Source organism: Rhamphochromis sp. 'chilingali' (genome assembly GCF_963969265.1).
Source record: "Rhamphochromis sp. 'chilingali' genome assembly, chromosome: 7".
Taxonomy (NCBI): Eukaryota; Metazoa; Chordata; class Actinopteri; order Cichliformes; family Cichlidae; genus Rhamphochromis; species Rhamphochromis sp. 'chilingali'.
Genome location: NC_137934.1, coordinates 26,225,107 through 26,281,722, shown reverse-complemented (window position 1 = coordinate 26,281,722; position 56,616 = coordinate 26,225,107). Strand labels below are relative to the sequence as shown.

At 39.7% G+C, this 56,616-nt stretch overlaps 1 protein-coding gene and 1 pseudogene across 3 annotated transcripts; one reads left to right on the top strand and one right to left on the bottom strand.

The window, feature by feature from the left end:
- Positions 1-209: 209 nt before the first annotated feature.
- Positions 210-18,930, top strand: LOC308400340 (desmoglein-2.1-like; annotated as a pseudogene). The gene is made up of 14 exons (XR_013974809.1): positions 210-251; positions 504-629; positions 1,259-1,414; positions 2,479-2,617; positions 3,067-3,236; positions 3,598-3,732; positions 9,169-9,354; positions 10,768-11,348; positions 15,040-15,182; positions 15,720-15,941; positions 16,850-17,089; positions 17,401-17,534; positions 17,747-18,055; positions 18,171-18,930. The product of XR_013974809.1 is annotated as a desmoglein-2.1-like (transcript).
- A 5,617-nt stretch (positions 18,931-24,547) lies between these two features.
- On the bottom strand, positions 24,548-50,948 carry b4galt6 (UDP-Gal:betaGlcNAc beta 1,4- galactosyltransferase, polypeptide 6). Of its 2 annotated transcripts, none has more exons than XM_080886640.1 (9): positions 50,182-50,948; positions 44,993-45,109; positions 39,683-39,796; positions 39,385-39,566; positions 38,234-38,350; positions 31,959-32,146; positions 31,715-31,837; positions 29,706-29,807; positions 24,548-26,376 (listed from the first exon to the last, which is right to left on the bottom strand). In XM_080886640.1, exons 1-9 carry the CDS (start codon positions 50,294-50,296, stop codon positions 26,229-26,231), a joined length of 1,206 nt encoding a protein of 401 aa, XP_080742766.1. In that variant the 5' UTR covers positions 50,297-50,948; the 3' UTR covers positions 24,548-26,228. The 2 variants fall into 2 exon arrangements, with proteins under 2 accessions (XP_080742766.1, XP_080742767.1); XM_080886641.1 differs by having other exon boundaries at positions 39,385-39,509.
- Positions 50,949-56,616: the final 5,668 nt, after the last annotated feature.

The following is a 56,616-nucleotide window of genomic DNA, read 5'->3' as shown; positions in this document are numbered from 1 at the left end:
GGACGCTAAATAGAAAGGGCCTGCACATCACAGAGTGTGTTGGCAGCACATTGTGAGGTAACATCATGTTTCCAAGCCCTATAGAGGGACGGACTTAAACGTGATGTGGGTGTGTCTTTACATTATTACATTATTAGATTACATACAGCCCATCGGTTTGTTCTTTTTTGAAAACCTGACTCAACACATCCCAACGCATCTCTGCACTCATGGCGGAGTTGAGACTACTGCTTCTATTTTTACTGGCCTTAGTGAGTATTCAGTCTTAAACTATTATCACATTAACATGCTAGGGCATCCTTCTTCTTATTTAAAGCGACAAAACAGCACCATGAAGTGGTGCGGTCAGATATTATTTATTTTACTGCCTAACACAGATTATTATTTATATGCTACAATCAAAGTTGGCGGTTCGCAGATAACACAGTGTAAGGAAAATAAGAAAGCCTCGCCCAGCGTTTTGTTGTGGACTGAGGGATTTAACTGTACTATTGTCATTACAGATGATGAGTTCTGAGGCCAAAGAGAAGAAGGTAAAGAAACTGAGGAGGAATCGGAGAGAGTGGATTCCTCCTGCTACAAAGCTGATGGAGAACATCGACTACACCCATTTGGAACACATTGCAAAGGTCTTCAGCTCATTGAAATCTTTATAGCATATACACATGTTATATGCACGTTATATTTTTAAGCAGTGGCTGAGTGGCTTCTATCACATCATTTGGTTATCTTCCGCTACTTTAGGATAGCATGTCATGAACATTCCTTTAAAAAAGTCCAGTTGTACTCACAGTTGAACACTTGAAAACAACCACAAGTCATAGGTTTGCTGTCAGTGCAGATTTCCTATTAAAAACTAATTGTTAAAGGATTTGCAAATCCAATATGATCGCAGTGATACATTTCAGGTGCAGACATTTGTAAAGTTCTGCATATACTCTTTCTTTTCAATAGTAAAATTAAAAGTTTAGACATCATCTATGTCTGTGCAGTATCTGTTGTACCTGCAGTGCTTTGGCATAGTTTTTGTATTATTACAAAAACAATTCCAGTAGAGAGTGAAAAACAGTTCTTGAACACATACTTGCTCTTGCTAAAAAGTATAACAAGGAATATTTAAGAAGCACCCCAACCTGACATCACTGTCTGAGACTTAAGTTCAACTTCAATAGTAGAACAATTTTTTACATGTTTACCATCTATTTTACCAAGTCTTACTATGTAATTTACAGTAAATGCTCCCCCTGTTTTATTTCAGATACGCTCTGATAAAGACAAATTTGAGATAGTTCAATATTTCCTTTCTGGAGAAGGGGCAGATAAAAATCCATTAAACCTCTTTGTGGTGGACCGAGAGACTGGTTTTGTACGTATCACTGATCTGCTGGATCGGGAAAGCTGCCCATCCTACAATGTAAGTTTGTTTTGATGTTTGTTTGTTCATTTTTTCTTTTCTGTTTTTTACTCTGCATAGTTTTCTTTCACCATTTTCTCTATTATGTAACACCAAACAATATCATGGAATTCCATTCCTGGTCTCAGCTCCACTTCTGTGAGATACAGACCTCAGGGAACGTATCCACAGCAATCGCAGAAAAATAGAGTTAGCATTTTTGTATGGTTGAAGGAATGTACATTAGCTGCTAACATTAGCTACTAGCAGCTAAAATATATATTATGAATGTCAAACAGAAGTACAGTCATTGCATTTATTTCTGGCCTTTGTATTTCACCGAAACTATTAGAGTCAATCATTGCCATCCATTAGCTGGTGGCCAGGACTGCTGGTCATACTGCTGTTGGATGACAGGCAGCTCCAGCTGATTTGTCATTCTTACAATTGTAAGTCAGTCCCTTCTTCATGGCTTATCTTAAGCTTACACAATTTCTGATTGCTAATAGCTGGTGATAGCTCACTGATGCCAATTTGCAAACTTGCTTTGCAGCTTGTTTTATGAAGTAGGCCACAAAACCAACAGTTTCCAGTCCAGTCTTTTATCACAACAAGTCCACATAAATCCAATCTAAAATCAATCCTCCTTCTGATAAAATGTAATTATTTTTAAAAGCAAAACTACTCAGGCCAGGTTAAAAGTATTTTCCTTTAAAATGTCCTTTTCTCTCACCGGAGTGTTTAATTTCAACCACCTTCAACCTGCCACAACTGTGTCCAATAGCCTCCTTCCTTCCTGTTTTTCTCCCTAAACTCATTCTTACTCTCCCCTTTATAGAGAAGGGCCCTATCGCACCAGATTAATACCAGATTGCAAATTTTACTGAAGAAAAGAAATGACTTTTCTTCAGTAAAAGTTGAATTTTAAAGTTGAACTTGAAGGATCAATTTTAATCTTAGGCCATAGAACTCCAGGTACGATCTGAAATTCCGAAGTCATTAATATAGTTTCTATATATAATTGTATTACATATTAAAAGTTACATTTTAAAACTATCTCAGTCTGTCATTCACAATTTACACAGCTATCAGGGATCGCTAGATACAGGAATGGGACCACGGCAGAGGATACCATCCCACTGATTATAACAGTCCAGGACCAAAATGACAATGCTCCTTCTTTTGAGCTGCATACTGGAAACATTAATGAGGCAAGCGAAAAAGGTAATGATGGATTTTAAACACAGTTTTCTATATGTGATGGGATACAAATTGCATTTTAGCTTTTATGGAGTTCTTGTGAGAAAATCCCTGAAATCTGTCCTCTTCTGAAGATATTTCTTCAGCCTAGGAGTAGTGAGATGATATTGCACGAGCAATAGAGAGAGGGGGAGTCATGACAGACAGGGGAAAAGAAGAACAGAAGAACTCTGGGGTAGAAGCTTAACATTTCACAGACGACCTTCGACTTGCTTAGTCACAGCCGTCCGCATCATATTTACATCTTAAAAACTGTTAAAATATGTCTGCGTTCTATAAGATCCAGTTGACATTCATTTTGCGAATCAGCCTCTAACCTTCTTTTTTGTCGCATATAAACACAGTCTGCATATATTATGTATGTGAAAGTTGTTTGTCAAATGATCATGTTGAGCTGTTGTGCTCCACTGCAGGAACCTTTGTCATGCAGCTTAAGGGTAAAGACAACGATCAAGCTGGAACAATTAATGCAGAGATCTCCTACAGCATCGTCAGTCAGAAGCCAGAAGGCACAGGTCACATGTTCCATTTAGATGAAAAGACTGGAAAACTGTACGTCAAAGAGCCCACGCTGGACAGAGAGGTGAGGCTAGCAGTCACTGCACGTACAGCAAGACACATATATGCTTCTGCATTTTTGCACGAATTTCTTTCTTAGCTTTCTTAATATATTTCTTAAATATATACATTTTGGTTCAGGCAATCTTTGTCAGGTACAATAAAACAATGTTCCTGGACTGAAAATGTAATTAAAATAAAATATTCTTAAGAGAGACAGTGTGCAGATGTCATAATTGGACCATACCTGCTAAACGCGCAAAGGTGATTTTCTCATCGTGGAAGGAAAACAGGACCGACTGGTCCGACTCATCTTAGCTTAGTATGATTACAATTCTTCTGAAGTATTTGGATATAAGTCATGCGTTTTCACCTCCTTTTCACAGACTTGTGACTTCTACAGCCTGGTTATAAAACTAACTGATATGGGAGGAGCAGCAAGTGGACTAACAGGAACTGGAACTGTAGAGATCAAGATCCTGGACATCAATGATAACATGCCTACTCTGGAAAAATCTGAGGTGATGAATATGGCCTTTACTTGTTCTTAAGGCATCCAAATTTATTCTTATATCATTAATCACTTTCAAAACAACTGTACATAGCTGTGTCTGTCTCATTATTTATGGATGGCTTGAGTTATGCACTTTACGTTAGTGGTATCAAGTGTGCTTTGGTGGCCCAAGCTGCAGGGAGTTTAGGAATATCCAGTAGCAGTAAAAGGCTGTTACTTCTGCACGCTACCTGTTCCCAGAGTTTTGAGAAGCAGTCGTAGATTCATTTCCATCTTCGTAGTATGAAAGTATTCATCTGCGTGTCAGACAAATTGTGGCAAAATGGTGTTTAAAAAATTCTTAAACTGTGTTGGCCCATTTTGGAAAGCTCTGGAGTTTGCTCCTTTGGACTGTCTATGTAATTTAGACATAGCTTATGGATTTGAAAAGTAATACAGGAAGAAAGTTACCCTGCATTCTTTCTAATTGCCATGGGGTAAGTCCCTTGGTAGCAAAAACCAGTTTCAGTTGTTGATTTATTACTTCAGAAAATATTTCTGTCACAGTCTGTCTGAGGCAGACTGCATGTATTGTGAAAAGGACTCAAATGCAGACCAAAACAGAACGTGAAAAGTGACGTGGATAAACAAAAACAAGCCGTTTATTAAGGCCTGGGTGAAACTAAACAAAAACCTAAACTGGGTGAACTAAAACATGGAAAACTGGCATGGATACCTGAAAACACAACGTGGACTAGCAGACAACCTAACAAGGAATGACTGAAAACAAACGGACTAAGTACACACAGGAGGGTAATGAGGGAAGTGGGAACACATGGGGAAAAAAGCTGAAAGAAATGAACATAACCAAGGGGAGAGTAAAACTAAACACAATGAACACAGGAACACAGGACCGCTTCAAAATAAAACAGGAAACATAATGAAATACAGACATGAGAACATGAACTCAGTGGCGTGTCTAGAAACTTTTTGTTGGGGGGGGGCAGGTAGGGGCACAGATTTGGAGAAGGGTGGCAGATGTAATTGGCAGATAATGTTTAAAAAAAAAATTCTACCAACCATTAACCATAATTCAATAATCCTATAAACCTAATAACCGAATGAGCTTTTAACTCTTATTAGAATGAGATTTTAACCACTACGGTACAAAGTTTTTAGATACTGTGTTGATAAAGTACAAGAGATACAATCAGTGCTTTGTCAGTGTTTACTCAGCATTCAAGGACAGCAATATTTGCATAGTATTTTTACTGACATGTAGTGCACATACGTATGTTTTGGGCAAAAACATTTTTGAATATTAAAATACGAACATTTGTAACAAACAATTGACAAATTAGCCAGTTCCAATGTAAAACTTTCTCTGCCTGTTAAAAAAAGAAGATAATCTTCTCACAAACTGGTGTTTGATTTTGAAACAGGAAAAAAGTGGGGAAACAACTGAAAAGACTAACATTTGAATGAAACCTGAAAGCAAGTAAATACTTTCTATGCTGCCTTATGGTAAACTTTGGTAATATTGATCAAGAACAACACTGGCTGATGATGAAATACAGTCAGCTGGCATGGTGACACTGCCAGTATTAACCTGCAGGGCTGGACTGGGACAGAAAATCGGGCATTTTGACTACAGACCGGCCCACCAGGTATTAAAACCATAAAGCCTTTGAATGAAAACAAATGCTGTTGTGACAGTGATGTACAGTCTTGTTGGTATACGTATGATTTCTATACATTTTACGTCAGATAAAAACTTTGGTTGTAAGATTTAGATAATTATTTAATAAAAGCGAGATATTTTAAATGAGAATAAGAAAGAAAAGTATTTCTTTGTGCCCCCTTTCCCTGTTAATGCCCTACCTGGCCCCCTGGCAAAACTTTGCTAGACCCGCCCCTGCACAGTTACCAGCTGTCAGCTACGTAAAAAAGGATCCTGGTGTTATTTGTCTCTCAGAAACAGTTCATAACTTCCCTTCAACTCATTCATGTCACCTAAAAGGTAAACCTGTTTCTCCATCACCTGTTCAGCTCTGATGATTCAGTAAGGACATCTCCTGGTTTCATCTTCATGTTTCCCTCTCACCACATATCCAAACTGACATCATGACCAGCAGCTTTACAGCTGTGGCTCCAGCAAACATCAGCTGATACTGGAAATTAATATTAAATAAATTCTAACAACAGCTGATCAAGCTTAAACGTGCTGCTGTTGTTTAGCGCGACATCTGCTGGTTTCCTCTTTCTGGCACAAAGTGGGCGATAAATAAAAAAGAGAGAAAAGCTGATCAGCTGATCATTGATCAGTTTCATGATTGAAGTAGCAACAGAAGAGGGAGGGGGAGAGAATGAGAGGAGAAGCAGCTGTGCAGCGTAACGACAGAATAAATCCAGCTTTGTGTCTTTTTCCATTCTAGCTAAAGTTCGGGACAAACTGCGTCTCTTCTCAGCTCAATACCAAATGCATAATATTTTCTCTGAATGAGGGACCATTCCATTTTTAAGGAGCCGTTGGCAACTCTACTAACTAACCTTATGAATAAAATAAAGTTCACTATCAGTAACATCATAGCAACTGAACAGCTGTACAGAAACTCCATCATGCTAGCTCGGGCAGTATGAGTTATTGCAACTGACGGTAAAAAGTCAGCACAACGAAAATAAACTCCACCTAAACTTAGTTTATATCTGACCCAGATAGACTGCAGGTCATAACTTCTTACCTGAAGTTCAGTTCACCTGACACTCGGACTGGCGGCTGCCTCGGGGTCTCCTCCTGCCTCCCCTTCCCTCATCCACCTGCTGGCCTCTGTGGAAGCCCCGCCATAGCCACCACCAAACAACTGAGTTATTTTTACACATCGACCTGCATCTGGCCAATCCACCACCTCTCATTGTTCATGCCCTTACAAAATAAAAATAAAAAATAAGTCACTGGGGATATGCCCGGTATGCCCGATGGCCAGTCCAGCTATGTTAACCTGCAACCAAATCTGCAGCTCCATACAGCAATGTTACGACTTAGATGATATCTTATAACTCATGACTCTTATGTTAGCTCCCCTCAGTAGCATACTGTCAGAAATATTCGACGGCTGCAATAATTCTTTAAGTGTTATTTTTTCCTTGGTATTCTAATTTCACCGAAGTTTACTAAACTCAACAAACTTAATATTACTTACCGGGACATTTATTCTGTCCTCATTTTCTTTCACCGAAAAATTGTTTCCTGCAGTGCCGTCTTTCTTGCTTGGCTCTCCTACCTTTGCTAACGTGATGCACATAGCGCAGAAGCGATGCTGCATTCACTTACACTCGGATATCTGAGCTTCACCGTGAAAACATAATCGGACATTTGATATTTGATTGAATTGTATTGTTTTGCCTTTGGGGTGGCACCTGGGGTGGCCAGTCTGGTTGGGGGGGTGGCCTGTGCCCCCCCAGGCCACCCCGCTGGACACGCCATTGCATGAACTTGACAACAAAAGACATGAAACACATAAAGGACAAGGAAGACTTAACACGGGTTGAAAACACAAGGGAATCTAATAAACACATGAACTTAGATAACCCAATGAACTTAACCATCAAAATAAACTCAAACTCAAAACGCTGGGTCCAAAGACCCAGGATCGTGACAATTTCTCTCCTGAGCTCAAGTTCAATATAGTTTTAATGTTTGTGTTGGGTCTGTGTTTCCACAAGCCCCGCTAATTCTAGAGACTTATTCATCATGAAGAAAACAAGACAGTCAATCGATCGATTATTTGCGCAAGGGAGGCCTCGACTGTGTCCACCATGAAAATGACCTCCGGATCTGACCTCCTCCTGCTGCCTTTTATTGAGAGACAGTTCACACAAAACACGTCAGAACAAAGCCACGCCCCCTTGGTTAGACAGGCATTGTATGTATATGTGTGAACTTCTGTATTTAAGTAAGAGAGTGTGTGTGTGTGTGTGTGTGTGTGTGTGTGTGTGTGTGTGTGTGTGTGTGTGTGTGTGTGTCAGACCTCCTGCTGACCAAAGGGTCGTAAACGCAGGAAGCTTACATCAAAAGCACAAGGATGTGTCTGTGATAAAAGACTACAGCCCCCCACCTAGAACCTCGAGAATCTGGGGGGAAGGACAGTGGAATTTCTTTCATCAGAGTTAAAACGATGTACAAATGGTAAACATAAAAATGACAAACATTTAACAATTCACTCTAACAGTTTGCTTTGTTGAGCATGGGCCAATTTTCAATAAAATGGAAGGAGTGCATGTTTTCAAGCATACTTACATTGTAATGTCATGTGAGTTGTTCATGTTGTTCCAGGTTACTGTTATAAACAGTTTTTAAGTCAGCTCTACCTTATTACTTATTATCCCTATTACTTACTCAGTATTATAGTGTACTAAATATGTAACGATGTCTGCTGTTCAGTTTTTATAAAGCATGCATCGTGTTTTAACTTTTAACCAAAACTAGCATCCAAGCCAGGAGAAAAACTTCCAAGCAAGACAGTATTAGTGCCTCCTGCTATGGATGAGCACACCATAAGCTCAGAGATTCCAACAAGCCTCTTACAGCCCCATAAACCCTGCTCCCGAGTACAAACTACACTGTGTTCATTAAGGCTGTTGTCTTTAATTCTTTGCTCTAAAAATGCCCTAAAAAGGTCAGTGATCACTGTTTTATTACCACTATTAATCTGCAGCATGTTTTAAAGCAGACAAAGAGCGATTCAGATAACCCATTTACGTTGTAATAAATCAAGGGTCCAGTGTACACTGTGTGGGACAGGATTACCTGGGTCCTACCCTGGTGCCTGGCCTGTCAGGCCTGTAGAGTTGGAGAAATACTTTGAGAATCTCATCAATCTCATCTCAGGCCTTCTATAATAGAAGCAGAGTCTGAGGATGAGGGGACGGCTCGATTTCATCTTTGTTTTTTGTAGATGATGTAGTTCTGTTAGCTTCATCGGGTGGAGACCTGCAGCTTCCACTGCAGTGGTTCACAGCATGGCATTCTGAAGGATGGACTGATGGATCGCTTAACACTGGGGTTATGATAATTATTGGTGAAAAAACAGAACTGCCGTTTTTCATCTGGTAAATACAAAACATCCTGTTTCAGAATGACACTGAAAAAACGGTGCATGAATTTTTGGCAGGATTTCATTTAATCTAAAATTAACAAGAATGCTAACTGTGAGAGACCACCTTACAGAAAGCTATAGAAAATTTAAGAATGAACTATGTACAGTTTATCATTTCATATAATTTCAATGTTTTTCTAGTCTTTTGAGCACTGTAAGCACAATGATAAAGAAAAAACAGTACAAGATGACAATAGGATAAGTTTGAATTACTAAAATCATGTATTATTTTCAGGCACTTAACATCGTATTATTACAAAAACATTTTCATAATGGGGTGTATCTTTATCACGCTGTTCTAATTTCAGTATTCTGGCTCAGTGGATGAAAATGTTGACAATGTCGTGGTGATGAAAATCAAGGCTTTGGACAAAGACCAACAATACACAGACAACTGGCTGACTCGCTTCACAATTTCCAAAGGAAATGAAGATAATCTCTTTTCCATTGAGACAGACAAGGAAACCAACGAGGGCATCTTAAAGTTGATAAAGGTATTTAATACAGCGGGTAAACAACTACTGAACGTGTCACCAAGTTTCAATATTTTCGATATTTCAGTAGCACCTTTGTTAGTTTTAAAGGAGCTATAAAAGCATTTTCACCAGATGTCAGTCGCAACCAGTGTTGGTCAAGTTACTTGAAAACAGTAATTAGTTACTAATTACTGATTACTTCTCCAAGAAAGTAATCCTGTTACTTTACTGATTAAATATTTTCAAAAGTAATTAGTTACTTTATTACTTACTTACAATTTAAAAAAAACATGATACACAACCAGAATATGTAATATTAGAGACACTATAACAAACACAATCACGGTTTAGTAGCGCAGTATCGCAGCATGCTCAAGGGAAAGTAACAGTACTCTTATTACTTTTTTTGCAATAGTAATCCCTTCAATCGTTACTTGAAAAAAGTAATCAGATTACAGTAATGTGTTACTGCCCAACCCTAAACCTGACCCATGCAATTCATACCTGCAAAGAAAACAAACCACAGATGCAGGGACACCGCGAAAAAAGTCTTGAGCACATGAAGAAAGGGAGGTGCAAAAAGGAATGGAAAGTCATGACACCAGCTGAAATCTGTCGGTACTTAGAAGCAATCCTGCCCGCCTGCCTGAATGTTTAAGTGAGCACTGCTAGGGCCATAACCAGGGAGTGGAAAGACCATAGACCGGCCATGACCAGGTGCTCCCCCACAAGATTTCAGACAGAGTAAAAAGAATTATCAGCAGAGTTGTCCACTTGTTGAGAGCTACAGAAAAACCTGGAATCAGCAGGTTGAATTGTTTTAAAGAAAACAAGTAATGCACTCGAACTATGGCCTGTAGGCATGCTCACTGAAGAAAAAACATCTTGAAGTGCATTTAAAGTTTGCTGACCAACATTTAGGCAAGCTCGTGAGATCCTGAGAGAATATCTTCTGGTCTGCCGATGCCATGTTTGGAGGTCAAAAAGCACTGCATATCACCACATATATATGTTATCACTGTAATATTATGGGTCTTTATATATTGAGCGGTTTGTATACACTAGAGCTCTTTCTTAGATGTAATATAATTTAGTTCAGTCTGTCACTGTTCTTATTGTTACCACATTTCTCATTTTTACACATAACTCAATACTTAAAACTTAAAACCATGAACATCTATAGTTTGATTTCTCTACACGTGTGGATTGGTGGATTGGTTGTTCTCAACATCTGGTGAGAATTTCATGACAGTAGCACCTTTAGAAATTGGTGACGTGTTCAATGTTTTACACTATGTATTTGTATAAACTCACTTCAAACATTTTAATTTGCAGCTAGTTCTGGGTTTGTCTCTTGAATGTATTTCATTTTTTGTGTGTGTCTGTTTTCTCTCAAGTAACTCATTTTATCTTTTATCATTTATTTTGCAGCCTGTGGATTTTGAAGAAGTCCAGAAGCTTGAGCTTGGCCTTTTGATTGAGAATATTGCTCCGTTTGTGATTGGTAGTGCTGTACACATGGATGTGGATGTTCATGTTGGAGAGGGTAACCCTCTAGTTACTGGAGCTGGTGCCGGGGCAGGAGCTGGTGCTGGTGCCGGGGCAGGAGCTGGTGCTGGTGCTGGTGCTGGAGCTGGTGCTGGTGCTGGTGCTGGTGCCGGTGTGGGTGCAGAGACAGAGCTGGGAGTAGATGTGGAATTGGATGTAGGCGAGGGGGATATAGGGTTGGATGCAGGACTTAAACCTGAGATGGAGGCTGGCCCTGGAGTTGGACCTGAAGTGGGCACTGATGTGAAGTTTAAACCAGGACCAGGAACAAAGCTGAAGCCAGATGCACCAAAAAGCTACCCCATTAAAATATCAGTTAATAATGTACCAGAGGGTCCAGCATTTATACCTGACACCAAGATTGTTCATGTATCCGAGGACCCAAAGGAAGCACCTAAAGATGGCAAGATCGCTGTGTTTGCTGCCACCGATCCAGATACAGGAAAAACAGCTGAAGATGTCAGGTTTGTCAAGTTACAGTAAAATCTGTGAGACTTAGTTCCTCCTCCTACGCCGAGTGGCGCATCGGGCAGCTAGTGATCTCCATCGATGTCGGTCAGCAGCGACTGCTTCAGCTTCGTCCCAGGCAATGTCGACAGTTCTCAGATCGTCCATAAATGTTCGACGCCATGTGGTCTTTGGTCGGCCTTGCTTTCGCTTGCCAGTGCGTGGACGCCATGTCATGGCAATCTTAGCTGGGCGATGAGGGGGTAGGCGTAAAATATGTCCCGCAAAGCGAAAGCGCCTTTCTGCAACAACATCGGCTAATGGGCGGGTGCCTGCTCTTTGTAGGACCTCCTCATTTGTTATTCGGTCCCGGTAGGAAATTCTCAGGATTCGCCGCAAGCCACGTTGTTGAAGCACGTTCAGGTGTTGAATAATTGCACTTGTTGAGCGCCAGGTTTCACTAGCGTAAAGTGCAGTAGGGAAGACTATAGAGTTCAGTAGTCTGATCTTGACCCTTACATTCAGGGAGGTCGAGTTCCAAATAGGTTGGAGACGTCGCAGGACACCAACTGCCTTCCCTACTCTGGCGTCGACATCCCGATCAGAGACCCCGTCATTCGAGATGATGCTGCCAAGATATGTAAAATTCTCCACCTCTTCAGCACGTTGTTGGTTGATCATGACAGGAATGCGGGCACGTGCATAGCCAACTCGGAGTACCTTGGTTTTTTTGGCGCTGATTCTTAATCCAACTTTCGTTGCCTCCCTCTGCAGGGCCGCGGTCAACTTTTGGAGGTCTTCCTGAGTCGAGCCCAGCAGGGCGATGTCATCTGCGAAGTGCAAGTCAGTGAGATTACGCGCTTCGTGCCAGGGCACACCGATGTCAGCTTGGTCAACTGATCGTCGCATGATGAAGTCAATTACCAACAGGAAGAGGAAAGGGGATAGCACTTATCCTTGTCGGACGCCAGTATTGATCTTGAAGAAATCTGTGCAGCCGTCATCCATCCGGATGCAGCAACGGGAGTTGGAGTAGAGACAACGAAAGGCATCTACAAACTGCTGAGGGACTCCATAGTGGCGTAGGATAGCCCATAGAGTCGGCCGGTGGACGCTGTCAAAAGCCTTCTCGAAGTCAATGAAATTAATAGAAATCTTCTTTTGGTATTCCAATGTTTGTTCAATGATCATGCGGAGGGTGAAGATTTGCTCGACGCATGACCGGCCACTCCGAAACCCAGCCTGCTCTTCTCGCAATCGTTCGTTCACAGCGTGTCGTAGCCGATTCAAAAGAGCGAGGCAAAACACTTTCCCGGGTACCGACAGCAACGTGATGCCCCGCCAGTTGTTACAGTCACCCAAATCACCTTTTTTTGGAAGTTTGATAATGGTGCCTTTTGTCCAATCATCGGGTACATGTGATGTTGCCCAGCAGGCGTTTAGGAGTCTTGTAAGGGCGGCTTCAAGATGGGGTCCACCATTCTTCAGCATTTCGGCGAGGATTTCGTCCAGGCCTGCGGCCTTTCCACTCTTGAGTAGTCGGATCGCTGTCTTGACTTCAGTGATGCTGATTTGTCCGATATCGACAGGAAGAAGATCCATGGAAGGTGCCAGGTCTTCGGCCTCGAACCGTTGGGGTGGCTCAGGTTGGTTCAGAGTATCGCGGAAGTGTTCGACCCATCGTTGTTCTTGTTCAGCTGCAGTAAGGAGGACACGTCCATTTTTGTCTCGGATTGGAACACCGCGGCCACCACGAGCCCCAGTTAGATCTCGTACAATGCGATATAAGGTTCGGGTGTCGTTCCGATCGGCTGCTTCTTGGGCTTCGATGCCTTTAGCTTCGATCCATTCACGCCTGTCACGCCGGCAGCTGCGTTTGACCTGTCGGGCAAGGTCTTGGTAGGTGGCCATGGCCCTCTCACGCTGGTCTGCAGAAGCATGTGGGTCAAAGGCCACCTGGTCCCGAACTGACTTTGCCAAGCGACGTTGATCTATAAGTTCCCATGAACGGTCGGAGATCCAGCGCTCCTTAAAGCCGCCCCGTCGGCGACCAATCTTCGATTCTGCTGCACCGACCACAGCCTCTTTTATCTCATCCCAGAGTGTATCTGGATTTTTGTTGTTATTTCCTTCCGCAGCAAGGAGCTGGAAGCGGTTTCTCAATTCGAGTTGAAATTCTGCTGCCGTATTTGCATCTTTTAGGCGTTGAATGTTAAAAGGACTTGGCCGCTGCAGTCGTGGTTGGAGGCGCTTCAGGTGAAGTTTACATTTGGCAATTAGCAGGTAGTGATCCGAGTCAATGTCGGCTCCACGCCACACTCTAACATCGCTAATGGTGGATGCCCAGCGGGATGATATGCAGATGTAGTCGATCTCGCTTGTATATCTGCCACCGGGGGCCTTCCACGTCGCCTTGTGTATCGGCTTGTGGCTGAAGAAGGTGTTCTTGATGGTCAGCCGGTTTGCCGCACAGAACGAGATCAGCCGCCTACCGTTTTCATTTGTCATTGCTGCGATTCCAAACGGGCCGATAGTCGATTCCAGGCCATCCCGGTTACTGCTTATTTGCGCGTTGAAATCTCCGCCCACGATCAGCAAATCATGACGCGGGGAGTTGTCAATGGCATCCTGGAGCATCGCATAGAACCCATCCTTGTCAGTATCGTCAGCCTCTTCTGTTGGAGCATATACTTGAAGAATTGTGACTTTCACATGCCTAGCTTGGAAACGAGCTAGGCATGTGAAAGTCTGTGAGACTTATGTTCAGTAATTGAACAGTCATCAGCTTTTGACCTAGTCATAATGATCCAGTTTTCAGTAATTTCCATTAATGGCAAAGCTACCAATGATATGATTTATATAAAAATGTCACTCAACAAACACCTATTTCATTTGATCAAAGTATAGCAGAGTGTTGCAGTAATGGCAATAATAATATAATGGCTAATGCTTTACATTAAGGTTTTCTAAGAACAGGCAGTAATGTGGTTAAAATTCATTACAAGATATTTATTAACACATGTGTAAATATTATGTGTCAAAAAGACTATAACTGGTTAACTAAAGTATCAATGATGACATTTTTTAAACTTTACTAAATTATTTTTAAATTTGGTAACATTTTATGATTTTAGCTATAATATACAAGAAAAGTATCCTAGTGAAGTCAAGAAATAAATTAAAGTTTTAGAAAAATGAATAAAATATAGTTTCTGTTGTTACTTGGTGCTATTTGAACAAAAATGAATTGGAAGAAATTGAATAGCTGTATTAATCTTAATGAGGGCTCTTTCCTTACTTTTACTCTGGTAACAGCAAAAGTTGTCAATTGGTGTAATAATACATTAACTAATCGTAGCAGGTAGCAGGGGTAGCTGTAAAAACAATAAAACAACGTTAACAGCTGTGTTCTTCTTAGCATTTAAAATATCTTTGATGGGTCTGTTTAATCCTATCAAGACACAAATTATGTTAATAATATAAAGTCTTTAATGTAAAGCATTACCAGGTATGATTATTATTTATTATAATTAATAAAATAGTTAAAAACTACTTTGTGTTAGAGGTTTTTTGTTTGTTTTTGAAGGTTTCATCTTTATCATAATGTTGAGCAGGTGTTTTATGTAAATGGAAACTTTTACTTCACTGATGCTCGTTTTTACTTTACTGATGTTTTTTCTTCTTTCTTATATATGTTTTGCATTCCAGTTATGCCAAAGCTTATGATCCAGATAACCTGTTTACAATTGATGCTGAAACAGCTGAAATTAAACTCAAAAGGACACCAGACAGGGAGTCACCTTACTTGAAGAATGGTACCTATATCGCCAAGATTCTAGCTATACCCAAAGGTAATTCTCTTGTCAACACTAAGACTTCATTGCTGCTTCCTCCACTTCTTATATTTAGGTTTGAAGGTTATCTTTTTCCCTACTGAAGGATTTCATTTCAGTTAACTACCAATAAAATATTGGTAGCAACAACTTTTAAGATCGTGGCTCAAGAGTTGTGTGTTCGTCTTGTAATCAGAAGGTTGCCGGCTCGGTCATTCTCGGTCGTTGTGTCCTTGGGCAAGACACTTCACCTACCGCCTACTGGTGATGGCCAGAGGGGCCAATGGCGCGATATGGCAGCCTCGCCTCTGTCAGTCTGCCCCAGGGCAGCTGTGGCTACAACTGTAGCTGCCTCCACCAGTGTGTGAATGTGAGAGTGAATGAATAGTGGTATTGTAAAGCGCTTTGAGGGGTCCTGAAAAGCGCTAAATAAATGCAATCCATTATTATTATTATTATTAAATGGGAAGGTGCTATGTATACCAGTCCAGCAAATGGCAATCACGGCATTTGCTTCAAATTCTTACTGACATATTTACCGTATCTGCTTTTCAGACATGCCATCAAAGACAGCAACAGGAACAATAGCCATTCAAGTCACTGACGGCAATGACCACTGTCCAACCCTGACTACAAACCATGCCAGTCTGTGCTCTGATCAGAAATCTGTTTACGTTACGGGCATTGATGAAGATGTTAGTCCCAATGCTGCTCCATTCACGTTCAGAATAATACCTGATGGGACACAAGGCAGCTGGGTTGTAGAAGTCATCAATGGTAAGAAAATCTGGTTTGGGTCAAAAGAAAAAATGGAAACGTTTATTTTCGCCTCTGTCAGTGCGCAACAGGGCGGCTGTGGCTACAACGTAGCTTGCCATCATCAGTGTGTGAATGTGTGTGTGAATGGGTGGATGACTGAACATGTAAAGCGCTTTGAGGTCCTTTGAGGACCAAGTAAAGCGCGATACAAACACAGGCCATTTACCATTTTAATTTAATTAATTTATTTATTTTTGCCTTAGTAATTGTAGCACTAATTTTATTATTATAGTGATTTACCGTAAAGACTTAAGCCTTATCTATACAGTGGGGGAAATGAGTGTTTGATCCCCTGCTGAGAATATGCAAGTTTGCTCACTTACAAAGAAATGAACAGTTTTTCATTTTAATAGAGAGAGAGATCATAAACCAAACATTTAGATTAAGAACAATTCCATAAAAGTTGATGGGCGCAGTAAACACACCCCTAAACCTTGTGGAAAGCCTTCCCTGAAGAGTTGACACTGCAAAGGGTGGGCTAACATGATGTTAAACTCTGTGGATTAAGAATGCAATGCCACTCAAGTTCATATGTGTGTAAAGTGTTTGGGAAATATAGTGTACATTTTCAGTTACAATACAATAATTATTTCCTCTAATCCTATTACAGTGGCACCAATTCACCCTATTCTAATATCATGCAGTAAAATAAACTAGCTGCTAGTTTACAGAAAAGAAATTTGGGCAAATTTTTATATGTTGTTTTTACTAAATGTAATGTAATGTAATTGGTTTTTCCTTTCCAAAGTATTTGCTTTGTTTGAGGAGGCAGAATAAATCCTGAAGTAAAGTTAATTCGAAGCTTGAGTTGCAGTGTAGTGGAGGGAAATTGTCTTTGAAAACTTTTTGTGCTTTGTTATCTCCAGAGACAAGCGCTGCTATTCATTCTCATGTGCCACTCTGGCCTGGACAACATAATCTCCAGGTAGAGGTGTTGGATGCCCAGGGTCTGTCTTGTCAAACCAAGGAAGTTTTTACGGTGAATGTTTGTACTTGTTCGGAAACAGAGGACTGCAGCCTGAGAACAGCAAGACTAGAAACTACATCATCTAAGCTTGCTACACCAGCCATTGGCTTGTTGTTACTGGCATTTTGCTTACTGCTATGTGAGTTGATTTTAGAACATCCACTAATGATATGTATAACAGGCCTAGTTGGGAAAAACATGTGTTTAAGATTTTCAATACATATTCAGGACTATTTTGTGTCTGTACAGCTATTTATTCTATAGTATTATTAAGTTCTATTTAAATATAATACTAGTTTGTTGCAACCTATTGTATTTTTACCTATACTGAAAAAGTACTGTGCATAACAGAAAAAAGGTTTAAATACATGAAAAGCCCAAACTTTTATGCTTTAGTTTGAATCTTTACATTTGAATTTAAATGTTTTTATCTATGTTTTATTTGTGCAGTTATCCCATTTCTTCTGGTGGTCTGTCAGTATGCAGGGGCAGACAAAATCTTTCCTGACCAATTTAATGCGCTACCATTTCTCCCCAAAGAAAACCTCATATCCTATCATACTGAAGGCAGAGGCGAGGATAAGGTGGGCATTCACGTTTGTCTGGGAAAATTTTTTTGTTTTATTTAATGTGGATATGTAGAAAACAAACAGATTTTTAAGGAGGAATGCGATAGCTTGTCAGTCATCCCTGATTCAATTTTGTTTTAAAAACATGATTCTGAAAACTGAAATCAATGTCGTTTCGTACAGAAGTTGTGTTCAAAGATAATTTTTTCTTCTTCTTTTACTTTTAGGAAATGTCACTCCAAAGTTTACCTGTTATGCTCCAAAAGGTTAAGATGGGACAGTCATCAAATTTCAACAGGTAAAATTCAAACATAATGGAAATTGATGAGATACAAATCCGCAGCGAGCAGAAATATCAGGCAGCTGTCCAGACTGTAATGGAGGTTGACAATGCTTACACATTTTCAAGGGAATCAGTGAACCTTGGCAGAGGGCGTGCGTCATTCAACAGAAAAGTGATGGGTATACAACACACAGAAGCCCTGTATGAGGACATAGCCCTTCCTGATGCTTTTCTCAATGATTACTACTCTCAGGTACTATGGTATAATAGCTATACATGCAATTATTTGTCACAGTATCTTCTCTTTGGACTCCTGTGTAATGAAGCTTTTGATGCCACTGACTGTTTTGTTTATTTGCCTCAAACAGAAAGCGGCATGTGCTGTTCCTGTGGAGGATTCCCATTTGGAATATGATTTTGAGGGCCAGGGCTCCTCTGCTGGCTCTGTGGGTTGCTGCAGCCTTCTGGAGGATGACAATGACTTAGATTTCCTCACTGAACTTGGGCCAAAGTTCAAGACTCTGGCTGAGATCTGTATGTTTCCTACAGTGTCCCCCAAACCCATATTGGCACAAAATGTTGCAGGTGCTATCAAAAGCACAGCTGATTTTGTCGAGCCAGTTTTTAAGAGCAGACAGGAGCACATTGTTGAAACAAAGCATGCAGACATAAAAACAGAAAGAGTAACGTCCAATACAAATATACTACAATCATCTGTCGGTACTGTAAGTACTGCCCGATCTATGACACTTCCTACCTCTAAGAGTACTAGTGTCAGACGTTCCTCTCATATTAGTCATTATGATAAACTACCCAGTCCAGTTCAGACTGTCTTACTACAACAGGAACCAATTTACTACACCAGCTCTGTATCACAACCCATACAATATGTAGTTCAACCACATCTACAGAACACACTTTTGTTAGTAGATGGCTCCAACGGAACCAATCGATTTTTTATCCAGGACATTGAGAGGTCAAGAAATCCTGCTAGCCACAGTGTTCCAACCAGCCCCATTGCCTTCCTACCCATAAGCCCACCTATGCCCCTGGGCTCTACGAGATAGGAAACTAATGCAGCTAAATGGTCATTGTATGCCGATTAAGGATAAAAGTAGTCAAAAGTAGGAATTAGGAAGGCCAGTTGGAACCAATCTCATCTCAGGGCATTTTGACAAGAGGTGTTATTCTGGTTAAAGAACCCTTCAGAGTGTGTTAGATTTGGCAGTCCAGTATGCATCATAGCCTACAAGGACATCTTCTTGCCAAACAAAAAAAACAAACAAAAAAAGAGTTGGTGGTGGTTGTTGTTGTTGCAGTATGTAGACACATGGAGTACACATGGGCAGATGTGGTTAGGACCATTCTATGTTTTAAGAGGTTTGTGATGGTGGTAGTAACAAGGCAGACTTGTCCAGACGTAGTTGATCAAATCAGCATAACACTGCTCCAAGAAAATCTGCCATTGGTGTAAACAATGGCTGTCAGTAGCTGTCAACTGTATTCCAAAAACACATGAAGGAGTGGTAGACTGTGTGAAAGTCAGTTTCAAGCTTAATAATTTGGTCATATGATCAACAACAGTATTTAAGCAAAAGAAATAAATAATACTAGTCGCATCAAATATAGTAATATAAAAACCTTGCATGACAATTGCATTCATGTGAAAGTTGACACTGGAAGTTGGCTCATAACATCAACTTAAATCTTTTTTTAAAGGCCAGTCATGTTCATTGCAATTGTGCTCATGGGAACGAGTGGCCCCCGAGCAGGAATACCATATTCATATGAGTTGTTCGCACTAAAGTAAAAAGCACCATCACTTCACGTGGATACCCTCTCAGCGACACCCTGATAACAACTGTGTTTAGACTGTTCCTTCCCATTCCATGCAAGGCCACCTGGGTTGGCTGGAAGACTGTTTACTTAGCCTGGCAGGGCGAAGGACACTGTCTCAGCTGAACTCTGGACACACACACACACATACATATATACACTGATATGCACACACTCATCCCCCCTCCCTTCCCAAACGCCTTCGATGCTTATTCCCTTCCGATGTTGACGGTGGATCATGGAGACCAGCGCAAAGGGTGCAGGCCCGGATGTACTGTCTAATTCAGCTGTCTCTCACCCTTTACCCACCCCTGTTGCTTGTCATGTGTTTCTTTGGTGTATTAAGAGTTTTTTTCATTTGCTATGTGCAGAGGTGTTTATTTCTGTTCTCAAACTGATCTCCCTGTTGGAGCTCAGTCTGGGGGGAGTTATTTTTTTCTCCTTATCTTTCCTCATGTGGTGCATTTTTCCATTGTTATACCTCTCTGACCTGTCTTCCCCACGTGATGTTTTGTGTAATGTATGTATGGTCGGAGGGTAAGATGGCGCCGCCATTGTGTGCAATAGGTCGGCAGCCTTGTGAAATTTCTATAAAACTAATAAAGGTATATCAAATCAAATCAAATATCAAAACGAGTTCATCATGAACCTGAGGCTTAGTGAAAATGACAGTGAACCCAGTGGAGTGTTGCTGAGCTAAAATCAATAAGCTTGATTGATTTTCCACTCTGTAATGCATGCGCAGGATGAACTGATCCCAAAAATATAAATGCGGGGGAAAAGGTGTGGTGATTGTTGCATTTAGCATGCAAAGGATAGATGGATGTTTCTTGAACCCAAGAGTTTGTTTTCTCATTATGTGATAGTGCTCTCATTTAACAGGGAGTCAATGAATATAGGACAAATATGATCTCTCTTTCTAGTCTCTGTCAGTACTCTCCAGCTTATGAGCTATCTACTTTAAGGTGCGCATTTGAGAGTCAAACCAGGGAGTCAAGTACGTCTGATTTGAGGTTCCCTTTTTTCATAAGAGCTACAGTATCCAGAGTTATAGGCAATGAAGATGTAAAATTATTAACAAAATAATCAACCTCTGTAGATTAGCTGCTCTGCACTCTGTTGGCACAAGGCACTGAAGAAGAGCAGATGAATGATATCTTTAAACTTGGTAAACTGACTGCTTCTTATATAGCGCGTTTCTACTCTGAGTACACACCTTGACTCATTCACCCAGTCACGGCAGCACTTTTTTCCTATGCTCTTTCTCTGTAAGTCCTTTCTTTCTTTTTTCATACTCAGATGGATGCATGAGAGAGCAGACTTGTGAGACGTATTGCTGCAAGTGTACTTATACTTTCTTTTATTAGAATATAAGGGATTAAATGTTTAGTTAAATATCTTTACATTGACCAAAAGAGGAATTTCACTGCTCTGGTTCACTTAAGAAAGTAAAATTAGTTTGATATCCCTGTCTTAGGGGGTTGTCTGATTATAAGTTGTCTTACAGTGTAAAGCACATTTAAGTGACTCTTGTTGGGATTTGATGCTATATAAATAAAACTGAATTGAACTGATAGCTGGGACAGACCCTGCCTCATTGTTTGATTTCAAATCTACTTTCATGTTGTACAAAGTCAAACACTGACTCGTTGTTAAAACACACACACACACACACACACACACACACACACACACACACACGGATCTGCATATCTAAGTCCAATTAAAGTTCATTCTTCACTAAGGCAGTCTGGAGATAAATGTCACAACAAATACATGTAATGTTATGAGGACAAGAAAGCAGATGAGACAGCTCACTTTCCAGAATATGCTGATGTGTTTATTTACTTTTTGATTGACAGAAAAAAAAAAGCTTTCACAAAGTAACAACATAAAACACTTAAATTGTTTTATACTGTCTGGAACTAAAGACCGCAGAAATCTGACAATATGAAGGGCTCTAGCACTTGCTAGTAAGAGGCACAACTCCAGGGAGTAGGTGCTACATTAACATTTTAACAGGTTTGGCTCATTTGTTCTTTTATAGAGATGTGGGCATGAAAAACGTGACAATTAGACAGTTAGGATCAAAGAGCTACAAAGAACACAGGCTACTTTGTTTAGATGAAACTGGGATGAAATCTAAAATACTCAGACCAACTTGAGCATGGCAGGGAGTACGGAAGAGGATTAGGGCCACTGGAAAAAAAAAAGTGGGCACGTCTTTTTCTTTTTTCTTTTCCTGAATTCTGAGAAAAAAGTCAGAATTCTGACTTTAATCTCAGAATTCTGAAAAAAAATAATTTTGATGAAAAAGTCAGAATTCTGAGAAAAAAGCCAGAATTCTGAGATTAAAGTCAGAATTCTGACTTTTTTCTCAGATTTTTTTTCCAGTTGCCCTAATCTTCTTCCGTACAGGGAGTGATTTTGTTTTCTTTCTAATACTTCAGTTATTACTCTTAGTTTCATGACATAATTGGGCCATTATTTAGAAAATGTCTCTACTTTATCAACTCTGAAATAACAACCACTGTAGCTATAAACAACAGCAACTTAACATATTTTGGGTTTTTTCACCATATGAACGAACTTGACGGTTTATCACTAAAATGGTGAACTTACTGGCAATCACCCAAAGAGGTATGAACGTCCCAAACTGTCAAGGTCATAAAGTCATCACATCAGGTTCTTAGTAACCGCTTTCTACACAGTGGAAAGTTACCACCTGTGCCAGCCATAAAAGCAACAAAACCTCGTTTCTGCTTGTCTTCATGCACATGGAAACTAGTTATGGCCTACAATATCTTGTGCACAGATGAATTTTAAGACCGAGCCATACAGAATGAAGAAAATAAAATATGTTTTAAGGTGTAGCCATTGTTTTGATTAGCCTCAAAGCTTGAGGATCTTTGCACAAAATATGTAGTTGCCTTCAAACTATATTGTCTTGGAAGGATGTGAAACACAGATTGTTTATTTATTTATCATTTTTAAAGGCACCTCAGCTACAAAGGACATGGATAAAATGTCCACTGCCCTGACAGCTCAGTCTTAGTGCATCGTTGGCAAGATTTTCTTAAAAATGACCCACAGTTAGTCATGGTAGATCATTAAAGGATGACAGGACATCAAGGCAAGAGAGGACAAAGTATGCAAAACATTCCATCAAAACCTTTTGGATCTGAAACATGAAAAACATACTGCATATTCTTTTAGACTTCATATAATTAATATGAAGGGTGAAAATCACTGATAATTCAGTAAAATAGAACATTTTTTAATATCTATGCTAAAAATGTAAAGTCCTAAAGTAACATAAAAACTCAAGGCACAAATACTACAAATAGAATAACCATTGCCCAATGGTGAACACATTACCTGAACAACCTTACATACTTTTAGACTACTGATAATCATGTGATGAAAAAGTCAGTTTCACCTGATACTGAGACCCAGTGAGCTGACAATCAAGAAAACTCTCACCTACTTCTGTATATGGATCAGTTTTGGCCAGTCAAGTCACCTCCTAAAGGAGCTATATGTTAGCTGCCCTGTCAGACCATCTCTTAGTTCATAATGGAAAATACTCTTATTACACAGACTGACTTAAAGCAAAAAACAAAACAAAACATACTAGAGACTTGCAATGGATTCAGCCAGCAACCACACCTACCTATAGGTCTTTAGTCTATCTGGCTGTTTGAACTGCATACAGTTTCCATTTCCTTCCAGTTAGCATGCTTGTGTTAGGCTTTAGCACCACAAAAAATATCCCAGCAAAGGGGTATAAACTTCAGTTGTACACTGATAATGGACATGGGTAATGTACCAGATGATCTAATCCAATCCCATGTGAAACAAGGTTTTTATTCTGAATACTGCTTCCCAAAATTTTAATATTTTTCTACAAGTTGGAAATTAAGGCATTAGTACTGTCACTGGAGGATCACATTAATACAAAATATAACCAAAAACAAAACATGACAGCAGAGTCACAAGAAAGACAAGTGCATGCCTTTAGATCCTGCAGATCCTACTCTGTGATAAAGCAGAGTGTTTCTGAAACCTGAGCCTGGATGGGATTGTAGGTTCTCACTAGTCTTTCCAGCTCAAAAACATGGAACATACAGAAAATATAAAACAAAATTCTCTCCATCAGTGGGATATTTTAATTTCAGCGATCAAGATAACTTTCTATGAACTTAAAAAAAATATAAATATGCAAACAATAATGCATCATCTGTTGCCAGTTGTTTTGATGTATTTTAATTTTTTCTTGTTTAAGAGTTACTTCTTAGCAAAAGTACCTTAAACATCTGTTACGCAGTTTATCTGCAGATTTCAAACTTTTAACATAATATAAGCCATCTCCTTCCACTTCCAATTTTACAAGAGGCAAACCTCACCAGCTGTTGAAAACCACATAGAAAAAATAGAACGCAACGATGTATATGTTTAAAAGTTTTAAACGAATTGATTTTCGTTTAAATGAATCTGATGCTGATGCGTTCTTGATTTTTCCCTAAATAATTGTGTGCTTTTATTGCAATATTGCCTGAGGATCTACAGATTGAAACATTCAACAATTTCCAGCCAACCAAAACACTAAAATTAGTTATACTATATGGATATGCCGTTGTACAATTTTGCATTAAATCCAAGGTTTAATTTGCAAATCACTGATTTGGTCTTTTTTCTTACGTGGTACCCATTTACACAAAATCAGGCTGGACAGTTTGTGTTCATATCTTATTCTGACTAACTGGTCTCTAGGTAGGCATGAATCGCAGTTACAGAGGTAAACATATTTGGTCACCAATGCTCTAAATTAGTGGGCAATCCAAAGCAGGAACACCATTTAGGCTGACAACCAAAAAACAAATTGACACATGTATAGGAGAGTAAGAGGTTCATTCTGAAGCTGTTTAACAGGATTCAATAATCAGCAAAAAGTCCAGGACAAACGTGGGCAGAGAACTATTTAACAACATAAAATCTCCAAACATACAAATCATGGTCAAATTTAAATCCTAGCGACACAGAATCATAACGGTCAACATGTCACCAAAAATTCTGTGTACACATTTCTATCATTACGCTCTCTAGTGCTTAGGTTTAGAAAAAAACCTGTTTTCACAGCATGAATACCTATGAGAAGCTCACACCAATGTTCTCTCGTTCTGGCTCTTCTCACTGCTTGGCAACTTTGGAAGAAATAAAAAAAAAAAAAGCCCCAAAACATTTAAAGCCACAGTCCAGACACATCATCCACACATCAAATTGCCATGCTTCATTACATGGTACAGTACAATAAAGAGGTCTATCATCTCATCCAGCACTTGGAAAAAACAAACAAACAAAAAAAAGCATAGAAAATCATAAAAAACAGAAACATCTGAGACAAAAAATATAGACTTATGTGAAACCATGAACCTGTACTGAGCATGTTGTGTGGACACGATGGCCAGCCATGCTCTTTTTACAAAGTCATGGAGCGCCTTAGTCATGCTTTATCTAACCTTTATTTGTACAGTGCACATTTAAAAAATAGAAATTAAATCATTTAAATACGCAGATCTCTACCTGATGAAATTAATTTATGTTTGAAAAAAAAATGTAAAAAAAAAAAATTAAGGCATGCAAAAGATGCTAACAAATAATGAGATGTGGATGCTTTTTGACCCAAACATCTTACATCGTTAGAACTTCCAGCTGGAAAGGAATGATTCACTCTTATTAAATACTCAAATCAAGGGTAGCTGCCAAAATAAAATTCATGTCCACTGGAATATCACTGTATTTGCTCAAGCATTCAAAGACTATTTACATATCTGTGTTCTGTGATCATTAAGAGGCTGATATTTACATACATGTTCATGCAGATTCAGCAGCAGTGCAGGAGAAAAAACAAGACAAAAGAGAAATACTAAACATCCTGAAACAGAAAATAAATACAATTTATCAAAATAAGAAAAAAAAATGTACATCATACATATATATGTATATAAATGTTAACAGTGTGTCCCTCTTTTAAAAAGATTACTGTTATAATAAAATGATATGTATCAAACAAATGAAATAAAAGTTGAGAAAAAAACAAACATGTTTATTGGCTTGTAAGGTGATGGTTTTATACATCAGACGTGAAGCAGTGCAGAGCCGAGAGCAGGGAGCTGTGGTTTTGCCACATTAAGGCTTTGCAGTAAACATTAGAGTTGAGATCACTGCTGCTCAAGATTAATGTCGACTTGTAGTTAAGCTGGTACAAACAAAATGACATGCAGCAACAAACCCATCAATTCACACTCAGCACACCCACACATTTTTCAACTGACACACAGAATGAATTGTTCATCTTTAGAAACTAGCCACTGCCTTTGAAACGCAAAAAAACTTTTTTATTTGGATTGGATTTTTTCCACAGCAAGATTTCTTGGCAGCATTATATGGCGCTTCTCTTTATCCCTCAGAGCCTGTGCCACCTCTTCTCCACAGCTTTACCTCTGAACTGCTGAAGATAACACCAGGAGGTCAGACTGGAAGAGAACAGGGTGAGCTCAGGGAGTGCAGGAAGATGTGGCTGGGTCAGTTCAGTACTCTGTGATAGGGGCAAGCTCAGGATAAAGGTCCACAGAGATGTTCTTGTAGAGACTACTAAGCGAGATGTGTGGACTGTAACGCAAGTTGTTGAGACCATCCAAGTGTTGCCGCTCTTTGGAATATCTTAGGAGTTTATACCTACAAACAAAAAAGTGACACAGTATCAGTACACTCTACCTGCTCTACTCCTATTTGGGCATTTACGAGATTGAAGCATCAGGTTATTAGACCCAAAGTGTCTAAACTGGTCCAACATTGAGGTAACGGTTATCTAAATATAGTCAGGTCCGGAAGTGCTTGGTCAGTACTTTTGTAATTCTGCCTCTCTACACCACCCCAATGGACTGCATAGCAAACAGGTGCTGCTAATCAAATATACTTGCGTAACTGATCATCAGCAAATGTGAACACATTTACAAAAGCAGATGTTTAGTCAATTTGCTGGTCTGGAGCACTCAGGTGCATCTTGGACTCCACAGGCCCCAGTTACTGTTAAATACCAGAGTTCATAACAGTACAATTACACAAAGACTAAACAGGTATGGCTTGTCTGGAAGGGTTGCCAGGAGAAAGCCCCTTCTCTCTCTAAAAACCCCCAAAACAAAACAAAAAAAACATGGCTCGGTTTTGCAAAGTTAGATATAAACACACCACAGATAAGACCAAAAGTGAAGATGATTGGCTCTAATTCACAAGGCCAAATTTTGTGAAAACAGCATATTAACAAAAAACACACTATCAAGTACAGACTTGGAGGATTGAGGACTTGTGAGTCAACCATGAACTCCTCTGTATAGCAAAGTATTCTAGAGTCAAACAAGGGGCTCTCTCCCTCTGACTACTAAATATAGAACAGAATGACTGAAAATGAAAGAAAGGAACCACGGTATTGCAACAGCCCAATAAAAGTCCAGATCTGAACTTGACCGAAATGTTCCGAACCTCAACAACGTCAGGTACAGACGGCCAAATTTCTACAGTACTTAGAGAAACTGATCATACTGAAAATGATTACTGGTTGCAGGCCTTTACTGCAAACAGCTTCAGTTGTTGACTATTTGAACTGTGTCGCTTTATTTTCAGTCACTGAAAATCATAAACTCTGTTGGACTGAGATCAGTTGACTTACTTGATCATTAAAGAATATCTCATTCCTTTGCCCTAAGAAACTCTTGGGTTACTTGTAGTAGACTTTTGGTCATTATCCATTTGTACTGTGAAGCACCATTTGTTACATTTTGCAGTATTTAGCTTAATCTGAGCAGGGAGTATAGCCCTGTATACTTCAGAATTCATCCTGCTACTTCCATCAGCAATCGCATTATTTTATTATGCGATTATTAAAAAATTCACATGGTTCCACATTCCCAGGCCATAACATTTCCGCCATGTTACACTGGTGTGTAGTTCAGATGGTGTGCAGATCAGCGTAAAGGCAGATACAGTAGATGTACTCTAAGACCTCAACACCATTACCAATGGTGTGACTTAAGAAAGTCTGAAGTTAATACAAACACCTCTTGTGGCAACTTTAAATTGTGCATACAGTTTCCTCTCATAAACAGACCCATAGACAAGTGAACACATCAGGGTACAAAAATACAGACCGGTGGAAACCATAATCCAACAAACCTATGTTTCAATTACTGGATGGCCTGCTCTGCTCTTTTTTCTAAATTATGTTTGTGTACAACATGTTTGTACAGTGGGGCAAAAAAGTATTTAGTCAGCCACCGATTGTGCAAGTTCCCCCACCTAAAATGATGACAGAGGTCAGTAATTTGCACCAGAGGTACACTTCAACTGTGAGAGACAGAATGTGAAAAAAAAAATCCATGAATCCACATGGTAGGATTTGTAAAGAATTTATTCGTAAATCAGGGTGGAAAATAAGTATTTGGTCAATAACAAAAATACAACTCAATACTTTGTAACATAACCTTTGTTGGCAATAACAGAGGTCAAACGTTTACTATAGGTCTTTACCAGGTTTGCACACACAGTAGCTGGTATTTTGGCCCATTCCTCCATGCAGATCTTCTCGAGAGCAGTGATGTTTTGGGGCTGTCGCCGAGCAACACGGACTTTCAACTCCCGCCACAGATTTTCTATGGGGTTGAGGTCTGGAGACTGGCTAGGCCACTCCAGGACTTTCAAATGCTTCTTACGGAGCCACTCCTTTGTTGCCCAGGCGGTGTGTTTTGGATCATTGTCATGTTGGAAGACCCAGCCTCGTTTCATCTTCAGAGTTCTCACTGATGGAAGGAGGTTTTGGCTCAAAATCTCACGATACATGGCCCCATTCATTCTGTCCTTAACACAGATCAGTCGTCCTGTCCCCTTGGCAGAAAAACAGCCCCATAGCATGATGTTTCCACCCCCATGCTTCACAGTAGGTATGGTGTTCTTGGGATGCAACTCAGTACTCTTCTTCCTCCAAACACGACGAGTTGAGTTTATACCAAAAAGTTCTACTTTGGTTTCATCTGACCACATGACATTCTCCCAATCCTCTGCTGTATCATCCATGTGCTCTCTGGCAAACTTCAGACGGGCCTGGACCTGCACTGGCTTCAGCAGCGGAACACGTCTGGCACTGCGGGATTTGATTCCCTGCCGTTGTAGTGTGTTACTGATGGTGACCTTTGTTACTTTGGTCCCAGCTCTCTGCAGGTCATTCACCAGGTCCCCCCATGTGGTTCTGGGATCTTTGCTCACCGTTCTCATGATCATTTTGACCCCACGGGATGAGATCTTGCGTGGAGCCCCAGATTGAGGGAGATTATCAGTGGTCTTGTATGTCTTCCATTTTCTGATGATTGCTCCCACAGTTGATTTTTTCACACCAAGCTGCTTGCCTATTGTAGATTCACTCTTCCCAGTCTGGTGCAGGTCTACAATACTTTTCCTGGTGTCCTTCGAAAGCTCTTTGGTCTTGGCCATGGCGGAGTTTGGAGTCTGACTGTTTGAGGCTGTGGACAGGTGTCTTTTATACAGATGATGAGTTCAAACAGGTGCCATTCATACAGGTAACGAGTGGGGGACAGAAAAGCTTCTTACAGAAGACGTTACAGGTCTGTGAGAGCCAGAGATTTTCCTTGTTTGAGGTGACCAAATACTTATTTTCCACCCTGATTTACGAATAAATTCTTTACAAATCCTACCATGTGAATTCATGGATTTTTTTTCACATTCTGTCTCTCACAGTTGAAGTGTACCTGTGGTGCAAATTACTGACCTCTGTCATCATTTTAAGTGGGGGAACTTGCACAATCGGTGGCTGACTAAATACTTTTTTGCCCCACTGTATGCACTATCTAGAGGATGTTAGATCTGCTGCAGTTAGAATCAGAACAAAATAAACTCAAATTAAAATTAAAGGTTTAATGCTGTTTAAAAAAGATATTATTCATTAGAGTTAGGACATTTTGTAAATGTATTTTTTAATATGAAAAAAGAAACTTTACCTCCCAAGAAACTGCACCTCTCCTCTGTGATGGTGAGGAATTGATTTATACTTGCCAATCTCCCCCTCTGGTCGTGTCACATTCAGATCGGCATACTGAACCCTGCAAGGTAATCAAGCTGCATCACTATTTACAGAATTAAAACCAATATTAGTGTATACATAACATCAATAATAATTATGGGCTTTTAATTATTCCTGTTATTATTATTTTAATTATTGAGTGCACAAGTTTGAATTTATATTGGACTTTTTAAGCACGGGAATCAAAAATATGTTTTTCCGTTTTCTATCTCGTGCATGCAAAATGTATAAACATTCAGAACTTATGTCAACGACGTTGCTGAATTGTGTGAACAAATGTTTTTCAGTACATCACTGCAGGAGGGGCTTGTCAGTCGGAAGGTTGGTGGTTCAATCCCTGGTATAGAAACAGCCACTCAAAATTGCCGGTTTCAGCCAGACGTCAGTCGGCTGTCTGTTAACTGACAGCCGACTTTCAGCTAGCAGTCAGTGGTTGGGAGTCCCCTCCTCCGTCCTTTGGTGCGTATCTACTTTCCACTATAAACAAGCCCCTTTAACTTAATTGCAGAGTGTCACCAAGAGATTTCTTCCAAAAAAACTTTGACTTGGATAGTTAGCTGCAGATGATTTTCTCAGTATTACTGTAGGGTCTTTGCCTCATAATTAGGTCTGTAAGTGTTAACGTATCAATGCCATCATCATGATTAACGCGATTAAAAATTTTTTTAACGCAAACAACCCATCTGGAGCACAGAATGGACCAACTGCCCGAAATGCATTGACAGAGACTTCTCAGGGATTTTGAGTCATTCTGCACTCCAGATGGGTTAACTACGTTAAAATATATATTATATATATATATATTATATATAAATATATATTAGGGGCGATTGTGGCTCAAGAGTTGGGAGTTCGTCTTGTAATCGGAAGGTTGCCGGTTCGAGCCCCGGCTTGGACAGTCTCGGTCGTTGTGTCCTTGGGCAAGACACTTCACCCGTAGCCTACTGGTGGTGGCGCCAGTGTCCAGCAGCCTCGCCTCTGTCAGTGCGCCCCAGGGTGGCTGTGGCTACAATGTGGCTTGCCATCACCAGTGTGTGAATGTGTGTGTGAATGGGTGGATGACTGGATGTGTAAAGCGCTTTGGGGTCCTTAGGGACTAGTAAAGCGCTATATAAATACAGGCCATTTACCATTATTTACATTTTTTTCTTTTTTTTTACACACACACACACACACACACACACACACACACACAGAGCGTTAATCACGATTAACGTGTTAATGCTGACAGCCCTACTTATAATAGAAAGCACATTGTGGCCACTGTTTTGAGTCCATATAAATAAAATTGAATTTCACATTCTTTTGACAGCTTTCGTTGTAAAAAAAAAAAAAAAAAAAAAAAAAAAAAAAAAAGTAAAATTAACTTAACAGGCAGTTTGACCATTTTACACTGCAAATCACCAAAACTATTTCCAGTAAACAGCTTTTCCTTGTGTTCCATTTTAATTTAATCTAATAAACAGATACAATTTAAAAGAAAATTAAATACAGAAAAAATATATATTCTTGCACAGAAGCTTCCTCATAGATCCCAAACCAGATGTGGAGGTTATTTTTGAGACTATTGTTTGCTGGGCTGTTACTTCTTCAGACTTCAGTTTCAATTATGAGTATGTCCTTCTTTCCTTTTCTCTGTTAGGTTGCAATTTAATATTTTATTTTTTAGATTTCTTCAGACTCTTATATTGTGCAAAAGTCTTGAATGACCCCAAATTTCTCTATATTTTGCTACATGGAGGCCAGAACTTCACCTAGTTTCTTTAGGTGCTGTCCAGGCTTTATGAAGGCATTTCAAAGTCATTTTTTGGACAGTGGCTACTTGTCCAAGATTTTTAGTAGATCACACATTGCAAACTCAGCATTTTATCTAGCAGCTTCCTCGGTAGCTAGTAAAGTAAGAACACAACGTAGTTGGTAATTCACCTGTTCCATAAGTCATCATCCTCTCCACCCCAACCCCAAAATGCATTGGGAAAACCATTAATCTTCCAGAACTGATCCACAGTGAGCCCACTCACACCACCAAAGAACTCACTATATGGAAGACTGAAAACAACAAAAGAACACGTTTAATAAAAATCAGAAACTTTCTAGTTGGTTAATAATTCCAGGTCTGTTGCAATTAAATTATTATCCTACCAGTCTGGTAAATTTTCCACATACTCACATGTACATGTATTTGTCCAGCTTGGCAGCAAAGTGGCGTGGCATCTGACCACAACCATAGTAGTTTCTGTCATTTTCAGGGATATGGTCAACATCATGGAAAATCAAGCAGTCCCAGTCCAAGTCCTTCATAGCTTCCATGAATCCCACATTAAATAACATGGCTCTGTTGAATGGCTGGCTTCCACTCTAAAAAGTACACATTTCTGGTGAGCATGGTGCAGTTTTTTTATTTTTTGCCAATAACAATTCAGTTTAGTAAACTACATTAGCACTTATTTAAAGCAAGCACACTGAATTGCAAATGAGATCTGAAACAATGCAATTAGCAAATTGCATAGCTCACAGTAAAACAATAACTTTAACATATGAACTAGGCAAAAAAACATTATCAGTCCTAACTATATGTAACTTTTGCACTACATCAGACAAGTTATTGCAGACAGTACATTTGGTTTTTTAACAGATATAAACGTAACAACTGATTATTTTCATCTCACTTGTACTCAAACTACTATGAGGATGGATGCATGGATTTTAACAGTATTTATAATAGTTGGGGGGGGGGGTCTCCCATGGCAAATTGGTCCTGGGTCAGGGACGACACAAAGAGCAGTTCATGAGAAGAAGTAGTAGTATAGCTGGTACTGATGAGGGAAAAAAGCAAAGAGGATGTTTGGTGTATCCTCTGGAGCAAAAAGGTGCTCTCCGATGCAACCATGGCAGCACTTAGGTAATGCTTACTTCTTAGATAGAACAGAGAGCAATCTACAGTAAGCCTCCAGACGTTGTATTGAAAAATGCAGATGAACGGTTAACAGCTTGCTATCCTGTTTCACATGGAAGCAAACAGGAGTAACTCTAAATGGAAGCATGGGTGTACTAGACCATATTTATTTCACAAGCTTTCCCAACATTTTTTAGATTGAAAGTGATATAATATAAAAATTAGGGCTGAACGATATATCGCATTTGCGATAATATCGCGACATGATCAAGTGCAATTTTCTAACCGCAAAGGCTGCGATTATACTCTGGACATGTCCAAATTCATGGGCTGCATCCTCCTGAGGCCGCATTTGTAGACCGATTACGTCACAGCGACGCGCCGAAGGCTGTCCAAATTACTACCATATCCCAGAATTCATAGCGCGGCCCAGCCAAACTCCAGTTTCCAACAATGGCGGCCGCTACTAAGTTTTAAAATTACTCATACTAATCTTTCTGGGTCACAAAATAAACTTTTAAAATATTTTCAGGCGAGAAAGTAGTTGTGTAAACATCAAATATCTGCTCGGTTTATCAAGATATCCCATATTTGCAAAAGTGCTTCGACGTTTTCAGAGGCGTCTGCTACCCACCAGCTCGACAGCTAGCCGGGAGCTCGAGGGTTACTGATGCGGCCGAGAACGGCACAACTCCCGGCACATCATTTTCAGATCACCGCGGAGTTTCGCTGCTCGGGTTAAACGTAATATATACGTCACTTAGACAACCTAAAAATGTTATTGTTGGGCTTTTTTCAGTGTTTTGTTTGTTCGTGAGTAAATCGGTTTGGCTGAGATTAAAGTTATTAGATTAGATAAAATAAAACTTTATTAATCCCCCGGGTGGGTTCCTCCTTGGTTTTCACACAGCTGACTAAACGTCAAACAGAAAACTTATTAAACAGAAGTATGAGACAGTCGAGAATTTACACCAGTGTCTGGTTATATTTTAGATAGCAAGAAGCAGACGGCCGAGTTTATTAAACTCCACCGAGACAGCGGTGACGCTAATCAGAACTAGACCGTCCAATTTCACGCCTTTAAATTTTAAAGGCGTGTTTGTGTGTGTGTTTATACAATTGCTATTATGTTTGCACTTTATGTGTAATGTTACTGACTGCAGAGATCAGTAAGATGTGTGTATTTTTTATTTATTAGTTTTATTTATTTAATATTATTTTTTAATTGAATGACTGTCTAGTAGTTTGTCGAAAAACTGAGTGTGGTAAAGCCACTGATTTTTTTTATGTATATTTCTGCAATCTGCACATTGTACTGACTTTCATTTTAATGTTTACACCAGGGTTCCTTGTCAGCACTTTATGCTCAGATGTTTGTAAGCTAAAAATAAACTATTGTGTATGTTCAAATATACTGTTGTGATTGAAGAAGTTAAATAAAAATGTCAGTCATCAATTCATGCATCACCTCATGTCATCATAACAGAGGTCTGTCTTCCAGGAAAGAACAGTTTAAAATTAATGTAATATAGTATTGGCCATACTATATGATGTATTGCTTGTCTTTGTTTAATAATACAGAAGACAAAGACCTTAAAAAATAATCGCATATCGCATCGCAATCGCAATATTGGGGCAAAAAAATCGCAATTAGATTATTTTCCATAATCGTTCAGCCCTAATAAAAATACAGCGTTAATTAAATTGCATTAATATTTAAATCTATGAAAATAAAACTTTCTTCACAGATCAGCAAAAATGCACATGGGCCAGTAAAACTTTGAGACACTGGGTTTTTAGGCTGGACACTAAATTATTATTAATTTTAAATAACATCTAGACTATCGTAATGTCTTGCACAAAAACTTCAGAATACTGATATGCTCACTTTTCTTCACTGCAGCTACAACACACCTTTAAATGCTTACAGACACAAACTGACTCATTCACTAGCACACTTAAACAAATCTACCAGGAGATAAAACATTGTTAGAACACTTTTTGCCTTCTATTGAAGTAAGTAAGTCTTCCAAGAAGACAGAGTAAAGGTACATTTCTTTATGCCTTAGTTTAGATTGCATACATATCTAAACGACTTAACCACTCAGGAGGATTGTAAAGAAGACCTGGACAGTTTGCAGCAATTTATTGACGAGTGTTGAGTGCATTGTTATGGGAAAACCAGGTAACAAGGCACTGACTCCCTCCAGCAGCACAGGAACAGCGTCCTCGAATTGAAGCCCCCCTGAAAACTCACCAGAACCAGCTTCTCCACCAAATGGTGACATGGTGGACATTTTGGTGTCCATAGACCCAAAAAACAAAAAACAAAAAAACAGTCCAACTTTGACGCACGCTTTGCATTCCTGGAAATCCTGCATAAAGATTTTTAGACACTGCACGTGGAGTTCTGCCAGCAGCAGGTTTATCACTACTAAAACAACACGGCATGGCTGTATTGAGTCAGCTGATCTGTATCTACACATACGTCTCTTTCTACTTTTACATAATAGACATGTCTGTAGGACAATTACTAGGGGTGGGCTTTTACCAGAAACATCAGAATCTCAGCTTAAAGCTCACAAAACTATTTTGACAACCACTAAACAGCAAAAACAGCAAACGATTAAAGAGCAGGTAAACAGATTCTGCAAACAGATGTAAAAACAACTGTCGGGTCACGTACACGGACACGTCGTCGGTGCTGAAAGCAGATATCTCACACATTCTGAAGCTGCAGGTTTCATCACTGTGACCAGAATTCATTGAACCAGCAGCATTAGAAGATCAAAACTACGCTTTACATTTGAAAAACATTGTCATGAATTTTGTCTTCGCTGTTTTGCTTCCACCACAATAAAAAAAAAATCACACTTCTTGCACATCTCTCTCTCTCTCTCAGTTTACCATAAAAGAAATCTCTATTTTTTGCGTTATTCACTTGTTTATTATGCACCAGTCTACCGTTGTGTACAGTTTTATGTACAGTGCTGTCGGCCAATGTTAATTTGGCCGACAGCACTGTGTGTTCAAAAATGGTATACTGGGGACAAACCAAGCCAATTCAGCGATACCTGGTGCGCAGGGAAACATTATCAATATGCTTTTTGCCACATTTTGGTTTGGTGGTGTGTCATGTGATTTTTCTAATGTGAAATATGTGCCTTGGCTCCAAAAGGTTGGGAAACACTGATCTATGTGACATGTTCCCTTACTTTCAGTTTTAGCAAAGTAGGCCTATTTCCAAGCTGCCTTTACTTTCCAAGATTTTAGAGAAGACTGTTTTTAGTCAAATGAAAGATTTTCTAGATGATAATGGCATCTTTGAGGTTTTTCGGTCAGGTTTTAAAACTATTCATAGCAAAGAATCTGCATTATTAAGAGTTTTTAATGACATCCTTCTGGCATGCGATTCTGGTAACCATGTTGTCCTTGTCTTGCTTGACCTAACTGCTGTTTTTGACACTGTAGACCACAATATTCTAATTTCTCGATTAAGTGATGTAGTAGGTATTGGTGGCACTGCACTCAATTGGTTTAAGTCTTATTTGTCAGATCGAACTTTCTCTGTCAGCCTTCTTGGTTCCGAATCATCCTCTGCTCCTCTGTCATGTGGTGTCCCACAGGGCTCAATTTCAGGGCCACTACTGTATTTATTGCCTCTGGGTTCTATCCTTAGAAGGCATGGGATCGCATTTCATCGTTATGCCGATGACTGCCAAATTTATTTGCCACTGGACCCAGTGGTCCCTGTGAGTCCTCCTCTGCAGATTTGGGACCTCTGGAAGTTTATTTTAAACTTGTTGTTACTGATCTTGGTTTTAAGTTGGACAACCAAATCAGAGCAGTGGTGAAGTCCAGTTTATATCATTTAAGGCAACTGGCAAGAGCAAAATCTTTTCTTTCGAGGCAGCACCTTGAAATAGTGATCCATGCTTTTATTTCTTCCCGCCTGGACTACTGTAACGCGCTTTATGTGGGGGTCAGTCAGTCGTTGCTCTCATGTCTGCAGCTGATTCAAAATGCTGCTGCACGACTCCTAACAGGAACTCGTAAAAGAGAGCACATAACCTCTGTCCTGGCCTCACTGCACTGGCTGCCTGTGTCTTTTAGAGTTCATTTTAAAATTCTTATGTTTGTTTTGAAATGCTTTCACAATCTTGCCCCACCTTACATCGCTGAGCTTCTTCATCCCCACACACCCTGTAGGTCTCTTAGGTCAGCTGACCAGCTGCTCCTGGGCATACTGAGATCCAGGACGAAGCTCAGAGGGGACAGAGCCTTTTCTATCGTGGCTCCTAAATTCTGGAATAACTTGCCCTTGCAAGTTAGAGAGGCCCCTTCACTGTCCACTTTTAAATCACGTTTTAAAACCCACTTTTATTCTTTGGCTTTTAACCTCAGTGAGACTTAGTTATTTAATTAATTATTTTTTTTTTCTTTTTATTTGGCTTTTATTTATATCTTATGTAATTTTATTTTATGGTTCCAATGTACAGCACTTTGTGTCAGCTGTGGTTGTTTTAAAGTGCTTTATAAATAAAGGTGATTGATTGATTTCTTATGCATTGCTAAGAAAACTATCACTATGAACTGGATATATAAAAAAATATGTACTCATAGATCACATCAGTCTGGAGAGAACATCTGCTTCCTCAAAAAAAAGAAAAAAAAGAAAGAATTTGTTCCTCTCTGATCCCTACTGATCAATCCCATTACTTTGTGGAGGTGGTCGGCTGTAATATTTCCCTGTATGCCTTGCACATAGATGAAGGTGAGTATCAGGCAGTTCTTGTGCGCCTGGAGCCCTGGGACCCTGCTTCCACCAGGGTGGCCGGCCTCTAGTGTAGTCAGCTGCCCGTGACCTCTGGTTGTCTGGGACTCCCACCCTTTGGCTGTGGGCACCCGTCCTACTCCTGCTCAGATGCATGCGCACAGATATCGCCGAGATGCATGGCCTTAGGTTTTAGGTACTCTTGGGGGCTGCGGATTGCCCGGTTGTCCTTGATCTGTATCCATTTACCCCCTGCCACTCTACTCCCCCCCCCCGTTCTGCCTTAGACAGACAGAACAGGATTTTGAAAAGGAAGAAAAAAATCTATTGCATATATTTATTATTATATTTGACTTAGACCTTTGACTGTACTTTATTTACATATTTTTGCATTTAAGAAAATGTTTTCTTTAAAAAAATGATATGGAACAATCAAGGAGTTTACTTTTCTGGCAGATGTATGCAGTTAAACATTGCAATTTCTAAAATGGAAACTAGTTTAGAAAACATTTAACCCAACAAAGTTTAACCCAACCAGGAAAGTTCACTTTGAAAGACTTTGAATATTTATTGTTGCTATTTCGATTACTACAATCAAAAGTTGCAATCCTAGTATCAAGAATGTCATGTGGTAATGGTTCATCCCTACAATTGGTTTTCATTGGGAGCTATTCCTTGGAAAATGCTTTTTGCACATGCTGAGCTCAGAAGAATCACATTCAGTTGAATAATAACCGTATACCCTTCAGTGCAATTAACAGACAACTCACTGTACCTGCTCAATGACGTAGAAGCCAAAATGCAGTCGCTGTCTCTGAAGCATGGGGATAAGGTGTTGGAAAAGGATGGGAAGATGTTCATGGCGATTTCTAAATGGAATAAGGATGGCCACCTATAGGTGTCAGGGTAAGAATCAGCACAACAATGTGCAGTTATTAACTGAAGTTAGTAGCCCAACAAATATTCTCAGTAATAGTTTCTCACTACTCATTTCCTCTTTCACCCCACCAAGTTTGTGGCAGATGCCTGTCCACCTTGAGTTTGGATCTTTCAGAGTTTTCCTTCAGTTAAAAGGGAGTTTTTATTGCCTGTTATCAACAAATGCTTTCTTGTAGGAAAATCATTAGGATTATATCTATAGTAGAATAAGGTATTAGCATGCATAACATGGACACCATCTTTACTTTTATTCTCTGTGAGAGTAAAATATTTCTTTGGTTATGTGACATGAACAACCACAAGAGTATTTACTAATAGTAACATACAAAGCAGGAATAACAATCTCTCGTGCCATGTAAAGAACATGCAGGATTTTGCACAGTTTGAACAAAAATTAATTTTACTGTCACTGATTTGCTGTTCATCGACTGTTTGAATGTTTTATTCCTTAATCTAATTCAATTTAATTTTATTTAATTTAATTTAATAGGAAAACACTTTCAATAGAGTCAAATAAGGCATCATAGACACTTCACATGCTTACTGTTACATATAGCCCACTTTAAGCCAAGAAAACTATCTGGACAAATTTGGAAATGGAAGAATTGGTGATCATTTTGGCTAAATATACCACCACAACTGAGGCGAATCAAAAAAATTATCCAAAGCCAAAAGAAAAGCAGACTTCCGGCTTCCAACTTCCAGTCAAGATACTAAATTTATTTTTGAAAATTACATTTTAATATGCCACATAAGCACAATCAAAAGGTTTGTTTTTTGTGACACATGCTGGATTCACTTATTTGTCATTAATGCCTTTCTTCCCGAATTACTCGATTAATCAATGAAATAGTTGATAGATTATTTGATTACTACAATCATCTATAGCTGCAGTTCCGCCAGAAGCCATACCAGCCAATACAAATGTTTTAGTACGTTTCATCATTAGTCTTTACAATATACAATTACGAGACTTGTAAAACCCACCTTCCAGCGAGGTCTACAGTCCTTTGGTTTCCACTGGCCTCCAAACTCGACGCCAAAAAACTTGGAGAACTTCATTTCTATCACCTCCATAGGGACCTCTGTCATATTTACTTCCATAAGGCCCTCTGAGGAGATTATTTTTAAGCGGGAGGTTATTCCACAAATATACTTTGAATGAAAAACTAAAAAAAAGAAGAAAAAAAAAGAAAAAAACTACAACAAAATATTTTTTCCCCTTTCCCCCCCAAAATCTTACTGAGCCACTTTAACACTTATCTTCTGATATCAATGTACTCACTCATAGAAGGTAATCGTTCTGGGCAAGGGAGGTTCTGAGCGTAGGTAAAGTTCTCAGGGAGGTAAGTAGTTGGTTGGGCCAGGTATTCACTGGAGTTAGTGCCATCAGGATAATCTGTAGTATAAACAACCAAAATAAGGTACAACTTTATCCCAGCTACATAGTAATATGGCCCCCGAAGCAAATGCTAAATGCGTCAGAGCAGTACCCTTTCACTGGCTCATTGATATACTTAATGTTCCAGTGAAGAAGTAAAAGCACTACTATGAACAACAATGACTGAGGCAATCGCAACCGGTTGCTGTTGTACAATTGTTATCCAGTACTACAAGTTTACTACCTCTTCTGTACTAAATGTGATTAGTGTTGCTTGTGTGACTCAATGAAACAGAGCAATACAATAGAATAGTTCGGCATCTTTCCTAGTCTTACTGGGGATTTTGCTACCGAGCGTTACACTACAGGCCACAGTCACCTTGTTCTACACATACTCTGGTATAACTCTCAAATGCACACAGTAAAGCAGATAACTCAGAAGTTGTAGAGAAAATGGCATATCACAATTTTAGAAGATCATAATTTAGCCTGGAGAAATAATTTTGTTCCATTATAAGGAAGCCCTCTTTAAAGCTCGAACCTTATACTATTTATCATTGATTGAAGAAAATAAGAACAACCCTAAGTTTCTCTTCAGCACTGTAGCCAGGCTGACAAAAAGTCAGAGCGCTGTTGAGCCAACCATCCCTTTAACATTAACTAGTAATGACTTCATTAACTTCTTCACAAATAAACTTCCAACCATTAAAGGAAAAAAAAAATACTCATAATCATTTCACAGATGTAACATTATCTTACAGCTACTTTCAGTACCATTGATATTTATTTACTCTTTTTCTCCAGTTGATCTTTCTGACTTTGAAGTAATTACTTCCTCCAAACCATCAACATGTCTTTTAGACCCCATTCCTACAAGACTGCTCAAATAAGTCCAACCATTAATTAATGCTTCAATCTCTATTAATCGTCTATGTGTCACAGGCCTTCAAGCTGGCAGTAGTTAAACCATTACTTAAACCATCTCTTGACCCAGCAGTCTTAGCTAATTATAGGCCAATCTCCAACCTTCCTTTCATTTCAAAAATACTTGAAAGAGTAGTTGTCAAACAGCTAACAGATGATCTGCAGAGGAATGGCTTATTTGAAGAGTTTCAATCAGATTTCAGAGCTCATCACAGAAACAGCTTTAGTGAAGGTTACAAATTATCTTCTTATGACCTCTGACAGTGGACTCATCTCTGTGCTTGTCCTGCTAGACCTCAGTGCAGCATTCGATACTGTCGACCATAATATCCTATTAGAGCGATTAGAACATGCTGTAGGTATTACAGGTACTTTGCTGCAGCGGTTTGTGTCATATCTATCTAATAGACTCCAATTTGTTCATTTTAAATGGAGAGTCTTACTAACACACTAAGATTAATTATGGAGTTTCACAGGGTTCAGTTCTAGGACAAATTCTGTTTACATTATACATGCTTCCATTAGGCAGTATCATCAGAAGGCATAGCACACATTTTCACTACTATGCAGATGACACCCAACTTTATCCATCCATTAAGCCAGATAACACACACCAATTAGTTTAACTGCAGGAATGTGTTAAAGACATAAAGACCAGGATGAACTCTAATGTTCTGCTTCTTAATTCAGATAAAACTGAGGTTAGAAAGTCATCATCAAAGATGATAACCCAAGCAAACCTGCTGCTGCTGCTGCTCTAGACCCACGATTATCTGGACCCACAAATAAAATAAAAACTTTTGCCCTGCATTCAATGGAAGCGAATATGAAAAACAAGATTGATGAAGCTACAACCTACAATCTACAATCAGGTGATAGGAGAGCTGATGAGCTCTTGAATCACTCTTGAATGGATGTGATTCAACAAAAAGCTCGAACAATTAACAGGATTCACACAATCAGTTGATAATTAATGAAGTATGATTTTTTTTTCAATTGAAGTATTAGTGGTGCATATTAATGACCATTTAAAATCAAATTTAACATGTCATATTTAGCCATCAGGTTAATTTTCATCTGTTGTACCATGGCAGGTGCTGATCAGTTTCAAATGAATGTTTCATGGGTGATTACTTTAGTTTGCTGTGGGAAGAGACAATAAGGTTATTTTAACAGGTGGGCAGACTTGAAAAGGTGAGATAAAGTATATACTGGAGCCTAGAATAGGACTAATCGACTAATCAAAAATAAATAAATAAATCAACAAGATTACTTTGGAACCAAAATAATTTTTAGTTGCAGGCGTGGCTGTAGCTCAGGAGAGCAGGCCATCTACAAATCAGAAGCTTGGTTTTGGTCCCCGATTGCTCCAGGCTGACAAAAGCTCTTGTGACAAAGCATTCCTTAAGGTTAACTAGTAATGACTTCGTGAATTTCTTTACAAATAAAATAGTAACCATTAGAGAAAACAAATACTCATCTCACAGACGTAACATTATCTAGAGCTACTTTCAATATCATTGATATTTATTTAGACTCCTTTTCTCCAATTGGTCTTTCTGAGTTAACTTCAGTAATTACTTCCTCCAAACCATCAACGTGTCTTTTAGACCCCATTCCTACAAGACTGCTCAAAAAAGTCCAACCATTAATTAAACCTTAAATATACCAGGTATTAGGGCTGGGCCATATCATACCGTTCACGGTAATACCAGTATAACGTTAGGCAATGATAAGAAAATTAAATATCATGATAGAATATGGGTAAAACGCACGTAAGAAGTGCCTTTGTTTTCATACGCACATGGCGGAAAAAGCATGGCGGCAACGAAGAATGAGAAGGGTAAAAGCGGATCGTTGAATGAAACAGACGAACCAGAACTGGATTGTAAAAATGGTGCACCTTCAGTGGTGTGGAACTGGTTTGGCTTTCGTCCGTCAGATACACACCAAAGCACCGCTTGATGGACTGTCGGAGCATTACGGCTACCGTAGGCAGGAGCCTCGCGGAGTGATACGTACTGTGCTTCAACATAATATTACCGTATTGTGTGTGTATAACCTCTTTTTAAGTTTTGTGGATATATTATAAATGGTTATGAGGATCAGGATATGTTGGCCAATTTCCACTGGAAATGCCTTTTGGTTAAACTGTCAGCGAGGAATTTGCATTTGGACTGTTAAATTTTTATATAACTTTAATCCACATAAAAAGCAGCTGCTTGTTTAAGTGAAAATACATTGATGGGGTTTTTTTGCACTGATAAAGTTGTAAAGTTGTAAAGTATTTTGTCTCGCATCAATTATATCGTCAGTTATATCATTATCGCAAATTTTCAAATATATATCACGATAAATATTTTTGGCCATATTGCCCTGCCCTACCAGGTATATCTTGGCATCACTTGTCACCTTATAAGTGATGATTATGAGTTCTTTAGCTTTTGCCTCACCACCATGCCAGCTGAACAATGACACACTAGTGGCCCACAGCTACAATCTTAAATATAATCAACCGATCTATATTAATCAGCTATGTACAACAGGCCATCAAGCTGGCAGTAGTTAAACTGTTACTGGAAAAGCCATCACTTGACCCAGATGTCTGCTAATTAAGCCCCTTTTCCATTAGTACCTATTTGGATTGACTCGCCATGGATCGCTACAACTTCACTTGGATCAACTGGTTTTCCGTTATAATCCAGTACTACCTAACGCGCATGGCTTTTGTCATTGCAACGTCCCACGATGTAAATAATATGTGACACGAAGGCTACAAAAAAGGTGGAGGTTGAGGAAAGAATATACCTCCTGATATACCTGCTTGATCTGTTGTTTTTTTGTCAATATTGAGGATCATGGCATAGTCTTTTGCAGCCTTTTCCCTCGTTGCCGGGTTTTAATGACAGTTTAAATTTTCTAACTCATCAAGTGATGCTAATGACCAGCCAATCGTCTGACGATATCAGATTTTCAGGGTTTTCCATTAGGTCACTTACTTTTTAGTACCTGCTTGCCTGGGGTTCCAAGCGATCCAAGCAGGTACTAAAAAGTAAGTGACCTAATGGAAAACCCTGAAAACTGTGGCTAACCATGCCAAGTCGAACAAAATAGGTACTAATGGAAAAAGGGCTTTATAGGCTATTCTCCAGCATTCCTTTTATTGCAAAAACTCTTGAAATGGTAAAACATGGTCGTAAAACAACTAACTGATCATCAGCAAAGCAATGGGTTATTTGAAGAGTCTCAGTTAGGTTTTAGAGGTCATCACAGTGCAGAAACGGCTTCAGTGAAGGTTACTAAAGTGTATGAATGTGAGAGTGAATGAATAGTGGTATTGTAAAGCGCTTTGGGTGCCTTGAAAAGCGCTATATAAATCCAATCCATTATTATTATTATTATTAAAGGTTTTATGGTCTCTGAGAGCAGACTCATAGTAGCATAGCAGTGCAGAGTTCAATAATGTTGACCGTAATATTTTATTACAGTGATTAGATCATGGTGTAGGTATTAAAGTTATGTTGCTGCAGTGCTTGAATCAAATCTATCTAACAGACTGTAATTTGTTCATGTAAATCGAGGGTATACTCTTCACACACTATGGTTAATTATGGGTTTCCACAGGGTTCAGTGCCAGGACAAATTCTATTTATATTATTACATGATTCCCTAAGCATACATTTTTCACTGCTATGCAGATGAAACCCAAACTTATCCATCCATGAAGCCAGATTTAAAACACCAAATAATGAACTGCAGGAATGTCTTAAAGACATAAAGACCCAGATAATCTCCAATTTAATATTACAAAAATAACACAAGTTGACACAAAATTCAGTTTCAAACTGAAGGCGTTTAGTATTAAGGGAAAAACACACTGGGTGGAAAACGTGATTGCTTTCTCCTATTCTCACATAAATTATCTGTGGTGTATCGCATCTTTGGAAAGCTGAGTTCAATTTCTCTAGCCACACTGAGGCCTGATTACTGCCACACTCGTTGTTAATCAAGAAAGTTTTAAAAGGTTATTGAGTTACTTCTAAAGCTGTGGAACTCATCATCTAGATCCAAGAAGTGGATAGAAAAATCCTGCTTATGTACCAGCCATGGATCAGCCAAGAATTGGGCAAGAATCTGTTAAAGTCCTGTCACAGACCACCCAGCAATTTTAAGTCTGTACAGTCAGCATTATGCAAACAATTGCTCTACACTCTTTAAACTATATACTGATTTTTGACACGTCATTTCTTGGCTAGATACAAAGTCAAAGTGAGCACTTATACAACCCACCTGTCCCATTAAGAGTACTGTTCTTGTTTGTATACAATCTGATCATCTGGCCGATGGTCCTCACATTGTCCCTCAACATGATGCCTTGAGCCTGCACCATGAAGAAGTATGTGTTGGCTGATGGAAAGAGCAGACATATAGAATTTAGTGTTATTGACTTAGTGAATTACATAAATTCAAAAAAAATTACACATTCAAACTTTTAAATACTAATAATTACCATCTTGTAAATCTTTGCTTTCACTTTTCTTGGTATCCTTTCTTGCTATTGCCCACCTCTTACCTCCAGTGCATACTTCCACCTCTCCAGACTCTCATTCTCACTCCAGATCATAATGTTCTCTGCAAACATCATAGTCTATGGAGACTCACACCTGACCTAATCTGTCAGCCTGTCCATTACGAAGTCTAATAAGAAGGAACTTAGATCACTGATGAAATTCCCCTCCCCCCTCCTCCACCATATATGTCTGCATAGGTTCTCAGTCATCCAAGTCATGGTAGTCTAAGGAGCTTTGAAAGAAAGCCACTGAAATCAAATCAAATCAAATCACTTTTATTGTCACATCACATGTGCAGGTACATTGGTACAGCACATGTGAGTGAAATTCTTGTGTGCGAGCTTCACAAGCAACAGAGTTGTGCAAAATACAATAATGTAAACAAGCAAAATACAAGAATGGCCACATCTGAAACTAATAAATATATGTACAATATATAATAGTATATGCATTTCTGGATGTGTATACTAAATATTTTTCTACGTGTGTGTGTGTGTGTGTGTGTGTGTGTGTGTACACATATTTTACAAATTAAATAGAGTAAACAATAAATAGAATATATAAAATAAATAAAATAAAATATACAGAGTTGAATATGTGCAAAACAGTGGCATTACTGTACAGTGTGGAGTGCATAATGTTAAAGTTCCAGTAGTGAAGCTGAGGTGTCTATGACGTGTTCAGCAGTCTGATGGCCTGGTGGAAAAAGCTGTCTCTCAGTCTGCTGGTACGGGACCGGATGCTGCAGAACCTCCTTCCTGATGGAAGCAGTCTGAACAGTTTATGGCTGGGGTGACTGGAGTCCTTGATGATCCTCCCCGCTTTCCTCAGGCACCGCTTCCTGTAGATGTCTTGGAGGGAGGGAAGCTCACCTCCAATTATCCGTTCAGAGCACCGCACTACTCGCTGGAGAGCTTTGCGGTTGTAGGCGGTGCTGTTGCCATACCAGGTGGTGATGCATCCAGTGAGGATGCTCTCAATGGCACAGCGATAGAAGGTCCTGAGGATGCGGGGGCTCATGCCGAATCTTTTCAGTCTCCTGAGAAAGAAGAGGCGCTGCTGCGCCTTCTTCACTGTTTTGTTTGTGTGTACTGACCACGTAAGATCCTCAGCCAGGTGTACGCCAAGGAACCGGAAGCTGCTCACTCTCTCCACAGCAGCGCCGTTGATGGTGATGGGGGTGTGTACTTCTCTGCACCTCCGGAAGTCCACTATCAACTCCTTTGTCTTTGCGACGTTGAGGGTGAGATGGTTGTCTTGACACCAGTGGGTCAGGGCGCTGACCTCCTCCCTGTAAGTGAGTACAGGAGTACTGGACTTCTTTAAGCTGTTTCACTTCTTATCCAAGAAGCTTCTTCAGTTCTAAAACTACATGGTGAAGAGTCCCAGAAATCCCTAATGGAAGTTGTAATAATATAGTCAGTAAACCTTCGGGTAGTTATGGTAGTTCTGTTCAAGTCCTGCTGAAAAAGGAAATCACCATCTTAATAAAATTTGTCAGCAGATGGACACATGAAGTCTAAAATCTCCTGATAGCTCTACTTTTCTTCCAGATTCCATTACCTTGATTTCCAAATCGAACACAAAATACACTTTTATCTTAAAAAATGACTTTGGATCACTGAGCAACAGCCCACTTTGTGAGTGAGATACTTCTGATATCATCTGTTTCAGGAGTGGCTTGATATTAACAGCGTGACAACTGAAGCCCCTTTCCTGAAGATGTTTGAATGCAGAGAAATGAGTGAGAAGATCACCTTTCACTCAATCGGAAGTTGGCGTCAAAAGTCTTACCTATGATTTCGCTTTTCTCTATTGAGCAATTATTAGAGTAATACACAGAATTTATAAAATCTAGAAATGTATTCAAATTTGAAATAAAATATTCTAATAATAACAACAACAACAACCCAAAATCATCATAATTTTTTTTTAATGTTATTTTTATGCAATAGACAAGGAGTGCCTCCTTGTTCAACAACAACAAGTTCTATTCTATTGTAAGATATCAGCAGAGTCAGAATTAAACATGTAACATTAAAAGTAAACATTTTAGGGTAGTAGCTATCGATTAATAAAGTTCGTATTCTACAGATCAGTGGTTCTCTACCTGGCTTTTGGACCCACCATCACCTTCATATGACAAACTACGACCCCAAATTTTCCAACATCAAATTTTTTGAATGACAATGTTGTGCAGCTTGAACTGCACAGTATTACCAAACAGATCTGCAAGAGGCGAACTCTTCTACACCAAAAAGACCGCTATTTCCGATCGTAGTTCATAAAAACGGGACAGCACCTTTCCCCACCAAAGCCAGCATACCTCTGCATGATACAAGAGCTGCACATGCTCATTGCCAACATCTTGGCACAGTTTTAAAAACATCTTAAGCTCCATTTAATGTAGTCCACTTGGATGACATCATTTAATGTCTCTGGAAGCTCGGGAACCATATCCTTTGTTGCCAGGGCCTGCTGATGCAGAAAACAATGGTTCCGAGTTGCATTTGGACCTTCCTCAAGGATTCTCCTTATGACCCCAAGATTTTTTCTGTTATGGAGGCAGCACCATCACTTGTGATACTGGCGCACAAATGGGGCTTCTTTAACTTTGCAATGTCGTGTGCCACCAGGTTAGATGCATTGAGAGCCTGTTCATGCTTCAAGCATGAAGATTTGAGTCTGATATAATCAGACATGAAAGACCTTTGTCTTATTTATGAGCATGAACAAATATTCAAAAGAGAAAAAATAGATCTTTTAAAATAAACAATATTTTATATCCTGGATAAAACTGGTGTGTGTTCATGACATGTCTGTCAGCAGGTGTCATTGCGGCTGTCGTTGGCCTTCAGCTAATTTAAACATGGCATCAGATGAATCAGTATCAGTTGATCTGCATATTTTAATCCAACTTTTGTAGCTTTACTGTAGATCTTCCCTGTGTAAAACTAAACGTGGTGGACAGGACCAGCTACAAAGTTAGCTTTTTTAAATTTTACATTTGATAAAGGCCTACCACCACCACTAAACTTTAATGGTGATTACAGTACCCCTGTTTTGGACCCTAAAAAAAACTGTTTTAGTTCACTCCACCTGAGCTCAACGTCTCAATACCTGCTTCACCTCTTTACTCTTCATGATGTGTATGTGTGTAGACACAATCATTGTGTTGTCAAAAACAAACAAAAACACAACAGAGGGATGCATTGGCTTAATGTTGTCATACTTTGCAGCCTCCAAATCACTGAGTGATCTGAAACTGGCATTGGGTATTGAACTTCAGTTCAGGTGACATTTTGACCATCTCATACTGAATGTACGTATTCATAAGAATCAACCTACTAGTAGTTACTTTTAAACCATAAACCACATTTATATTTTAGATAAAATAACCAGTAATATAGTTAATTGTGCACATGTGCTCTAGGTGGCTAACATAACTTACCTGGAGCAATGCCAGATGGACTACAAGGTAGGCAGTCAAAAACGACATTTCTCAGACTGAATATGATGGACATTCACTAAACGTTTCCACAGAATACTTGTGTTTCTGCCTTTACAAACAAATGACCTGTTGCATTTGAGGCAATAAGCACTGTCAGCACTGACTCCAGCTAAGCACAACCAAACTTTTGAACATTTAATTCTCTCCACCATCCTCACAAAGACCAGGGTCTGCGGGTGTGTGTGAGACAGAGCTGTGCCACACCCGCCCCTCACATGCAGGCTCTTTTATGCTGACAACTTTTATGTAGAGATAATATATCTGTTTTCTTAATTTCTCCACTAACAAAAGCAGTGCTTTCAATATAATGTTGGTTATTGATACTTTGGGTCTTCAATAATTTAGCCCATTCTCTAGTCAACACAGTTGTAGTTAAAAACAATTAAAGCGAGGGAAAAATAGAATTTGTTCCCCTCAATAAAAACCACAGTGCATACACTAATGTATGCACTGCAATTTCTAAAATTCAAACATATGAGCAGCCGATTTTACATTACCCGTGTTTTTTCTCTTTGAATATTTATTATTGCTCACAAATAACACAAAAGTAATTCTTATCAGATTACTCAATCAATTGCATAATTGATAGAATACTATATTACTAAAATAGTCAATAGATGTAGCCCTACTACAGAGCAAGTTCAAAATATCCAGGATCTCTTTTCCTTAACTGGCTTCAGCTATGCCAACAGAAGTAGTTATCAACTTGTCAGCAAAGGGGGTTGCCAGCTTAGTAAGTTAAGTAAGGGTTTCCCAATCTAGGTGCGAGCATGTTAGCATGAAAGGGGTGGTGCTGCTACTATACAACCAGTCAGATACATAAAAGGACTGGAAATATGCTACTAAGTTGATTAAGTCTGGAATCTGCCTTCATTCAAAAGTAGATCTAAACAGAATATTGAAATAAGTTTTTTCAGGTAAGGCAGTTTTGGAAAGTCTTAAGCAATATTGCTCAAATGCTGGGATAAAATATAATCAGTTTAACAAACATTACAACACAGTTCCAGAATTCAGCGCCCATACCTAACAATACTTTTTTCAATTTCACCAAAATAACACTATGTGCAAAATAAATAGTACAAATAAAATAATAATCATTCCATCCCATTCATAAACCAGCAATTAGTATCAAAACATTACCCTCTTGTGCGTATTTTATTATTTCAATGTTTTAATTCAATAGACACATTTAACTGATTAACATAGCAAAATTATTAAGTCCAAATAAACCTAAGAGCCTGGTATCACACTTGAAACAGTGAGCCTGTTAGCGACCTTGTTTACCGTTAGTATCAACTACAACAGCAGCAGATGGTTAAGGTGCAGAGGGTATTTCAAACGTAATTAAATTAACTGTTACCGTCTTAGGTAGTTAGCGTAAACTGCTGATTACTAACCTATTCCGGGAGCCACGTAAATGAAGTAGAGACAAGTGGTGGACATGGAGAAGATGAATATGAAGGCCAAAAATGATCGGTTGGACATTCGCAGCAGCCGCCTCCAGTTCACCATTTTAGCTTATGCCCGCTTCTCTCTTCGCCGATAAGAATCCCATAAAAATACTTTTTGAAGTTAAATGTTCCTCCAGTTGGTAGATGTCAATGCACAGGTGTGGCCAGAGGAAAAAAACTGCACTATCAAAAACTACAGGTGCAGTGCGGAAAAGGCTAACGCTAGCAGTGCTAGCTGGCCTGCTCTCACCTGCCAAGAAATTTCGAGATGGTAAAAGCAGGCCTGTAACGTTACTATCAGGCTACTGTGAGCTTCCAGCTGTACCAGCAGCCGGGCATTGTGAAAGAGTTCCACGACCGACTTAGTGGCAGCAGTAGTTAAGGGATTTCATGGTACTGGCCCATAGTTAGAGTGTCGCCAGCGAGAACTTTTATCGCTAGCAGCTGAAGATGGTCATTGAGGGGGGCAGGACCGCTCTGCCTTTTCCATCAGTCTGCTCTCAGCCGGTGCAACGTTTTCCACACAGTCGGCACCCTGTTTCATCAAATCAAGCTGATAAGCCTATTCATTCCACAAACTGTCGACACTGTGATCTCGCACGGCTGGGGCATTCAACACTACTAAGTGCAGAATGATTTGAAAAATAAACTCACGAAAAAAGAAAAGTAATACTTCCGATTCATTTTCTGCTGGCACTGCACTGTTTCCGGGGGGTGTGCTCCTCCACATTTCCATGAAAACCAATGAGCGTGACGTGTCTGTGTCGGTTCTCAATCATCCAGGCCATAAGAATAAGAAATAATAAGAATAACTATTGATCTCAGAGGGAAAAATCATATATCTGCTAACTGTATGAGAATTGAAAAGCCTGATGGCTGTGGGGGCGAATCATTTTCTGTATTTCTCCGTTTGACAACAAAAAGACGGGCGACTTCCAGTATTGATTTGGGGTTTTTTTTCGTCTATGAAGATGTTATAAATTGGGTTATTGGAGTTGTTCAGGATGGCATCAACTGTCTAGTTTGTTATCTAGGTGTAAACGTAGATATTTAGGGCCCGAGCACCGAGAGTGCGAAGGCCCTATTGTATCTGCTCCGTTTCTTATTATTAGGGCCCGAGCACTGACAGTGCGAAGGCCCTATTGTAATTGCTCTGTTTATTATTATTATTATTATTATTATTATTATTTCGGCAAATGAATTGGCCATTTGAGGGCCTAAACATGCTCGAAAACTCATGAAATTTTGCACACGCGTCAGGTCTGGTGAAAATTTACGTATTTTAATGTTCTCAGACATGGCCAGGGAAAATTAGCTCAGTAGCGCCACCTAGAAAAATGAAAAACGCGAGCCCCCGGTATGGGTATTGCCTACAAGTTTGAAAGTCGGTACACCTATATAACGTTCAGAGTCGAACAAAAAAGTCTATTATGGCAATGTCCTAAACCCAACAGGAAGTCCGCCATTTTGGATTGAAGGTGACATTTTGGGTCTGATTTTAGCGTTTCCATGCCTTGTACTTTAACGAACTCCTCCTTGGGATTTGGTCCTATAAACTTCAAATTTGGACAGTGTCAACTACACCCTTGTGCCATGTTAAATTGCGGAGCTTTTGAGTTTTCACAATACTATGAGGCCGTGGCGCCATGGCGAATTTCGATGACTCGCCATGAAAATCTTATTGCCTCTCATTCTGTCATAGATTTTCTGACCTTGACCAAAGTCAACACATATGATAAGGCTCCACCCATGAACATATTTCAACTGCCATATTTTACATCAGGGACAGCGCCACCTAGTGGGAACAGGAAATGTCATGTTTTACACTTTGGGGTACAGTATAGTGATGGGTGACATCTGCAGCCTCAAATTTCTCCAGGAAAGCCTTAAGGAGTTGGTCTTGGGTTACAGTGAAAACTGTGAGTTTTCGCAAAAGGGTGTCACCCCAGCGGCATGGCGAATTTTGATGTCACGCCATGATGAAACAAATTAGTATAACTCAATGAAATCCAGTCTGATCAGTACCAGACTTTACAGGCATGATGTCAGACCCGCCCTGAACAGATTGATGTGCCCATTGTCAGGAATATGAAGAGCGCCACCTAGTGGGAAGAGGAAATGTCATGTCTTACACTTTGTTGTACTGATTTTCACAGGTTCATAGTGGCCACCTCAAAAGCGGTGAATATCACCATCAGTCCTTGATGATGCTTTAGTGCAAAAATTGTGACTTTAAACTGAACGGCGCACCCTGGTGGCAACGCTGTTCACCATGAAAGATGAAGTGGCTTTTGAGGGTCTTGGCAAGTTTATAGAGGCTTGAAATTTGGCACACACCTCCAATGTGACGAAGGCTTTGTTGTCATGTGATCATTTTCATTGAATATCCCAAAATGGCTCCACAGCGCCCCCTACAAAATTTCAAAACCACAGCCCCAGCTCTGTGTTTTATGTATGACTCTGAAACCTGGTAGGCTTATAGGAGATATCAAGATGTACAAAAAAGTCTCTTGGAGCAATATCCCAAATCCAACAGGAAGTCAGCCATTTTAAAATTAATGTGCAATTTTGGCAACATTTTCCCCTCTTTTCAGGCACCGTGCTTTGACGTACTCCTCCAAGGGATTTCATCATATTGAACCAATCTCCTGTGTGTGGAATCTAAAGACCTTTGTGATGTTAAATTGCGAAGCTTTTTACATTTAGGGAAACGGGGTGGTCATGGCGGCACGTGGAGTTTCAATCACTCGCCAAAAAGCAGTAATCTGCTGTCACTCAAAATCAAAATGTTCAATCTCTCCCAAAGGTCGCAGGCGTGATGAGACTCGAGCTAGGAAATGTTTGTTATGCCATTTGTCAGTAATGGTTAGAGCGCCACCTAGTGGGACAACTATAATCATGATTGAATGAGATGAATTGTTAGCTGGTGGTTAAATGCATGAATTCCATCAATGTGACATCAGATCGGAGGTGCTGGTTTTAGGTGTTGGGCGTGGCTCGACGTGCTGGGGGTGCGAGGGCCCTCATAACGCTGCTTGCAGCTTTAATTATTAGGGCCCGAGCACCGAGAGTGCGAAGGCCCTATTGTATCTGCTCCGTTTCTTATTAGGGCCCGAGCACTGACAGTGCGAAGGCCCTATTGTAATTGCTCTGTTTATTATTAGGGCCCGAGCACCGAGAGTGCGAAGGCCCTATTGTATCTGCTCCGTTTCTTATTATTATTATTATTATTATTATTATTATTATTATTAGGGCCCGAGCACTGAGAGTGCGAAGGCCCTATTGTATCTGCTCCGTTTCTTATTATTATTAGGGCCCGAGCACCGAGAGTGCGAAGGCCCTATTGTATCTGCTCCGTTTCTTATTATTATTAGGGCCCGAGCACTGACAGTGCGAAGGCCCTATTGTAATTGCTCTGTTTATTATTATTATTATTATTATTATTATTATTATTTCGGCAAATGAATTGGCCGTTTGAGGGCCTAAACATGCTCGAAAACTCATGAAATTTTGCACACGCGTCAGGTCTGGTGAAAATTTACGTATTTTAATGTTCTCAGACATGGCCAGGGAAAATTAGCTCAGTAGCGCCACCTAGAAAAATGAAAAACGCGAGCCCCCGGTATGGGTATGACCTACATGTTTGAAAGTCGGTACACCTATATAACTTTCAGAGTCGAACAAAAAAGTCTATTATGGCAATGTCCTAAACCCAACAGGAAGTCCGCCATTTTGGATTGAAGGTGACATTTTGGCTCTGATTTTACCGTTTCCATGCCTCGAACTTTAACGAACTCCTCCTTGGGATTTGGTCCTATAAGCTTCAAATTTGGACAGTGTCAACTACACCCTTGTGCCATGTTAAATTGCGGAGCTTTTGAGTTTTCACAATACTATGAGGCCGTGGCGCCATGGCGAATTTCGATGACTCGCCATGAAAATCTTATTGCCTCTCATTTTGTCATACATTTTCTGACCTTGACCAAAGAGCACACATATGATAAGGCTCCACCCCTGAACATATTTCAACTGCCATATTTGACATAAGGGACAGCGCCACCTAGTGGGAACAGGAAATGTCATGTTTTACACTTTGGGGTACAGTATAGTGATGGGTGACATCTGCAGCCTCAAATTTCTCCAGAAAAGCCTTAAGCAGTTGGTCTTGGGTTACAGTGAAAACTGTGACTTTTCGCAAAAGGGTGTGACCCCAGCGGCGTGGCGAACTTTAATGTCACGCCATGAAGAAACAAATTAGTATAACTCAATGAAATCCAGTCTGATCAGTACCAGACTTTACAGGCATGATGTCAGACCCGCCCTGAACAGATTGATGTGCCCATTGTCGGAAATACAGATAGCGCCACCTAGTGGCAACAGGAAATGTCATGGCTTTAATTTTGTTGTACTGATTTTCACAGATTCATCTTGGCCACCTCAAAAGCGGTGAATATCACCATCAGTCCCTCGTGATGCTTCAGTGCAAAAATTGTGACTTTAAACTGAACGGCGCACCCTGGTGGCAACGCGGTTCACCATGAAAGATGAAGTGGCTTTTGAGGGGCTTGGAAAGTTTATAGAGGCTTGAAATTTGGCACACACCTCCAAATGGATGTAGGCTTTGTTGTCATGTGATCATTTTCATTGAATAGCGCGAAATTGCTCCACAGCGCCCCCTACAAAATTTCAAAACATCAGCCCCAGCTCTGTGTTTCATCTATGAGTCTGAAACCTGGTAAGCTTATGGAAAATATCAAGATGTACAAAAAAGTCTCTTGGAGCAATATCCCAAATCCAACAGGAAGTCAGCCATTTTAAAATTAATGTGTAATTTTGGCGACATTTTCCCCTCTTTTCAGGCTTCATACTTTGACGAACTCCTCCAAGGGATTTCATCATATTGAACCATTCTCCAGTGTGTGGAATCTAAAGACCTTTGTGATGTTAAATTGCGAAGCTTTTTACGTCCAGGGAAACGGGGTGGTTATGGTGGCACTTAGAGTTTGAATCACTCGCCAAAAAGCAGTAATCTGCTGTCACTCAAAAACACAATGTCCAATCTCTCCCAAACGTCTCAGGTGTGATGAGACTCGAGCTTGGAAGTGTTTGTTATGCCATTTGTACATAATGGTTAGAGCGCCACCTAGTGGAACGACTAACTAATCATGAATGAATGAGTTGAATTGTTAGCTGGTGGTTAAATGCATGAATTCCATCAATGTGACATCACATCGGACGTGCTGGTTTTAGGTGTTGGGCGTGGCTCGACACGCCGGGGTGCGAGGGCCCTCATAACGCTGCTTGCAGCTTTAATTAGGGCCCGAGCACTGATAGTGCGAAGGCCCTATTGTAATTGCTCTGTTTATTATTATTATTATTATTAGGGCCCGAGCACTGATAGTGCGAAGGCCCTATTGTATCTGCTCCGTTTCTTATTATTATTATTAGGGCCCGAGCACTGATAGTGCGAAGGCCCTATTGTAATTGCTCCGTTTATTATTATTATTATTATTATTATTATTTCGGCAAATGAATTGGCCGTTTGAGGGCCTAAACATGCTCGAAAACTCATGAAATTTTGCACACGCGTCAGGTCTGGTGAAAATTTACGTATTTTAATGTTCTCAGACATGGCCAGGGAAAATTAGCTCAGTAGCGCCACCTAGAAAAATGAAAAACGCGAGCCCCCGGTATGGGTATGACCTACATGTTTGAAAGTCGGTACACCTATATAATGTTCAGAGTCGAACAAAAAAGTCTATTATGGCAATGTCCTAAACCCAACAGGAAGTCCGCCATTTTGGATTGAAGGTGACATTTTGGCTCTGATTTTACCATTTCCATGCCTCGAACTTTAACGAACTCCTCCTTGGGGTTTGATTTCATAACCTTCATATTTGGTCAGTGCCAACTACACCCTTGTGCCATGTTAAATTGCGGAGCTTTTGAGTTTTCACAATACTATGAGGCCGTGGCGCCATGGCGAATTTCGATGACTCGCCATGAAAATCTTATTGCCTCTCATTTTGTCATACATTTTCTGACCTTGACCAAAGTGAACACATATGATAAGGCTCCACCCCTGAACATATTTCAACTGCCATATTTGACATCAGCGACAGCGCCACCCAGTGGGAACAGGAAATGTCATGTTTTACACTTTGGGGTACAGTATTGTGATGGGTGACATCTGCAGCCTCAAATTTCTCCAGGAAAGGCGTAAGGAGTTGGTCTTGGGGTACAGTGAAAACTGTGACTTTTCACGAAAGGGTGTGACCTCAGCAGCATGGCGAACTTTGATATCTCGCCATGAAGAAACAAATTAGTATAACTCAATGAAATCCAGTCTGATCAGTACCAGACTTTACAGGCATGTTGTCA

Bases quoted from the DNA above. Each gene is read 5' to 3' on its own strand.
- b4galt6 (XM_080886640.1), bottom strand. From the start codon at position 50,296: ATGGTGAACTGGAGGCGGCTGCTGCGAATGTCCAACCGATCATTTTTG. The intron at 45,110-50,181 runs GTTAGTAATCAG...TCTTTCCATCAG, and splicing joins TTACGTGGCTCCCGGAATAG to CCAACACATACTTCTTCATG. The intron at 26,377-29,705 runs GTAAAGTTTCTT...TTTTGTTTGTAG, and splicing joins GAGGTGCAGTTTCTTGGGAG to GTATAAACTCCTAAGATATT.